The sequence below is a fragment of the Ammodytes marinus genome, assembly GCF_949987685.1.
Source record: "Ammodytes marinus genome assembly, chromosome: 16".
NCBI classification, from domain to species: Eukaryota; Metazoa; Chordata; class Actinopteri; order Uranoscopiformes; family Ammodytidae; genus Ammodytes; species Ammodytes marinus.
In genome coordinates, this window is record NC_137220.1 from 14,088,371 (window position 1) to 14,160,459 (window position 72,089).

Sequence of the window (72,089 nt, forward strand, 5' to 3'; positions counted from 1 at the left end):
CTCTTACTGCAAATAGGCTAAGGAGAGTGGAATGCTGCCAGCATTGAAATTATTTATTTATCTTGCCGATCGTTCTCGCAGTGCGTAACGTGACATTATAAAACAATGAAACGTTGAACTCGGATTTAAACACTATACCATTTAGCCTAATATATATATAGGCTACTTTGCTATATTTATAGCACTACGCCTATAGTCCCACACTTAAGAATGTAATTTAAGTCTGACACTGTCCCCAAATGAATAGCCTATGGAAAATCATTTAGTTTTGGGCCACATCATAATGAATACAATTTTGATTTAGACTATTAGCCTTTTATTTGAATCTTACAAATACCAATAGGCCTACATTAAAAAACCTGTAGTCTGGATTTTTCGGACAAATATGAATCTACTGTGAGAAGCTTAACCTGCGAGTCTGCAACGATGTCCGAACTGTGACAGCTGTCACGTCCCAACTGTAATCGCTACTGATGAAAAGAAAGAAGCCTACAGTGAAATAATGTTGCAACCTGTGATTTTATAGAACGCTTTATTAAGAGCCAGTGTGTGTAGATCGCCAGGTAAAATCATTTGAGAGGAGAGCATAGAGTGGCGCTGCATACAGTATAGGTGTGGGCTATTTTACATTCTCAATAACTGTATGCATGTGGCAAAAAGCCCCGGCGCGATGTTACAGTTCACTCTGTAAGCCTAATGTCACGGCTTCGTTTCGTTCATTAACTTACTGATCAATAAGTTTAGATGTAACAGTTTCCTCAGTGAGAATGTAGCGCTCAGACAATACAGTCAGGTCCGCGGGATTTCTAAATGTGTAGTTTCCTTGAGGGGCAGCGCTCTAAGAGCCGAATTTAAGCTCAAACTCTGAAACACAAACTGGTCTGAGCAGGTTAGCCGTGCAGCCTCTGTTACCACGGTGATCTAGCCAGGTAAAAAGAAAGCCACCTTTCGTGATACTGAAAACTCTGGCTTTAGACCGCTTTAGACTCAACAGACCTCGCTCAGCCCTTAATCTCGCTTCGTAGTATACCCCTCAGGTCCTTTAAACCTATTGATTTCCAGTTGGAAATATTTTAGTATGTTTAATATTGTTATTATTATTGTTGAGTATTAACACGGGTCACAAAGAGCATTGTTGATTGATGGATTGTACTTAGGTAATCCTTATTCAGCACTATTTTGTATTTATTAAGTGTAACAAGTAGGGCTGTCAAATTAACGCGTTCATTTCGATTAATTAATCACAGAAAATGTAACGCAATTAAAAAAATTAACGCAGATTAATCGCACTTCTATAATGCCCTTTGACCCGGTGCAAAAGTGGTGCGCAGCTGCACCGAGCTGCACCTGTAGCTTGCATACACAGCCCGCACGGGTGAAAGGGAGAAAAGTAAAGAGAGAAGCAGGGGAACGGGCGGGGCCGAGGGCTCTATGGACGGTTTATGGGATGCTTCGGGCAAATAAGCATGAAGGTAGGAAGACATCTTACTTTATTCTCCGCAGTATCTGTACATTATTGATTTAGTGGGTGCAACAATGTAGGTTCAAAAGTATCTCTCAATCTTCCGTGTGTCTCAATTTTGTTTGCTAGCTGTCTCGTCTCCCACGTAAACGGACACCCGCCCCGTGTGTGTGTGTGTGTGTCAATATTTTTGCCTATGAGTACGACGATGGTGAATTAATCGGCACAGGCATCTGTGGCAGTGCAGCGCTGTCTGTTGTGGAGACAGAAGTTACGAGAGACGGAGAGCGAGAGAGAGAGAGAGAGAGAGAAACAAACTGTAGCAGGCTATACAGCTGTTTATAAACAGGTATAAAAGTGTCATAAAAGTATGCGATTAATTTAGATTAATTAATCACACAGCCTGTAATTAATTAGATACATTTTTTTAATCGCTTGACAGCCCTAGTAACAAGTGATAAATGGTTCCCACTTTAAAATAAGGGTCGCAAATAACATTAAGAAATGATTAATTATGCTTAAGTGATGCTTAATCAGCACTAGTATGCCTTTATTAAGTGTTAATTAATGAGAAATGCTTGCCACTTTACAAGAAGAGTCACAAAGTCCATTAACAAATGGTTAATAACACTTAAGTAATGCCTAATATGGTTAATTATGCTTCAGTAATGCCTATTCAGCACTGGTGTGCATTTATTAAGTGTTACTTAATGGATAAATTGTTCCCACTTTACAATAAGGGTCACAAAGAGCATTAATAAATGATTGATTATGCTTAAATAATGTTACAAAAATGACATTTGTTAACAGTTAATTAATGCTTATTATTATATTGATCAGCCGTTGGTTCATGCTTAATTAATGTATTAACTAAGGTTAATATTAGGATATATTAGGATATTTATAAACACTAAGTAATGTAGTAATTAATAGCTTAGCTAACATGAACACCATTAGTAAATGCTTACTAGACACATTAGTTAACAGTTAACTAATGGTTAGTTAACTCTTATTAAGCATTTACTAACCATTAATTAATGTACCCTTATTGTAAAGTGTTACCCTCAACCCAGAGGGGAACCAAAAGAACCATGCCCCCTGCCGGGCCCAGAACAAAGCGGCCTGACAACAGGGCTACCTCGAAAAGCGAAGTCCAACGAAAAAGCCTGGCCTTTATACAAATCAGTCCTGTATGTGTGTGTGTGTGTGTGTGTGTGTGTGTGTGTGTGTGTGTGTATCTGTGTCTGTGTGTATGTGTGTGTGTGTGTGTGTGTGTGTATGTGTGTGTGTGTTTGTGTGATTGTGGGTCTGTGTGTGTGTGAGTGCATGTGGGTGTCTAATTTCTAATTTCAATCGTCTTGTGACTTTGTTCTGTACATAGTCTATGTGTTTACTTACAAATGTGACAAATGTTGAAATACTGTAAACTATGCAATATCAGTTCAGCACGCCAACACACAGGTAAGGAGCAGAAAGGCATTACAATTGTGACACTTTTATGTTACTTGTATTTCTTTAGACTTAGTCCTTATTTTGGCAATATGCATTTGGTGTAACCATTTGGTTCACCTTCTTATTAGAGCATATGAATGTGACATAGATTTTCTGACATTTATTACAATTATGAAATATCTTTCCTATGTCATTGTCATCCTAAAGAGCCAGCAAAGATATTGAAGATGGGATCAGGTATGAAAGCGGGGCCAATGCGTGTGCTGGTGACTGGTGGCTCTGGGTTGGTGGGCAAAGCCATTGAGCATGTGGTGCAGCAGGAAGGTGGCAAATTGGAGGGAGAAGAATGGATCTTCCTCTCTTCTAAGGATGCAAATCTTGTGTAAGTTGCTTCAATCGTTCTCTTCTACCCCAGTGTGACTACGGACAAATGTGTATATAGCATAGATAGTAAATAATATGGATGTAGCATCTGGGCTGACCTCAGTTATTCACACGGCATCCAATAATCCTGGTTTGTGCGCGTCGCCATTTTGTGAGATTTTTACTCCGCCTCACGTCGGGGGGAGGGAGATAGCTGACGTATACCTCCGAGGCAAAGTGAGGGACAACGGGCGGAGAGCTGTCAATCAAGAGATTGCGCCAATACATTTTAACCTCCAAAAGAATAAAAACTATCGTGATCTAAAACAATTCACCCCCCTCAGTGTTGTCATGGAGATATCTAAACACACAGACTAAAATGGTTTTGTTGACCAGGCTGTAAATAGGTTTAATAAGACTTTGAAAACGGCCTGTCTAACAAGTGAGTCAAAGAAAAATGGCTCAGTCTTGGTACCACGTCATCGTGGCACTTCCGGGTTACTACAGTTGTGGTCACTTCCTTATTGGATGCTGGTAAAAATCGCTGAGGTTGGGGCTTGGTCTATAGTTGATGCGTTCCACTAACAACACCAGTTAGTTAGAGAGTTTCCCAAAAAGTTGTAGCAATCCTTATTATTTTTTAAATCCAGTAATTATAATTTAGGATGTAATTCGATAAAGAGGACTTGTTACATAGTTTTTTCTGCAAGTGAACTGCTTTCATATCTGTTTTACTTCCTCTGGTTGGTCCACAACACCACTATACTGTATATGGAAATAAACAGTCTTGCTCAGGGCACTGATTCATTAAAAGGCAGACTTCCCTAACAAGAACAGGATATTCATCCTTCACCAACCTTTACGTTTTACAGAGATGTGGGGCAGACCAGGGCTGTATTTGAAAAGTACCGTCCCACTCATGTCATCCACCTAGCTGCAAAAGTCGGAGGACTCTATCAACACATGAAAGAGAACCTGAATTTTTTGGTGAGATAATCAGTGGGCTCTCTGTGTCATATGACACCCCTTGAGATAATGCTGCCATTCCAGTTCTACCACAGCAGAAAGAAAAAAAACGCTAATCATGAACTGTTTACCCTTCACAGAGAGACAACCTCAAAATCAATGATAATGTTCTACACACAGCCCACGAGATGGGTGTCACCAAGGTCGTGTCCTGCCTCTCCAGTTGTATCTTCCCAGACACAACCACATATCCCATTGATGAGACAATGGTAAGGTTTAAAAAAAACATTTTTATCACACGCCATAGGTTGGTTCTTGTCAACATGAATGCTTTTTTCAACAAAACCGTATACTTTTTGTGGTTGTGTCAAGCTTAAGTTCAGGGATTTGATTGTGGTTATTTGTGGTCAATGATGAAATTTGCCAAAAACAAAATTGGTGTTTCATTGTAATATTATTTAATGTAATATAGTGAAACAAAATGATCCGGCATTGATTGGCTCAGATTTCACCGAGGGAGTAGGAAATGTCTCTCAAATAAGGGCAGTAATGATCAGTTTACAATGTTGATACAGAGCTTTTATATGAAGTACAATAAGTATTACTCTGGCAAAGGGCATAGGTTGAATTCCATCTTTACTTCTCTACTCTCAGATACACAACGGACCACCCCATGACTCCAATTTTGGATACTCACATGCTAAAAGGATGATTGATGTTCAAAACAGGTAAGAAGGAGGCAGCACCTGATCAGACTGAAGATTATAAATGGTCTTCTAGCTTAAATTAAACCTGTGACGAAGCCTTATATCCTATACTCTCTCTGTGACTGAACACCTCCATGAATGACTGTAATTCATATAGCAGGGTTGTCAGGTGAGTAATGCATGGTTGTTTACTTTTTATTGAGTTTTCTTTTACAGAACATAAGTGGTACATACTGTATATGTCCGCAGGACATCAAAACCAACTCAAATAAATAGTAGCATTAGGGGGCTGATCCATTTCTAGCCCGAAGCACAAGTTGTACATGTATATTACACACACAATATAGTGTACATACATACACATAGATACACATGGTTACTCTTGTACATACTTACTGATGCATATACTCTATATCTACCCCACACAGTTTTGTATCTTAGATGTTACCATAGAAAACGTTTAAACTGTGGCCAGAGCTGCATATCAATTGTATATTTTTTTTCTCCTATCATACTATGCAATGGCAGAACTAGTATTTTGTACTGTTATCTAGGAGTAACAGCTAATTATGCACATGGACCATCCATACCACTTTCTCATCTTGGCTATGTATTGTGGGCTCATGTTTTTTGTAGAGGAGGGATATGTATGGCCTATATGTGTTGTGTTGTGTGTATATGTATGCTGGCTGCTGTAAAACCTAAATTTCCCTGTTGGGATGAATAAAGTATATCTTATCTCAGAATTACCCTTCTCTTTGCCTGGAACATTACAGGTCCTTCTCATATAATTAGCATATTGTGATAAAGTTCAATATTTTCTGTAATGTACTGATAAACATTAGACTTTCATATATTTTAGATTCATTACACACAACTGAAGTAGTTCAAGCCTTTTATTGTTTTAATATTGATGATTTTGGCAAAAAAGTAAAGAAAAAGCAAAAATCCCTATCTCAAAAAATTAGCATATTTCATCCGACCAATAAAAGAAAAGTGTTTTTAATACAAAAAAGTCAACCTTCAAATAATTATGTTCAGTTATGCACTCAATACTTGGTCGGGAATCCTTTCGCAGAAATGACTGCTTCAATGCGGCGTGGCATGGAGGCAATCAGCCTGTGGCACTGCTGAGGTGTTATGGAGGCCCAGGATGCTTCGATAGCGGCCTTAAGCTCATCCACAGTGTTGGGTCTGGTGTCTCTCAACTTCCTCTTCACAATATCCCACAGATTCTCTATGGGGTTCAGGTCAGGAGAGTTGGCAGGCCAATTGAGCATAGTAATACCATGGTCAGTAAACCATTTACCAGTGGTTTTGGCACTGTGAGCAGGTGCCAGGTCTTGTTGAAAAATTAAATCTTCATCTCCATAAAGCTTTTCAGCAGATTGAAGCATGAAGTGCTCCAAAATCTCCTGATAGCTGCATTGACCCTGCCTTTGATAAAACACAGTGGACCAACACCAGCAGCTGACATGGCACCCCAGACCATCACTGACTGTGGGTACTTGACACTGGCCTTCAGGCATTTTGGCATTTCCTTCTCCCCAGTCTTCCTCCAGACTCTGGCACCTTGATTTCCGAATGACATGCAAAATTTGCTTTCATCCGAAAAAAGTACTTTGGACCACTGAGCAACAGTCCAGTGCTGCTTCTCTGTAGCCCAGGTCAGGCGCTTCTGCCGCTGTTTCTGGTTCAAAAGTGGCTTGACCTGGGGAATGCGGCACCTGTAGCCCATTTCCTGCACACGCCTGTGCACGGTGGCTCTGGATATTTCTACTCCAGACTCAGTCCACTGCTTCCGCAGGTCCCCCAAGGTCTGGAATCGGCCCTTCTCCACAATCTTCCTCAGGGTCCGGTCACCTCTTCTGGTTGTGCAGCGTTTTCTGCCACACTTTTTCCTTCCCACAGACTTCCCACTGAGGTGCCTTGATACAGCACTCTGGGAACAGCCTATTCGCTCAGAAATTTCTTTGTGTGTCTTATCCTCTTGCTTGAGGGTGTCAATGATGGCCTTCTGGACAGCAGTCAGGTCGGCAGTCTTACCCATGATTGCGGTTTTGAGTAATGAACCAGGCTGGGAGTTTTTAAAAGCCTCAGGAATCTTTTGCAGGTGTTTAGAGTTAATTAGTTGATTCAGATGATTAGGTTAAGAGCTCGTTTAGAGTACCTTTTCATGATATGCTAATTTTTTATTTTTTGAGATAGGAATTTGGGGTTTTCATGAGCTGTATGCCAAAATCATCAGTATTAAAACAACAAAAGACCTGAAATATTTCAGTTGGTGTGCAATGAATATAAAATATATGAAAGTTCAATTATTATCATTACATTATGGAAAATAATCAACTTTATCACAATATGCTAATTATATGAGAAGGACCTGTATATTAAACTTAAAAACTTAAAGATACGTTGTATATTACATAATATGAAAGCATGCCGCCCACCTGTAGTGACAAAGTCCACTTTTTGCCTTTACTGGTTGCTGATTGGTAATAGTGTTTGGACGTGCGGTCAGTTGAGGTAATAATATTCGGCTTGCCAAAAGTAACATTTATCAAAGGGTTTTGTTGTCCACTTTGTGAGTCCGTATCCTCCCAAATTTATTTACCAAAAAAAAAATACCACAAAAAGAGTATACATAAACCAAGAACAGTCATTAAATTGTGTGCTTTTCCCAATCAGTCAACACCTGTCTGTTGCTGACAGCAAACTCAAATAGGCTTTCGCCACCTTATAGGCTTACAGCACTACCTAGTGGTTGGAGGAGTTCACTTAAACAAAATAAACATATGGCTCTTATGCTACGAACACACCGCACTCCGCGGCGCGGCAGTTGGCCGCGCGAATCGCAGTTTCCGCGCCGCGTGATCATATTGGGTCATATTGTGTCCGCCGCCTGCCGCCCGGGATATGCTCGTGCTAACCGGTGCCGAGGGTACCAGTCTGCCTTGCTGATGGTGCTTTAACCAAGCTAACCGGTGCTAGCTTGGTTCATATAAAGCAAAACTGATAGCTGTACACAGGCAACAGACAAATATTCACAGAACTTATGGGAGCCCGACCTGGTGATGTCATAGAGCACTGGGATCCCGCAAACTGTGACTATTATGTTTTCATCCATCTTAATTTCTTCTGTGCATTGTACCGAAGCGAGTGACGTCGGGAGGAGCTCAACGCTGATTGGCTATTGCGGCCGCAAAAAGATCAATATTTTCAACTCCTGCGGCGGCCGTGCCCTAGCCGTGCGCCGTACCGCGACGCCGTACCGCGACGCCGTACCGCGACGCCGTACCGCGACGCCGTACCGCGTGAACCGCTTAATGCCTGCCGCCGGCCGCCCATTTGCGCGGCGCCGCGCAAAATACATAGACTTTGTATGTAAACTCGCCGCGCAGCAGAGTGCGGTGTGTTCGCACCTTTACACCACCAACAAAACCCTCTGCAAGTATTTATCACACTATGCTAAGATAAGCTCTTCAAAATCACCTAGATACATTATTTTGAAAAAAAAAAATATTTTTCTAAAAAACGGTCTCGTGTACACCATGGACATTTCTCCAAAATAGAGCCACAGAGGGACAATTCCAGAAATTGTGAAAGTGATTGGCCAATACAAGCCCTATGTACAAAATATAATACTGTACATGGAAATAAAGGATACAATAAATAATAACTGTAGTGAAATAGCATACTGCACTTAATACAATAATGTTAAATATGCGATACGGTGTGGTTAACATTATAAACATTATGAACTGATTATTACCTGGAGTGAATATATACTGAGGGGGGTTGTAGAGAATTTCAAGAAACTGAGTTTTTCAGTTCATTTAGTTTATAGCCTGAGTACGATCCATATTCTTCAAGCACTGACATCAGCACAGGCAGGGAATCTTTTCCTCGAGAGATATACAAGGATATCATCTGCAAAGGTTTGGTTCCCCTGCTGGCATTTGCATTCATTTAATTTTGTTATTCTGCTTAATCCATTGTGCCAACGGTTCAATAAAAAAATAAATGTGTTAAAGTGCCTTTAAATATAAAAATAACATGAAAACTTGGGGGAGCTACTGAGAAAATGCCTGCAGAAACACATTGATCTCTGCTAGAATATACTGTTACTGATCTTTGTGTGTCTGTGTGTTGACAGGGCATACTTTCAGATGTATGGAAGGCATTACACAGCGGTCATCCCGACCAATGTGTTTGGTCCCCATGACAACTTTAGCATTGAAAATGGGCATGTGCTCTCCGCACTCATGAACAAGACATACAAGGCCAAAGGTGACAGACGTAGACAGATTATTTTCATATTGTTGCACAAACGGACTGAGAGCAGTGAGTAACTTACAAACACAGGCAATAACCAGCTCATATGTGTATCTCTTTGTGTCTGTCTCATAGAGGAAGGAACTACTTTGAATGTCTGGGGATCGGGAGCTCCAAGAAGACAGTTCATGTATTCATTGGTATGCTCCGATGAATTAAGTAGCATTCTTACATGTCAAATGAGTCATCTGACATCATTGAATCTCATTGTTTGTTTATTCTCAGGACTTGGGCCGTCTTATGATTTGGGTCCTAAGAGAATATGAGGAAATTGACCCCATCATCCTCTCTGGTGAGGACATTGTTTGAGTGCAAGTTGTTTTTGCATCTTAAACGAAAAACCTCAGAATGTATACTGTACATACATTAACTCATTCACATTCTTTCCAGTGGGTGAAGAGCATGAGGTCTCCATCAAAGAGGTTGTGGATATGATTGTAAAGGCTCTGGACTTCAAAGGCAAAATACATGTATCCTTTCAAACTTCATAATATTAAACTGTTTATACAGTGTTTATGAGAGGGATTAGTGAACCTGGGATATACATTCCAAACTTTACAACAAAACTTTTCTTATTTTCTGTTAAGAGATTCTTCACAAACCCATCTTGTGTAAGCCATTGCTGGCTTGAAAGCAAGGCATGTAATTGAATATTTGAAAAATGACGTGCAAAATGGTCTTTTAAATTTGGAATGATCTTCATTTTGAGCAACAACTTTGAGAGCGGCACATAAATGTTGTTTTGGAATTCATTCAGTCATACTAAGCTGTATGGAACCAAAACCCTCTTCAGATATTGTCCTGACCTCCTAACATCAGTTTGACACCACCCGGTCTGATGGCCAGATGAAAAAGACGGCCAGCAATGCCAAGCTGAGACGCTACCTCCCCAACTTCACCTTTAAAACCCTTGAAGAAGGTCAATGTTTATTGTTTATTGTTGTGACATACTGTACCTGTATATATTGCTCACTGCTGTTTTGGCAATTTTCTGGTACCAAAGTATTTAGTGGATGGTAGAAAACTAAGAATTCCTATAAAATACTTTTTACCGAACAACTATACATCATACATCATTTGACAGGGGCAGAAGAAAACATCCATAAGATTAATATGAAAACTTGTTTACAACCATTAATTTAATGTATGTACTGCAAGGGATGTGATGAAGGCTGTGTTTCCCCCTATACAAATGAGATCTATGCATGAATATTTGCATGCACTTTTTTCAGTCTGAGTGATGATAACTCATTTTTGTTTGTTTGTTCCTGTCTTTGTAGCCATAAAGATGACCTGTGACTGGTTTTTGGCCAACCATGACATTGCCCGGACATGAAGTGACCAAACGCTGAGCTGAAAATCAGGAATACTTTTATCAATGTGTAATACTGGTTTATTCAGTGCAACAACACACAATGATGTTCATTGTCTTTAGTATATTCAATCCCAGGTATTTCTAGAGTAAGCTAGGCTTCAGCTGAATATCTAATGAAAGTGTTACATGTTTAATCATTTGGTACGAGGATGCAGATTATTGAATTTTCGATTCTCGATATGAAGCATATTTATTAAATGTTTAGGAGTTGCAGTGATGTTGATGTTTGAATTTTTCAATTGAGTGAAAACTTTGAGTGTTGCCAGGTAAAGTGAGTGGGTGTCCGATTAAAATTGTGTTAAAGGTGAAGTAAGCGATTTATTTATGTTAATATAAGTGTTAAATCGCTCTTTATCCATACAGTGATCACTTACATAATGTGCGCGTTTCATAAAGCCGATCTCTCAGTCAGCTGCTCTGCATGTAATCGGCAAATAAAATTCTCTGGGATCCCGAAATTAATAACCAATCACAAGAGAGAACGATACAAACCGACACCCGTCTCACTGCCGGTGCACGTGCAGAGCAACAGACGGGTGAATGTGTATGCGCCTACAATGGCGGAGCAGGTAAAAACCCTTCCCAATGTCTGTTTTGGTGGTTTTTATCATGTTTTATAACACTAACTTATCTGAGATGGTGCCAGATAACTCACTGTTTGAAGACCGCAGTGCATTAATGTGGTGACGTGGGGACGAGGGAGGGGACAGCTAACAGGTGGAAAATAGCAGTTTGTTAAAACCTGGTACAATGAATCTATCCTTGCTCTAAACAAGGTTAATGTTTCTTTTGTACATTGTCCCTGTTCAAATAAAGTCACATTACAACTGCAGTCAGTGACAGGAAGTTAGCTAAACTGACCATTCCGCTTACTGAACCTTTAAACTTATATTCATACTTGTTGAAAATATATCATAATACATATTAAAAATAAAAAATATACCTGCAATAAGGGATGGATATTGTAACCCTAGAAAATATGGAACATTTACCAAAACTGCTCATTAAACTAGTTCTATTTTTTTTGTAATTGTTTTTGAGAAAAAAAATTAAAATAAACATTACTTTATATTCTTATTATCTCATGTAGGCCCACTGTGTGTGTGTCCAGAACCGCATTAGGCAAGCCTCAGTCTTCCTTTGGTAGACTGCAATGCCAGGTCTTTCAAACCAAGAACTGGAACCTCCATACCAAAGTGTCAGTTTACCATGCCGTCTGTATCAGCACTCTGCTGTACGGCTGTGGGGCTTGGGTCACTTACAGACACCACCTCAGGTCCCTGGAGAACTTTCACATGCGCTGTCAGCAGTGTATCCTTGGTATTACTTGGCATGAGCATGTGCCTCATTCTGAAATCTTTGCAAAGACCAACTGTAGAGATGTTGAGGCTTTGGTCACCTAGCACCAGCTGCGATGGCTTAGACATGTGGTGAGAATGCCCGAGGAGAGTGTTGTACGGTCAGTTAAGTCATAGCCAGCGCTCGGCTGGGTGCAGAAACGCTACAAGGACCAGATGAGGACCACATCAAACAAATGTAACATCAGCCCTGAGGACCTGGAAGCTATTGCTGTTTACCGCACCACATTGTGGCAGATGTGTAAGGAGGGGACACGTAGGCTTGAGGGGGACAGGACAACCATGAGACAGCAGAGGAGGGACAGGAGGAAAGCTCCTGTGGAGCCCATGGTGTCTACTGACACATGTCCTATAGATGTTATGTAGGTCTAGGTTTGGGTTGTATAGCCACATGAAATCTAATAGATAGATGTGGAACCATGGGGATGGGTAGTATCGGATTGTCACTACCTGGAGCTTGCTGTACGGAGCCTGGGTCTGTTGGACGTGCCGAGGCTGTTTGGGCTGTGATAGCAATATGATAGGATTGGCTGAAGGAGTAGTGCTGTCCAGTATCGTCAGCAGCTTGTGCATTATCATTCTCTCCACAACCAACTCTATGGGCTCAAAGAGAATACCAAGGATTTGCTCATGAAGTAGAGTCTACACTCTGTCCCTTCGTGCACAGCCTCCATGTTACAATTGCAATCTGTTGTTGAAGTAAATGCCCAGGTATATGTAACCCTCCACCATCTCAACCTCTTCCCCCAGGATGGGTGAGTATAGGCATAGTTTTCAGCCTATAGTGATCCATTTCATCCAAAAATCCACAACCATCTCCCTCTTCTTCCTCCCACACCATGCATGCCACAAAACTGCACATGTACTCTGTCTCCTGTCCAGTGCTGACAAACTCCACAACTGCTGAATCTTCTGAACATCTAATTTAAATAGGCCTATAAATAGATCAGTGCAGGGATTAAATGAGGGGCGTGGAATGGAAAAAAATTAAGTTTGTAAACATAGTCTTCAGTCCACTTGGCTATGATATCTCTCTCACTCTCTCTCTCTCTCGCTCTCGCTCTCCCTCACACACACAAACAGACACAAACAGACACAGACAGACACACACACACACACACACATACACACACACACACACACACACACACACGCATTTTCAGTATTGTAACACAAAAATCTCCATTCATCTGCACTTCACTGCCATGTCAAATTGTTCAAATGTAAATGGAGGAATTGACAGTGTCGCTGGGTATCCCACTTAACTGCGTCTTTCCTGTGAAAACTACTTTTCAAGAACCCCCCCAAACAAGTGAAGTGGCCCCCTATGGTGAGGACTAAATAATTCAAATGTTTGCAGGAGCGATTTCATCATTGTCCATCAGAGGGCGTTGCAGATTGCAATTTGAGGTGCTTGTCAATGCAAATGATATTTAGGCTATATTAAATCTATGTCAAGTGCTAGGGCCTCACTCGGGCCTTAACGGTGAAGTCAGCATTTCTGGAGAATGTTCTGTCAAAATCACTCTATGTAAAAATCAGTGAATATCTCCTCACAATTTGCTACATGTCCGTACTGTGTGTGTGTGTGTGTGTGTGTGTGTGCGAAATCTGGTGTTCATACAATGCAGACATTAATACACAGGACATGTCAACAAATGGGGCCCACCGTCCACGCCCACCGTAGCTAGCAACATGACCGTTTACAGAGCCTAGGCTGTGTATTAACACTGTTTTTTTTAGAGCACACACAGTATGGACCGGTAGTGGATCTTGCGGCAATATTCACTGATTCTAACAAAAAGTGATTTTGACAAGAAGCATTCTTCAGAATCGCTGCCTCAACCTTTAAGTTGGCCTGTGTGGTATAGCAGCCAATGTATGCCAGTGTAATGCATTTTCAGCAAGTTTGGTGAAAAACGTTTTAATTTTTGATTTCATTTCTATTATAGTTTTTTTTGAAAACCATTTTATTCTCCATTATGTTCTCAGTTAGCCTACTTGACGTAATTTGTTTCAGAGAATATTTTTTTTTAATTTTATTTTTATACTTCTCTTATCAAGACTAGTCTGTGTAGGCCTACAACACCAGTGTCATAGTCCACTACTTTTTTTTTTTACCAGTGTAATAATCACTATTCATCAGTAGTCCATGATCATACGTCAGCGTGATGTGACGTAATCACGTGATCTGGTCAACAACTCAGCTGTTGGGATGGCGCCTTCATGTGCCGTGGGAAATTGTATGATTAAGGTGACCAATAGGACTGGAAGGCTCGTGGTTCTTTATAAACAACTTGTTACTTCGTCCTCCGAAGTTAAGGTCTCATAGTCGACGTGTGGGGAATTAAACATGCGTATTTAATGTACACAATATATTTCAGGATTTCGGGGTGGACCTATTCAGATGTGAGAATGAGAAGCAGCAGCTTTGGATGAGCACTCGAAGGCAGCACGGGCCAAGTGAGGGTAGAGAGGAAGAAATCCACGTAGCTCGTCTCGCATCGTAATGGTCCAGCCCGTGTAGCCTAATGTTCCTAACAATGTCTGCGTTTATTTGACCTAACGCTGCTTTCCATTGAGCGGATAACGGTGTTCATAGTGGCGGGGTAACGGCAGCGCACGAGCCCCACGTTGGTCCTGTTTGCTGAAAAGGGACAGGAAGAGGACTAAAAAAATGGAGCTGGAAGACGGGGTTGTGTACCAGGACGACCCGGGCACAGCGGCAATGATGTCTGAGCGGGTATCGGGCCTGGCCAGCTCCATCTACCGCGAGTTCGAGCGGCTCATCGGCAAATACGACGAGGACGTGGTGAAGGAGCTGATGCCGCTGGTCGTGGCCGTGCTAGAGAACCTGGACTCGGTGTTCGCGGAGAACCAGGAGCACGAAGTGGAGCTGGAGCTTCTCAAGGAGGACAACGAGCAGCTCATGACCCAGTACGAGCGGGAGAAAGCGCTGAGGAAACACGCCGAGGAGGTGAGCTCAATGGTGGGGCAGGGTAGAAGGAATACAAGGCTCTTGGAGTGGGTTCTATTGTGAAGAAAAGAGGGGTGTTTTTGTCCGCTCCCATCCACCACAGCAGAGCATCCCTGTGTGTGCCGTTACTTAACTGATACAGCAGCATACACGTGGCGGCGCAGCATCCAGCCCCGTCTCGATGGTCCCCATTTGGGATGTAAACAAGTTGGTGTCATCATGGCTAACCTCAAATGGTTGAAATGACCACCTCTGTTTTGTATCAGAGGAACGGTCGTGGTGACATGGTGGCACTATCTCTAATCCGAGGATGGGAGTTGTGACTCACTGACTGCCACGACAAAAAGCTTTAGGGCACACAATACACAACTACCCCTATCATCTGGTACACTTTAAAGGTGCAGTCAGCGATTCTGGAGAACGCTTGTGGTCAAAGTCCCATTTCGTCACAATCAGTGAATATCCCATCGGGATCTGCTACCTCTCAGTACTTTCTATGTGCTAGTCACTGTAAACCGATAGGCTATGTAAACAAAGGGGGCCCACTTTAGCTAGCAACATGCCAGTTTACAGAGCCTAGGCTTTGTATTTACACAGGATTGCGAGACACAGTACTGGACGGTAGCGGATGAGGAGATACTTTATATGATTTGGATGAAAACAAACAACAACATTCATTCTCCAGAATTGCTGGCTCCACCTTTAAACCATCAGCCTTGCGTCATTACACTGTGACATCTGTGAGACCCTAACTGAGGAAACAGCAGGTGAGTGAGCCTGTGACTCAGCATTTCAGGGATTCACGTCTGTAACATTTAAGTAGGCTAAACATAAAACACAAACACACACACACACACACACACACACGCACGCAGAAGCATATTTACCTGCGACTGAGTGTAATAAATGGTAAGAAATGTCACAAAACATCCCATCACAGCTCTAAGAAAACCATATATTAGGACCATATATTACTGCATAGTATATGTTCCACCAATAGCCTACTACCAGCAACATATTCAATTCCAGCCTGCATCCCTGTGCAATTAGTAATATCCAACTGCAAACTATTTCAGATACCCAATACAGTATAACGTACAGTAACACATCTAGGCTAGAATAGAGGCTGTAAAGTGAGAATTGAGGACCTTAGCTTGACGATGTTGTCCATTCCCTGTAATGCTATTGGAGAGCATTTCTCATCAGACTTTCCATGCCTGGAAATAACCCACATAATAAGAACTTCACTTTATAACCAAAGACTGTATATTACAGCCTTGGACGTAAGTCTGTAAAGTAAACTCAAGCGGAGATCATTTGAGATGGTTTGGAAGTTTTTTCAGACTTTCCTCCAGAGCCACAGCAGAGATTATTATGCAACTGCGTTCACAGGCTGAGTATGACTAATCATGACCAGTAAACTGACTTTGACTTTGAAAGTATCAAAAGTAAAATCACCTCAGCATCGGCGGCCGCACAAAGTTAATGAGCATGTGGAACAAGGAGCAACCAAAAAACCTCTCGCTCATTACAAACTCATTGATGAGACATTGCCAACACAAGCTAAGCCCAGGTGTGTCTGTGTCTGTCTGTCTGTTTGTGTGTGTTTATGTGTCAGGGTGTTTTGAGATGTGTGAATGAATGTACCGCCTCCCGGCCCCTCAGCTTATTGTATGAAGGACAAAGTAATGTGATGTGACTCAGACCTTCTGTCCCAGCTGGCCTCTTCTACACACTGACACTGAGGTCTTGGATAGCCAGGCACACACACACACACACACACACACATACACACACACACACACACACACACACACACACACACACACACACACACACACACACACACACACACACACACACACACACACACACACACACACACACCCACACACCCACACACCAGGGTTCGACATAACGTAAATCCTCTAATCGCCCGGGGCCAGTAAAATCATATGCAGGGCAAGTTGATTGGCCAGTCACTGTCCCGCCCGGGCCAGTGACTGGCCAATCACAGTTCAGTATCTTTTTGTAGACTACATCATGGTTCATTGAAATGCGCGTTGAGAGTCGTAATGAAAGCAGTGTTTATTTAAGACTCAATATAATAAACCTAATATAAAATATATTTTTTAATGAAAGGCCAGTGGACAACCGATGCGTGGGCGTTTTGACAGGCGGAGCAACAAGCGGGTGCACTCTCGCTCCGTTGGCAGAGCTGCCTACCGTCCGCCTGCGAGTCGACAAATCAATCGACTTGCTTTGCCTCCTTTCTTTCTTCCCACAGCAGAGGTTGAGGTGCAGAAAATGATAACTGCGCTTTTCCTTTATCTGCCGACGTAATGTTACAGTATTTGCATGCAAGCCCCAATGGTAATACAAATGAGAGGCGTTATTTAAACGCTGTGAATGCGTCTCCGGTGATTGTGTCGGTTGTAGACAGAAACGAACGGAGGGACTCCGCTCACTGTACAGTTCCTAAAGTCGCGCAGTTTGGCACTGTGTTTTCAGGCTCGAGACGTTCAATCAGATCGCGGAAGTCTTTCCCATTGAAATCGCTAACGGGGAGAATATCCCCGGTTATTATTTTAGCCACAAACCACAGTTCATCTGCGCGGCGGCTCACTCGCTGGCTAGATCACACGGTGAAACGCTGCTGTGATCGGACGAAGGCATTGTGTGTTTCTAAGGTGATTTAACGTCATAGTCTTAGACGAGCGTTTAACTTATGCTGCATATTTTGCACTGCATTGTTTTTTTATCAATAGTATGAAAAAATGGTCCCACACCGGACGCTCACGACCAGACGTGAACTCACATACACGGTGAAATCTCCCATTAAAAAAACGGCATAACCCACTGATTTTCGGATTTCTATTCTATTATTAAAGTCAACTTGAGCTCAAGTGGAAAACCGGTCATTCGGTCGACACATTCACATCCCTAATGCATATAGAGAAAGTAATAAAAACAGCCTACCACACATGACTTCTGCAGGTGAACTATTCATTAAACTGCCCAAATTCAAGAATAAAAACAACCATCAAACTACTGGACTTTAAAATACTGGCCGACTCTTTCAACATACTTTCAGTTGTAGGCTTCTAATTCAATATGTTTGCCTGGTTTTATATTATGTGTATGAGCAATATCAACATTTCATATAATTAACTAAAAGAAAAATAACAAAATCTAAAGGGAATATCTATACTGTTACAGTATAGATATTCCCTTTAGATCTGGTTATCTTTCTTTATTTTTCTAATACAGGTATTATAATTATTGACACTAAATTATGAAGAAAAAAAAAGTGTGTGCAGGGCCAGTGAAAATATACAAGGGGCCAGTAAAACTCGGATCCACTGGCCCGGCGGGCCAGTAGGAAAAAAAAGTTATGTTGAACCCTGCACACACACACACACACACACACACACACACACACACACACACACACACACACACACACACACACACACACACACACACACACACACACACACACACACACACACACACACACACACACACACAATACTAATGTAGCTTTCACTGCAATAGTAGCATATCAAACATAGTTACACATTAAACGGTGTTTTACGGGATTGCCATGGGACAGACTCTTTGGAGAGGAGTGAGCAGGGGGACGGCCGGCCTGTATTACTTCCAGTTCATGTGATCCTTTGTCCGAAACTAGCAGAAAGGGAACATCCCATTAGCTTGAATTTTTCCCATGTATTTTTCAGATTTACAGTTAGTCCATTTCTCATTGGTTGTGACTTGCGAGGCTTCTTTATGGTTGCTGTTTTTGTTAGATGTCAGGGTTTCCCACACATAGGCTCTACTTGGGCGGCCGGCCCCGGTAGATTGATACCCGCCCAGGTGGATAAAACCCGTATTTAATTAATTTGAATAATTTACCATAAAAAGCACAATGGAACAGATGTATCTGTTGGGAAATCATTTCATATCTGCAGCTAACAATTATAATCATTATTTTCCTCAAACAAGTTAATTCATTAATTAGTCCATAACATGTTTGAGAATGGCGACACATGGCCAAACACAACTTCCTAGAGCTCTTGTTTATTCTGACCAACAGTAAAACATACACAATCATATTCACTTCATTATCATAAAAAAGTAAGAAAACAAGATTTTTTTTTAAAAAATATGGAAAAGATAGTCAGAATCAGATATTAAAATGGTTAAATTATATATTTGAAATTTAGGCTGTAACATGGCTTTGGACATCTAAGTACAGTAAGAGAGGATGTGTTGCATGAGTCCAGAGGAGGAAGTGAAGCTACATGAGTGCTTTGGCTAGCTTAGCTGGACAGGATGTGGATGCTGTGTCACACAGACACACGCACACACACATACACACACACACACACACACACACACACACACACACACACACACACACACACACACACACACACACACACACACACACACACACACACACACACACACACACACACACACACACACACACACAGATTCTCTCCCGCCAAGAAGGAAACTGGGAGGATCCAGATGAAACAATAAGTCTAATTCTGATTCAGACATATTTCAACAACCATCATCAATTTACATGTTTAGGAAAGTTGTGCTTTGTGTCACAGTGGCACTCATGGTCTGTGCTATTATGTATAGGGCTGCAACTAACGAGTTTCTGTATTGATTGAATCAGCTGATCCATGAGTATAAAGTAACTGAAGCCTTTGGTAAAAGTAGCAGACTTATGTAAAGATACATACTTTTTTTTTACCTTGGTGAGACATTAGTCAGCATTGTTTTTTTTACTATTATGTAAGGAAATGTGGAAATCAAATATCTGATTGTGTGTGTGTGTGTGTGTGTGTGTGCGTGTGCGTATGCGCGCCTTCCTGAGTAGAAGTTCATTGAGTTTGAGGACACTCATGAACAGGATAAGAAGGACCTGCAGAACCATGTGGACAGACTGGAGTCCCACTCCCGGCAACTGGAACTCAAGTACAAGAACTACGCAGACCAGAGTAAGTACACACACACAATTAAATAGAAAATTAAATAACGGTTGACGGATTGGTAGGATGGCCTAGAGCAGGGGTCCCCAAACTACGGCCCGCTTTTTATTGGCCCGCGGCCGATTTTAAAAAGATAATGTAATATGGCCCTTTGAACTTTTTTTTTTTTTTTTTAATTTTTAAATTTTTTTGCAATTCTTAGTTAACCCACTAGTGCAGGGGTGTCAAACACTGATTGATTGGCCCGTGGCACATTTTAAAAATATAATGTAATATGGCGCTTTTAATTTTTAAATAATTTAAATGCACTCATTATATTACAGAGAAATATGTCCCATAAAAGAAAATGAGCAACAAGCCCATCCCAGAGCACCCTGCATAATATTTTATTTTAAATTAATATTATTATGGAAAATCTATGCGTCCTTCTCCAATAGCTTCTAATTCATCTGACACAGTGTCTCCATTTTTTTTTCATACAAAATTCTTCAGATTTAGCCTCTTAATTTCCCTCTCAAAGTGCACCAGATTCATGCATTTCGCTTTAAAAACTTTAAAAAATCTCCCGGGGGGCATACGCCCGGACCCCCCTAGGAGGGTCGGGACCTCGGCTGGATACTATTTTCACCCTGCTGGATATTGGACGCAAAGGCAGAAAACACTGGGTGTATCATTGGCATATAAACAAGAGGGGAAATGTGTCTGTTTAATGTGCAAGGAAAGTGTTGCCGTGAAGAAGGATTACAATTTACGAAGACACTATGAAACTAAACATCAGAGCAGCTACATGTCCTGATAAATGTGTTATTTTTGCAAAGTGGCCTGGCCCTTCGTAGATTTTTCTGTATGTGGCCCTCAGTGAAAAAAGTTTGGGGACCCCTGGCCTAGAGGTAAGGGGGCCAACTAGTAACCGTAAGGTCGCTGGTTTCGATCCCCGGCACTGGACAGGAGGGTGTTATTTGTAGCACTAGAGCGGCTGGTATTGCATATACAGTGCCCACCATCTCTACCATTGTGTCCTTGAGCAAGACACTTAACCCCAAAACTGCAACAGGGGGGCTGCCCCGCTGCAGACCTTTGTCTTAAGTCCCTGTGCGATGATCCCCTATATGAAGAACTGCATGTGTGTGTTTAGAAATGTAGGAGGGGTGAGCTAAATGTCATTTCTATTGTCTTGTGTGTAATTTACTCACCTTGCATGTGTGTGTAATTGACAAAATAAGGACTTAACTTAACTATGACTATGATTATTCATTCATCAGCCTTTACACATATACAAAGCTATTCTGCTATCCATTCTCGTTCTGCCATGTTTCCACTTTCCTCATACAATCTTACACTCCCCCTCCCCCAACACGTTCACAATCAAACACAATGTCACTCTTTGCGGGGCTACCAGTAATGGGATTAGAGGATTTCTGTTATTCCCATCCTCATAGTAATGCGGCAGTGCATTACCACCAATCTCATTGGTGGATTAAGGGATAGAGCGTTTGCCTCTTCTTTTCGCGACTTGTTGTAAACAGTGGATTCACTCTGTGACTGGTACAGTATCTAGTGGCAGATTAACGCAATGGTTTAAGTGAGTCATTCACTCACACAAAGCTGTGAGGGGGAAGAGAGTGCCAAGATGAAAATGTCTTCCATGTTTAACTTTTAGCAGAAGTGTTAACAAGGCAGCAATAAGTAGCTCAGGAAGTACGTAAAACTTTATTCATATACCACTTTCAAAACATGCAGTTACAAAGTGCTTAACCCACACATGCGCAAATACATCAATAGATACAAATAAACAAGAATTACAATACAAAAACACAGCACAAAAGGCCTTGACAGTAAAACAGTCCAAAGTTTAGCTATTACATTATCACGCATAAATAACTGTTTTTCACCTATTTGATGGAGAGTATATACACGCAACTGGTCAGTGGGTTCGGTCAACCCAGTCAAGCCACTCCCATTGAATAGTAAATCATTCACTCATCATCATTACTGTATGTTGCAGTACCTGAGGCGACTAGGAGCAGAGTCCACAGCCTCTCATATAATCTTATAGTTCATAAGGTTAATAAGGGTTAGTAGAGCACAACAGTGTTTTTCAGATTTCAGAAAGTTGCCCCGTACAGTGCCCAAGTACAGGTGATGGGCAATAAATGACTATATATTTATGGTGCAGACTAGTAAGGCAGCGGACGTTTAAATGTTTAACCAACTGTGCATCCCTAATAAATTGACGTCAGGATCGCGTCTATGCACGTGCTTGTGCGTGTGTCGGCTTCATTAGCATCTATACTTTGGCTTGCAACATGCCTGCTAATAGAGTCTAGGCTGTGTGTTAGGACTGGATTTTTTTCAGTGCACACACATAAGGGACAGGTAGAAGATCGTTATAACGCTGTTATATCTTCTGTAGGAGATATTTACACATTTTTACAAAAAGTTTTGACAACAAGCATTCTCCAGATTCGCTGACTCTACATTTTAATGAGCAGTACTACAATGAGGTACATTAAAGGCATACTAAGTGATAGTAACCTAGAACACATTTTGTCAAAATCAGTTGATAACTACTCACCATTCTCTACCTGTCCGCCGTGTGTGCACGCTGAAAAAAAGTTGGGTGTTTACAAGTTAGCTGCTGGCAGTAGCTTCATATGTACCGTACAGAAATGACAGTATCAATCATTTCGTCTTTGGTAAAAAAGTGAATAAGCATATTTTTTTATATCAAACAATTCCTATAGCTGATATATCCTGTACGTGCTTGTATAAAAATGGTTTTATTGGGAAGGACTTGGTTGTCATGCTTGCAAGATTCTGTATTTTTCATTAAAAAAATATATTTTATTCTTAATTATTTGTATTAACTTATTAAATAGTAAGCACTTTGTCTTGTGCCTTGTAAATGGACTACCATGACCTAAACCTGGGTTGTGTTGTGTTTCAGTCGGCAGGTTAGAAGAACGTGAACTGGAGCTGAAGAAAGAATACAACTCTCTCCATCAGCGACACTCAGAGGTGAGGGGGGAGGAAGGAAGGAAGGAAATGTCTTCAGGCTGTAACCATGAATGGCCTTCATGACTAGTTTCCTCTGTGTGTTTGGTTTGACTCCTGCAGATGATCCATAACTATATGGAGCATGTAGAGAGGATCAAAATGCAGCAGATGAGTGAGACCTCAGAGTCCAGCGCGGTGGTACGAGTCAGGTAAGGGCACAACAGAGAGGTTTGTGTTGATGCTGTGGGATTCCCATTTCAAAAACCTGCGAGCATAACGTCATCAAGACAGAAGATTGCAGAGTTGGGTGGATTGAAGTACTGTGCACTAATTAGAAGAAACCTAATTTATTGTGTAGTCAGCATTTCTGGAAACAAAGTCACTTTTTTAGCGAAATCAGTGAATATCTCCTCACAATCTGCTACCTGTCCGTACTGTGTGTACGCTGAAAAAAGATCCATTGTTAATACACAGCCTAGGATCTGTAAACTGGCATGTTAACTAAATGTATGTAAACAAAGGGGGCCCACCATAGCTAGCTCGCCCGTTTACAGAGCCTGGACTATGTATTAACACTGGATTTTTCAGACAGTACGGAGAGGTTGTAGCCTGGCACCGCCCGCCTACCTACTTCCGCTCAATTTTCATTTCCCTTCAGTAGTCAGTCTGGGTCTGCGGTATATTCTTTGGTTTTCTCCGGACAGATTTTTAGCGGTCCAATCAGCGAACAGAGGGAGTAGCTCAGAAGCCGGCGCATGACATACGTCACTACCAAACGTTATGTGATTGGTTGGCAGGTCCAGAGTGGCACTGGGCACATCCAATAGACACCCGCCTTCAAGTGAGTTAACGTTTTTGAATTGAGCGATTCCAGACCTTCTGTACAAATGAAATGAAGTACAATGGTCTGGTAAGACTAGAGAGGTTGCGGATTGTGATGAGATATTCACAGATTTTGACGAAGTGATATTCGCAACAAGTATTCTCCAGAATCACGGACTCCACCTTTAAGGACTCATAAAGAGTAATTTCACAATTATTCATCAAGAAGCAAAAAGGTAATTTTATTGTGACATTTTGAAAAAGTGCTCAAACATGAAGAAGGCATAGTTTCGTATTACATGTAGTTATATTTTTTCACTTTCATCTTATTTTTCAACGCTAAAGTAAAAAAAAAAAAAACATTTAAATGAAAGCATGATCATAAAGGGGTTCCGCGTGTCTGTCCAGGAGAGAGCGGCCTCTGTCTTTGGGTGTGTTCCCTTCATCTGGAGGGGTGTCCCTGCTGACCCCTGATCCCACAACCCGGGCGGAGACACTGAGCTCAGAGGGCTGGAGGCTCACCGACCCAACGCAAGCACGCTCTAACGCTAGCCTCAAGGTAGGTGGCAACACTCGCTGCTAAATAATGACTTATTAACTACATGATATCAGACCTCAATACTGATTTTGGGGTGATTTCTTTTTTTTCTACTCTGTCCAAGTGTATCAAATACGGAGAATGAATTCCTGTCTTGAACGTTCCTAGCGATACTGCCAGTGCTAGAAGACAGACAAGTTTGCTTTGGATCTATTTAAAAATAGAGAGTCTTTTGATTAAGGCTGGGACATGTAGGCACAGTTAAGTAGGCATCTGACAAGGCCGTCTCTGTTTTAAGACATCCTCCTTTTAAGCCATTGATGAATATGCAAACCTCTCTTTTCCGCCGGTGCAGCAGTCAGAGAGGAGATCATTAAATGTGTCACATGAATATTCATTAAAGCACATTTTCTATTTGATTCAAGCTCAATGATTATACTGAGCTTCATGACGTCACGTATTTTTGGCGATTTACGATTCATGATAAACTGCTTCGAACACTAGTCGTTCTCATTTATATAGACATCACATTATCTTTCAGCACTTGTTGTCAAAATCCCTTGTTGTCAGAATCAGTGAATATCTCCTCAAGATCTCCTACCTGTACGTACAAAAAAATGTATTGTTAAAACACTGCCCGACACTATAAACGGGTGTGTTGCTTGCTACGGTGGGCCCCCTTTGTATAAAGCCTAGGCTGAAACACCTGATTTTTTTTAAGGCACACTAACAGTATAGACAGGTAGCGGAATGTGAGGAGATACAACAAGCATTCTCCAGATCACTGACTGCACCTTTAAGCTGTTTCCTATGGAAAGCAGTGACTTGTAGTTCTCCAAACAGTTTTTTTCTGTCTGTGGGTTCTGTTTGTGTGTTAGGACCTTGAGGGGGACAATGGTAATTCATCCCGCTGCTGCTTTTTTGTTAAAACTGGGACATCAGCTCTGCAGCGCAATGCATGATGGGAGTGATGCCACTGCATGGCCCGTAGCCAGCCACTGAGGGGGAGAAGAGGGCTAGCTGCAATGTGATTGGCTGTTATGTAATCAGCACTAGAGGATGGTTATTGTTGTGGATTTGACATGCAGACAGATGCATGCAATTCATGATAGAAAGCTCTATCCATAATAGGAATCATATAAGCAAGACCATCTCATCGCCTACAATTGGCCTACTTATATTTTCTAAATCATTCCTTTTTTGTTTTATTCAAGGAGACCTTTACAAGGCACTGTCACTTTAAGGGGAACTCTGTTTACAGGTCAGGCGAGTGCTACCGGGCATGATGAAAAAAGTTTGCGTGAAGCGTGTATTCCTTTAATGGAATAGCTTGAGAAAATTAAATTTAAAACACACACACACACACACACACACACACACACACACACACACACACACACACACACACACACACACACACACACACACAATAGTATTTCCTCCATTCACCTCACATACATGCACACTTTAGGGGTGTATGCATTTCTGCTGAACTGCTTCTTTGCAAATGTGAGCTCCTTCATTCATACTCTAACCCCCCCTCCTCCCGAGCAGTTGGACTATGAAGAGCCCCAGAAGGAAAGGGAGGGTAAGGGTGCGCAGGACTCTACCTGGGGGAATTCACTGGCAGACGACTGCAAGGTAGTTGGATGAGCTGGGCCGGCAGCAGTAGCAGTAGCACGCCTGCACAGTGTTTGTGTTTGCGCGTGTGTGTCTGTATGCTTAACTAGTCTCCACCACTCTGCCATTTTCATCTTCTCAAAAATGTTGTGGTCCTCTCACTTTGATGCATTTTTAGACCCCCACTTCACAGACCACTTTTTTTCTCCATCGTGCTACATGCAACCATTTCCTGTCCTGAAGGCAACTCTGGCTTTTTTTTCTCAAAATATTAAGTGCACATACAACAATGTGATGTGTCAAAAGACAGAATCGGTTCATCCTGGATCTTTTTAAATACACAATAGTGTGGTGGTTGCATCTGGCCTATAATAATTAGTTTTTCATTTTTAGTTAATGCGCAAGGGTTTTATATTTCACATGCTTCTTTGTGTTGTTGCTTCATCCTCGCAGATCTTTAACATAACACTAACATATCTGACCAGTCATCATTGCACAAATAACATAGCATCATACATTTATATAGTTATTTGTCCTTCATGCCATAGTTGTGTTACATTCAATACAATGTCCAGTAGATTTCTACTTGTAGTCTGTATTCGGTTTCTGTTCAAAACAGTTTTGAGTCAATTTTACACTTGTGGGTTGGTGTTGTGTTGTGTGCTAGAGGTGAAATGGCAGCTCCCACTGCGGCCATGTTTCATTTCAGTAGATGTTGTGTGAAGCCCCCCCTGCTGTCTGTGTAAGCTGTGTGTGGACTTCCTGGTCTGTGTTTTTGTGTTGCTAGCTCTGTGTCTCTCGTGCTTTCTCTAGACATCGGAAAGCTGTCCTCCTCAACCCATCCACAACTTTGTTTAGTGTTCTTTCTTTTTTTCAAAGTATTTCTTCAAGATCTCCTGATGTTTTCATGAGCTCTGTAGTCCGTATGTTGTGAATCCCATAGTTGTGTGAAGCACTTTCAACCTGTCCCAATCTTTGTAGTCATAAACTGTGTTTGTTTGTTTCTTGTTGCCTGAATACTGTATGTACGTGTCGCCCTTTTTCATTGTGCCACTAGTTCGTTAAATGTCTCAATGTGTCATTTTGACCCCTTGACCTAGAATCTGTAAACATTGCTTTGAATAAGCCTGTATTTGTTACAGGATGAGCTGTCCGACTTCAGCGGCTCCAAGTCGGCCACGCCCATGGAGACAGAAGAGGGCGGCAGTAAGAGCACAGAGGTGCAGGCTGCGCCAGGCACAAGATCCATATCAGTGGGTAGGGTCAAACAGCACCAACCTGCACCATAGTTACATCACTTATAGTAGTCATTTATTAGTCACAAACGGCTTTTGTGCATTTTTTCTTTTGTATACAGAATATGACTCAAGGGTTAGTCTGATGCTGAATTTGTCAATCTATTCTGGCATGCAGTATATGTTGACATGCGCGCTGTCTCATGTAGGTTTGCCTGAAAACGAGGACAGCTCAGACGTGCAGGACATCATTGAGTCCACTCCTGAACTGGACATGGATCTCATCCAAGGCCAGCCCTGCAGGTAATACTGCAAAGAACAAGCTGTCTGTCTGGTCAGTTTTAAAGCCCCTGGAAACCTCTTCTAAAAGAGTAGAAATCCTTAGGGTTGCAACTAACGATTATTTTGATAATCGATTAATTTGTCGATTATTTTCTCGATTAATCGATTAGTGTTTTGGTCCGTATGTGTCAGAAAATGGTGAAAAATTTTGATCAATTTTCCAAAGCCCATGTTGACGTCCTCAAATGTATTGTTATGTCCAAAACACACAGATATTTCAGTTTGCTGTCATAATAGGATTAAAGAAACCAGAAAATATTCACATTTGAGAAGCTGAAATCAGAGAATTTGGATTTTCTTTATTAAAACATTACTCGAAACGATTAATCGATTATCAAAATAGTTGCAGATTATTTTAATAATTGATTAATAATCGATTTGTCGATTAATCATTGCAGCTCTAGAAATCATTATATGATATCAAAGTCGGGCGTCTTAATAAAGCTTGTACAAAAATCTGATTGAAAATAAAAAAAAGTATATCAACTTGGCATGACTGTGTGGGCGTGGCCGGTTTGCCGTGGCTATGTTTGACATAGTAAACTTTGTCAAACATAAATATACATTGATAAATAGGGGAAGGTGGGGTGATTTGTGCATTTTGGAAGTTGCAAATCCCCTTGTTTCTAGAAAACCGTGGAAGAAATTGGAAATGTGACCACATATTTAAGAAGAGCCATCCATTTGACTCATCCTGTAAAGAAGGGAGACACAAGGAATAAGATATAAGCACATTTAAGCTCAAAAAACTGTGTTTTGCCTTTCAAAGTAAAATTTCCATGATCAAGGTTTTTTGATTATTGTGTCTGAACAATTATAGACACGTTTGAAAACATTTGACACATGTTTTAGTGCTTTGGTATGCTACACTTTGAGTCTATATAGTTAGCACAATGTCAACCCTAAATTGCTGCATCATGCCTATTATCCAAAATTCTGGGGATGGGGTGATTTGTGCGCAAGGGCCTGGGTGAGTTATAAGTAAGTAAGTAAGTAAAATGTATTTATAAAAGCACATTTATGACAGTTTGCACTGTCCAAAGTGCTGTACATAGTGCATTCAGTAGGTAAACAATGAAGGTAAAATAACAATAACCAAAATGAAAGACGTAAAGCCCATACATCCACATAAACACAGATAGTAGTGCAGAGGTAAGTAAGTAGTGCAGAGGTTAATGGGGAGGAAACACCAGGGTGTACATATGGGTTTTGAGCCTTGATTTAAAGGCAGAAATGTAGGGGGAATCACATTTGTCAGGTGGCAGTTGGTTCCACAAGCACGGAGCAACTAGTGCAAAGTACATTTCTGAGAGTTGTGCCAGTGGCATGGCTGTATACGCTGGTCACCAAAAGAAAGTGATAGTCTACAGTAGCTCAGGAGAGAGTGACATCTCAATTCCACTTAACGACACCACTGATGAGAGTTCAGATGGCCAGAAAGATGATGATGGTGACTTTGTCATTGTGACACAATGACGCACAAATCACCCCACTACGTGGGGTGATTTGTGCGACAAGACAACTTTTTTTCCGAAAGCTATATTTCTTAAACAGTTTATTCCAGATCCAAAGTTTTTATTGCCAGGGATGCACAACATCCTGAAATATATGTACATATTTGAGTTGGAGACATAACTGTCAAGGCCTCACTTTAAAATCACTTTGAGTAAAAAGTTGCACAAATCACCCCACCTTCCCCTATACCTAATTCTGGTCAGTTGCAAATATACTATCATGCAAATAACCCCCCAAATGACATAGTTAGAAGCATTTTGTGGATTTGGGTTTACAGGAGCTTAAAACAAAGTTTCACATCACCTCTTGTTTGTTTTGACTCCTCTTCAGCACCCCTACTAAAGGCATTGAGAACCCGGCATTTGACCGCAACACAGAATCTCTGTTTGAGGAGCTGTCTTCTGCAGGCACGGGGCTCATAGGGGATGTGGATGAAGGGGCAGACCTGCTGGGTAAGTTAAAAAAAGTGAACTTTCATTCAAACAATGCTGCACTGAATCGAATGAATGTCACAGCAATCCTTTCAGATATCCTCAGAGTCCAGTCCCATCTGCTCTGTGTTGGAATAGTCTGTATAATATGTCTCCATTCAAGTATGTATGAATGAATGGAATGAATTTTAAAGTGAAATAACCCTACAGACACATGTATGCCCCTGTTTTGCATGAATATAAATGTTATTTGTTACAATTATTACAGTACATCAGTCTTATTAATTATGCATTATTTTGTAAAAGTCAGAGGTGAACGGTGGCTGATGGTCTTCAGATGTACTAGCAGCTAAAGCTTCCCTCGGGATTTTAAACAGGCATAATTCATTACTGCTTTATCAATAAAAGTTACCTTTCTCTCAGGTAAAATGTGGTAGGTTAGTTCAAATGACTGTCTAGAACCATGCTTAGTTTACTTAAAGAATCACCAATGACAGAGCTTTAGAAAATCAGTTTTTATTTATTCCTCATGGCTCCCTACTTAAGATATTTGTATTGCAATGACAGAATATTGTTTTCAATTTCCTTAGTACTACTGCACCACGTTGAGATATCCTGATAAAGAAAATAATAGACTGTAGCAAACGTGAATCTGCTTCACATTGATCTTTTATTTGACAATTTTATCAGACAATTTCCCAATGTAAAGGACAGCAACTATCTCGTTGTATCAATGAATGCATACAAGTGAACGCCATGACCACCCTGGACATTTTATTATGTCTGTAATCACTGCTTTACCGGGGTTTTCAAAATTTCCCTAAAGCTGTTTTTACTGAAGTTCTACTTCTATGATTGGGCCAGCATCTGTCGTTCTACTGACAGCACTAGTTTTGAAGTCATTGTAACTCCCAACACTTTGCTGCAATGCTTCATACACCACTCGCTTTGGTGTTGACCATCAACTCATGTTAACCTCACCTCTCTCTCTCTCCCGTGTCTCATCCTCTCTGGCTTTTTTCCCATAATCCTCAGTGGAGTACTCTGGTGTGTATTACCTCAAACCTTTTGCCTTAGCTAAGCATTCTTCTCCTCTACTCCATGAGTCACTTTCTTCCATATCTGCTATTGTTACAGCTCACAGCTTCTTCTTCTTTATCATTGTGTTTGATAACAGTTCTGTTGATTTTAGACACAGTTTGGCGCATGAATAACGGATGCTTCCTTTGTTGGCCTAACTCCTCTTTTTAATTTACAGCTTAAATTATTATAAAAAATGTTTGCCCTTGTATTTTCCCTCTGTTCCTTCTCTGTATACTGCCGCGGTTGTCCTATCTAAATGGCTTTATAAACCCAACATCATCTGATTTTTTTGGCTTGTGGAGTCAAAAAGCTAGAAGTTTAGCTCTGGCTCCTGCATCAATTTTGGTCATTCCACTGTCTCAAACTATATCCGCATTTTTTTTTCTCTCTCTCTCTCTCTCTCTCTCTCTCTCTCTCTCTCTCTCTCTCTCTCTCTCTCTCTCTCCCTCTCTCTCTCTCTCTCTCTCTGTCTCCCTCGTTCTTTCCGCCTGACCTGGATTGCATGGTTTTCTCAGACCTTAGTTTGATTGGTAAGAGCCCACCCACTCTCTCTCCATCCCTTCTCCTGTCAGTTATGTGCTGTGGGTCTTTTTTTGTGTAATTGTAGTTTGTTGTGCTGTGTGTGAATCCTTCAGTGTCATATATCTCCTAAAGGTGGAGTCAATAATTCTGGTGAATGTTTATTTTCAAAATCGTTTTGTTAAAAATCAATTGAATATCTCTTCACTATCCGCTACCCCTATGTACTGTGTGTGAAATAAATATGGTGTTATTACACAGCATGGGCTCTGTGAACGGGTATGTAAATAAAGGGTATGTAAATAAAGTGGGCCCACCGTAGCTAGCAACATGCCCGTTTACAGACAATAGGCTGCGTATTATTAACACTGGATTCTTCTTCAATGCGCATACAGTACGGACTGGTAGCGAATTGTGAGTAGATATTCACTGATTTTGACTAAAAGTGATTTTGACAACAAGCGTTCTCCAGAATCGCTGGCTCCTCCTTTAAGAGATATTTCCCATCCTAAGTAGTGGCTTGTTGGATTTTAACCAAAGTAAGAATAATATACAGTGGTGAATCTTAATCTGTAGTTTTTGTGTAGTTAACACTGCAGCTTGTTGTCAGATATATTTTGTTTTTATGTTATAAAATTCTAATTTCAATCATCAATTCTGTTCAGGTATGGGCCGGGAAGTTGAAAATCTCATTCAGGAGAATTCACAACTGCTTGAGACAAAGTAAGTGCATAACTTTTTTGACATGACTTTGATATACGATATCTAGTATGTAGCCGTGCAAGAGATATGTGGGCAAAAAAAAAAGTTAAAAAAGAGTAAATATAAGTTTTTCTGAGATCTGGCACAGCTTTTTCTTTTTCTTTTATGTTTATTTTCATGTATCACTATTAATGTCTTTTAATTAAAGGGCCAATCTGAAAATATAAGTATCGAAACCTCGCCCACAGAGTTATGTGCTCCACTTTTTGTGGTTTGTCTTGTTTTTTTTTGTTTCATTGCGTCTCTGTACTTCAGGGTCAGTTTGTTGTCGCCATGGAAACAAGCACAACAAAGGAGAGGGCTGCGAGATAACGCAAAACATGCAAATCCTGCAACAAAAAACCAACTCACTTAATTAATTGTAACTGTCCACTTGTTTCATCATATTATTTATTGTTTATTATTGCTTATTTTTTCTTTTTCTTTACTTGTTTGAATATTTTTTTTCAATTCAATTCAATTCAATTCAATTCAATTCAATTCAATTCAATTCAATTCAACAACTCATCCCTCTTTTTCCCCCCTCCTTGTCCCTTTCGGGGCGCCTTAGTTGCCCCCTTACTCCTTTTCCAATGCAAATATTATTACAATTGTACTGACATCTCCTGGTCCCCTGTCTGTCCAGGAATGCCCTGAACGTGGTGAATAAAGACTTGATCCTGAAGGTGGATGAGTTGGCCTGTGAGAAGGAGATGCTGCAGGGAGAGCAGGAGGCTTTGCTGCAGGCTAAGACCAAGCTGGAGGACAAGATCCGAGATCTGGAGGAAGACCTCAAAAAGTAAGTCAACAATACACTGTGTAAATGTACACAAATGATGCGCCATTATGCCTGCTTTTCTTGGTCTAGTGTAAATGCACAATGCCCCGGCGTATCGGTGCATCATTCCGTCCAATATCCTCTGTGTTAAACAGGCTATAGCAGGTAGCACCTGTCCGCTTCTTTCCTACCGTGCATATTCAAAGGTTGACTCAGCAAATCTGGAGAAAGCTCGTTGCCAAAATGTATTTCTACTACCTTACCGTACTGTGTGCGCTGAAATGTGTCAATACACAGCCTAGGCTCTGTAAACTGGTAAACAAAATATTTTGGCAACAAGATTCCTCCAGAATCGCTGAATCATCCACCTTTAATTCCATTTGTCATCTGTATCGTATACCTTGCTTTTTTGGACAAATGCTTTGCTTCTTTCCAGAGTGCGACTGGAGATGGAAGAGGTGAAAGAGAAGAGTAAAGATGAAGAGGATGTGAGTGGGAGATACATTTGCAAAAAGAAAGCTCACCATTCCCCATCGTTTGTTAATGTATTTGTCTTGGTATAATCATGTGTTGAATGTTTAATATTGTGCTAACCCTAACCACAGAGTGACGTCCCCACGGCCCAGAGGAGGCGCTTCACGCGTGTGGAGATGGCCCGCGTGCTGATGGAGAGGAACCAGTACAAAGAGAGACTGATGGAGCTGCAGGAGGCTGTGAGGTGGACAGAGATGATCAGGTACACATGGCTTCATACTCATTCTCTTTATCACGTCAGTGTTATCATCGGATTCTTCTCTGACACTGGTTCGTCTCGTTCACTGATCAAAACGACTCATGCAACACTGTGAATATTTTTCACAGTAACAGCAGGGTTCATCTTTAAAATGGGACATCCTCAACCCCTGTACTTCTGTGTCTTAAAACTGTGTATGATAACATAATGTGTTCTTCTTTAGGGCCTCGAGAGAAAACCCGACACTTGCGGAAAAAAAGAAATCCAGCATCTGGCAGTTGTGAGTTCTCCTAAATTTATTCTTTCTTTCTTTCTTTCTTTCTTTCTTTCTTTCTTTCTTTCTTTCTTTCTTTCTTTCTTTCTTTCTTTCTTTCTTTCTTTCTTTCTTTCTTTCTTTCTTTCTTTCTTTCTTTCTTTCTTTCTTTCTTTCTTTCTTTCTTTCTTTCTTTCTTTCTTTCTTTCTTTCTTTCTTTCTTTTTCAAACCACCTTTCTCAGGGTTTACGTTTTGACGATGGCCTGTTCAGATAATCCAAGTTAACTCCTGTGACATCTTCTCTCAAACATTCAAATACATTTTTGTTTTCTCATCTTTTCCGGGATGCGCTATTGAATTGGCAGCATTAGGTAAAGATGGTTCTCCCAGCCAGACCCATCTCTTTCCCTCCTTTTGACACATAACTTCTCCTCCATTTCAATTGGATCCAACCTTCACCTGTTTTAAAGGCTAAAGAGAATGCTTGTTGTCAAAATCATTTTCTGTCAAAATCAGTGAATATCTCCTCTCGATCCGCTACCTGTCCGTACCGAGTGTGTGTTGAAAAAATTCCAGTTTTATTACACAGCCTATGCTCTGTAAACTGCTGTGTAAACAAAGGGGCCTAACGCAGCTAAGAAATGCCCGTTTACAGAGCCTAGGTTTTTTTTTTTTTTTTTGCAGCACAACAGATCCGTACAGGTAGCAGATTGTGATCAGATATTTACTGATTTTGACAAAGTGATTTTGACAAAGTTATTTTGACGACAAGCGCTATCCAGAATGGTTGACTCCACCTTTAATCCATAAACATCTTCTTTCCGTGCAGTGCATCAGTTGTGATTATCACCAAACTGCTCAGCCATGACTCTCTCCTTGTTCCCGTCTCCTGCCTGCTGTGTGTCTTTGGATGTTTTCCTACTCTTGTTGTCACACAGTCAGCAGCTTAAAAACACATGTTCTGTAGGCTCTTTTATTAGCAGGCTTAGATGAGAAGATATAAAGAAAATATTGAATAAAGAAATGAAGCAGTAATATACTTTATATAGTATGTGCTCTACACCCACTACACCATGGAGCGCCAGTTTATATAGGAATATAAGCAACATTTCACTGATAAAATTCCTCGCCCTGGTTACGTATTGACGAACAGTCCTAGTTAAATGAAGTGCTCCCAGCATGATTTACGTCAGTGTGCATTAAATGTTGGTGGAATGTCCTTTGGTTGTGCAGTCGGTTGGTTGATCACCCCCCTTATACCTTGCTCTTTCCCTGCCCCTCCTGTGTGCTCTGTTTCCCCCTCTTCTTTCTGTACCTTCAGCTTCAGCAGACTGTTCAGCTCCTCCTCCAATTCTCCCACCATGAAGAAGGTGGAGTCCCAGTCCAATGTGAAGTACAACGCCCCGGGCAGCCTGGTCAAGAGGAGCAGTACCTTCTCACAGTTCCCCACTGAGAAGTCCAAGACTTTCGACTTCCTCAACGAAGAGTGAGTAATGCTGGTCAAGTGTTGTGTGTGTTAAATTATATGTAAACGTGTTGAGGGGCATTTTAAAAAAGGACACAAAAAACGTGAAATGTGTTTATCCCAGTTTTACATACAACAATTTACTAAAGAGAAAGAAACAACAAATTAAACGTAACACAACAGCTGAAAAAGGCACATCTATCAAGCATGTCATATTCCTTTGAGTTATCGTGGTATTACAAAAGTAAACCTAAACACCATAGTCAGTCCTTGCATAAAAAGTGACAAAATGATTAAATCATGCTTCATTTGTAAGCAGTTTTTTTGTAAGCAGTGTGTGTTTGATGTCCGTCACTCATGAATATTCCAAACGTCATCGTAGGAATGTTATTTTTCAGCCAATAACCTGCAGTAATGCTCTTGTTGTAGCAAAGACCAGTGCAGTTCACCATCGCGTAAAGAGCAGAAGAGAGCCCAGTACAGGCAGGTGAAGGTTCACATGCAGAAGGAGGATGGACGGGTCACTGCACACGGCTGGAGCCTGCCCAGCAAATACAAGGTAGGAGATCAATGCTTCAATAGGAATCAATTGGGAGGAAATCTGGCAGTTTTTTAAAAATAATTTTCATTTTTTTTTCTCCAAATATTTTTTTTCATTCAATTTTAGTATCAAGACTATCAATTCCAATGGGTTCATCTAAATTTGCCACAGGCTGTTGTAGATTTTTTTTTTTAAATTGTCCACCAGATGGAGCTACCCTAACCTTATTTGTAGGTTTAGGAACTACAGTCTCCATGATGCTTTTGGGGGTCAAACAGGAAGTTAAATGTTGAAATTGAAACCAGTTGAACTTGAGCCGTGCATATTTGTTTACATTTCGGTAAATTAATAAATATGTTTATTTATTTTGATCAGAAAGAAAAAAGATTGCACAAACACATAGAAAACAAGAGTAACGGTGTCCGAAAAGGAGTAGGTGGAAGTGAAGCCCTCTATCCACTCATATATAATTTCAATTTTGCTTCCCAAATTGAAATTGAAATATACAAAACTTTATTTACTACCATAATTAAGTTTATAAATAACTATCCCAAAGTTTTTATGATTCTCAGACGATAGTACAGGTTTTCGGCTTTAGGAGGTGTTAATTTTGTTGCGTTTTTTTTGTCTGAATTTGGCTGAAAATCATGTTCTTTCCATGTGCTGGTTTTAACCCCCGACAGGTGTCAAACGGTGGACAGGCGGAGAACAAAATGAACCTACCTGTACCGGTGTACCTGAGGCCTCTGGATCAGAAAGATGCTTCTATGAAGGTACGTTAGTCAACACTGAGAGAGAGAGATACAGATACAAGCGGAAATGCTATTAAAGTGAGATATATTTTAAAACGTGTTCTCTCTCTGTTCCCTTAGCTGTGGTGTGCTGCAGGGGTCAACCTGTCTGGTGGCAGGACAACATTATCAGACCTCCATAAGCAGACCAAGGGTTCTCAGAGCAGCCTGGACCAGTTAGAGCAAGACAATAAGGTGAGTGTGAATGGTGTAAGAAAGAGGCTGTATTTATCCTGCAGTGTTTTTGTTTTACCACATGTTTGAATGGGTAATGAACTCTATAAGCCCATTGAGTTCATATAACTGATGTGGTCTTTCTCCTGAAGGATCATGAGAAAGGTGAGCAGGAGAAAGAGAGGGAGCTGCTCCTTCACGATGAGATCTCCAGCAGAGTGTGGGTTTGCACCAGCACCCACTCATCCACTAAGGTCATGGTGCTGGACGCCAGTCAGCCCTCAGACCTCCTGGACAGCTTCTACGCCTGCAATACCCACGTGGTCTGCATCGCCAGTGTGCCAGGTAGGCTGAGTGCTGCTTATTATTTCAAAGTTGCTTGGTTGGAATTTTGGCTACCGTTGTTCCTTGATCAAGTGATCTACCCAAGTTACTTAAATGTCCCCAAAAAGTATTTTTCAATCTTGGAATTTCGGTGCGCCCCAAACTCATGCAACGACCTGAAATGCCCTTTAAAGATTGCTGTCCTTCCTAGTTTTACAGAGTTTAAATCCCTGATTACCAGCCTCTGTTCTTCTGTTTGTAATTATTTTATTTGATTCCCATTTATTTTTTATTTTTGTTTGAACTGACTTCCTGTTTAAATTTTTTTTATTAAAATCGTTTCCTTAATTTTGCCATATGCTTTTATTATATCTTCTCTTTTGTTACATCTTGTCTTTTTTTCCATTTGTGATTCTGCATATTTAATTTGTATTTACTTTGAAACTCGTCGCTGGAAATGAGGGAAACCAGTGTCTGAGTATAAAGGTTAAATAAAGGTTGTAAATGTGTCTTTGTTCATCAGTGACTGCATCATTTATTTTTCCATTCCATCAGCTTTGCCTTTTGACTGCAAGCTTGTTTGTGCTTTCTTTTCTCCAGGTGCGTTGGAGAGTGATTTTCCAGCAGGCGAAGAGATTCCCCAGGACCCCGATGGTAACCAAGGTGACGTGGTGTCGCTGGCGGGCAGTGTGGCCAGTGTGGGCTCCGCGGGCAGCGACAGCGCCATGGCAACAGAGGGGACCACCGCCGTACCACAGACCGCCAGCCATGGTGTCACTGATCAGCCCGCCGAGCATAGCGCCATGACTGGCTCAGGTACTTCACTGCTGAAAAAAATATTTTGTTTAGGGCATTTTCCTTATGTGTTATACAGCCACACGGCTAGAATTGAAGACAATCTGGACTAGGGATGAGCCCGAATCCGAATATGTATTCGGATAAGCACGGATAATGAGTTAGATACGGATACGGATAATTTCCGAATAGTCCCGTTATTATTCGGGGATTTTTTTTATATATATTATGCGCCTAATTGACGCAGCGCGTTCCGCCTCAATGACACAACAGGTAGAATGACACTAACAGCTGTTCTGCGGTGGACACGAGAGGACTGTGCGCGTCCCGTGACCCGCGGTCTCTCTCTTTTTATCCACTGATAAACGCAGCGCGTTCGCCCTTTCCCTTGAATAGAGGGTTCTACCGGTCTCATTCGCTGCCGTTTTTTATGTGAGTTTCCTCGTAACCCGGCCGCTGCCGTGGCGGAGAAGAGACGAACCGATGGAATATGCTGCACCCCGAGTCACCGTCAGCCCTTCCCGATGTATTTACATTCACTAGGCCTACTGCTTAAACTCTTTCAAACACCACAACGTTTCCATCAAACTGATGCTTAGGACCTGTTCTTTTTCAGCTGTCAATCAATGCGTATACGGCTAGGCCTACTTCAGGACCTATACAATAAAATCGGAAACTGCAAACTTGACACATTAAAATCACATGTGGCTTTGTGGAAAGGCTAACATATTATTTAGGGTTTATGAGATTGGCACGTTGATACATAGGCTATTGTTCCTAAATCTTAGTTTAGTAAAACAAAAAAAAAAGAGGGAGGGGGAGAGATAGAGATAAAAAATATATTTTCCCCCAATTAAAGGGATACATTAATTAAGTTAAAAGTAAAACACTGGCCCTCATTTACTAACAGTGAGTAGCCTATGCACAGATTCGGGCTGTTATTTATCAATATTTTCGTTCCCTGAATTTCTTCGTATTCTGAGAACAAAGAAGAGAGAGAGAGAGATGAAAAGATAGAAATACAGTATATCTGACTTTTTGACTTATATGTCAACATTACATCAATGTGATGCTTTGAAGGGACAACAATTGCATTGACAATGAATATTAGTTTAGAAAATCAATTTAGGTGTGACTTCCTTTAATGTAGGCTAATGTAAAAGAAACTTCCGGTACACTCCACGCCCACTTCTTGTTGTGTATCCGGATACAGATACAGATACAGATAATGTTGTTTGTTGAACAGATACAGATACAGATACAGATAATGACGTCTCCGCACACCCCTAATCTGGACCACTAGCGACCTCTGTCAGATCTACCAGGGTTCCTGTATCAAACCGAGATATTTGGGAGCCAGCTGTAATTAATTTTGTTAAATACATCTTGTCCCTGGCAACAACAAAAAACAAAGCTCAAGTGCACACGCCTGAGTGTAGTGTGCAGAGGGCCACATATCTGAAACCAGCTTGATGAAAAAGTTTGAAACTGTTTCATTGTATCTCCATCTTCAAGAAATATCTGAAGGAAAGAACTGCTGTTAACCTATGATTAAATGAATGTTCGCAATGTAACAACATTATGGGATCGTCTGTGTTTGTGATATTTTATTTGTGTTGTGTCTATTCTACTGTGAGACGTGTTTCGACTTTCTTGTAATTTCTCTGAATGCCTGTTTATCCTATTCCATTTCACGTGTCCTGCATTGCCATGAAGTGTATCATGAAAGTAATATATCTCAATGATCTGATGATGACGTGTGCAAAAAAACTAAACTAAACTAAACATTTCCCCCAGTGGAGCTGTCTAGAGAGTCCAGCCCGACAGAGGACAGTGTTGCTCCAGCAGAAGAGGCCACTGAAGCCACAGAGGCCAACGCCGGTGTGGGGGAAGAGGGGGAGGAGGAGGAGCAGGGAGCGGACCACAACCAGCCAGGGATCTACACAGAGCATGTGTTCACTGACCCACTGGGAGTAGGGCCCACTGACTCACCACCCACTGACACACACAGGTGAGCAATAGTGTTATGTAAACACCGAAGATATGAAACATGAAAATTCAAAGTGCTTCTATTAAAAAAAAAATCTAAAACTCCTGTCTTGATGGGAAAACTGTACGTATCCTGCTCACCTGCCCTTCATATAAAGTATGAAGTTATTATAAAGGATAATATTACCATCAACCCTAGTAATATTGATTTATGAATGATATTTTAAATCTTCACTTGTCACAAGGGTTACAATTATTCGTTATTAATATATTTTAATATTTCTAATAAATAAAGGATTCCCTATCCAAAGACGTTTTATCGATTCTGTTCAAAGGCAGATTTCAGAATCTATTCCAGTCCACTTTGTGCTAAGAGGCGTTGTGGCAAATTATAACATGATAGCATATTAAAGTCCATATCTTATCTATCTTCATTGTATGTCTATTTAAATGTGAAGCAGTAATGCATGTGATTTATAGGGAAGTCAGCATTACCGGCGGGAGCGAAATACATACTGTATATAAATAAAAAAGATAATAATTATGAATCAATTTAAAATAAGATAAGATAGGAATCGCGATGTTTACATGAATCCATTTTCTTTCACCACCCCTAGGCAGGACGGTGTGAATTCCCTGCCCGACGAGCTGGAGCCATCGGAGGGGGAAGTGGTGAGGATGAGCAGCGCCCTCCCCACCATGTGGCTGGGAGCTCAGAATGGATGGTGAGCAGGACAGTGGCCGCTAGAGGGCGCTCTTAGTGCAGCAGCTGAACAATGTAAACAAATAGACATATACACAGAACTTGTACTCCTTGCTATCTCATCAACTGTTCTTCATCTCCTTGCCTCTAGTCTGTATGTCCACTCGTCTGTGGCTCGATGGAGGAAGTGTCTCCATGCCATCAAGCTGAAAGACTCCATCCTCAGCATAGTGTGAGTGCAGAGTCGGCTGTCATGTTATTTATGAACAAACAAGAAACACACTGTTTATGATTATTTTTGAATCAAGGTTAAACATGTGGAAATAAGTGTCCTACTGTATGTGTCATTACAGGCATGTTAAAGGGAGAGTCCTTGTGGCTTTGGCTGATGGGACATTAGCAATTTTCCACAGAAGCATTGGTAAGTCTGTGGGTTAGCGCTTTTTCTGACAGAGGAAGCTAAAAAATATCAGCTATACAAAGTATTCTTTGATTTTTTTAAACAGTAAAACCTATATTTTGTTCGTAAAACCTCTGATAACAATTGTGAATGCTAAATAAATAATGGGTAATTTGTTTCTCCCAAGCAGATGGTCAGTGGGATTTAACCAACTACCACCTGTTGGACCTGGGCCGGCCCCACCACTCTATCCGCTGTATGACAGTAGTCCATGACAAGGTGTGGTGTGGATACAGGAACAAGATCTATGTCATCCAGCCTAAGGCCATGAGGATAGAGGTACAGCTAACACTATGTTCAAAATATTAATTCTTGTATACTTGAATACATTCATTGTAAAAGAGGGTAACCCTCAATTGATCTTTCGAGAATAAATAAAGGAAAATGAAATGACTTGAATACTTGGAAATATGTCGTACTGTGACAAATAAGCACCTTTTTAGATTTTGTTATGAAGAGTAGGCTATATATACATACTTCACAAAGCTATTGTTACAGTATATCATCAATGTGAATATACAAATGTGACTTTATGATAAATGTTCTTTATTAAAAGTACCTTAGAATGCGTGAACATTTCCATTATATCCTGCCTACTTTTGCCAGTATGGCCTTGACGTTGGCATTAAATTTCATTTTAAGTGGCATTAAAAAAAGGTACTTAAAAAGTCTTACATTTTAACTTGGATATCCCTGGGGAGGTACCTCTGAATCTTGTGTTACCTTCTTGTCTTTAAATCTTGTTGTTCCTTCACTTCCGAGCAGAAGTCGTTTGACGCTCACCCTCGTAAGGAGAGCCAGGTGCGTCAGCTGGCCTGGGTGGGAGACGGGATCTGGGTTTCCATTCGACTGGATTCAACTCTCCGCCTGTTCCACGCACACACCTACCAGCACCTGCAGGATGTGGACATTGAGCCCTACGTTAGCAAGATGCTGGGTAGGCGCATGCTTTTCTCTGCATACCACCAGGTTACCTGCCTGATTAAAAACTGTTTAACATAAGACGTGAATCACTATTTGAAGTGTGTGTTTGTATATAACCTTTCAGAGGTGGAGTCTCCGATTCTGGAGAACGCTTGTCAACAAAATTACCTTTTGTCACACTCAGTAAACACTTATATATCCTCACCATCTGCTACATTACCTGTTAATACACAGCCTAGGCTCTGTAAACTGGTAACATGGTATTTTAACAAAAGGGGCCCACCGTAGTTAGCAATATGCCCTAGGCTGTGAATTAACAATGGATTTTTACCCCCAGCGCACACATAGTACGGACATGTATTGGATCGTGAAAATATGTTCACTGATTATGACAAAATCGCTGACTCCACCTTTAAATAGAAAAGGGGGAAGAGAAGACATGGTCTGAAAGAAGCGTTTTTCTGATTGTTGGTTTAAGAAGATACTGATCCTCCTTCAGGATCTTTTGCAAGTGGAAAGAGACAATTGTGTGTGTGTGTGTGTGTGTGTGTGTGTGTGTGTGTGTGTGTGTGTGTGTGTGTGTGTGTGTGTGTGTGTGTGTGTGTGTGTGTGTGTGTGTGTGTGTGTGTGTGTGTGTGTGTGTTTGCGTGCGTGCGTGCGTGGCAGGTACGGGTAAGCTGGGCTTCTCCTTTGTGAGGATCACAGCTCTGATGGTGTCCTGCGGCCGACTGTGGGTTGGGACAGGAAACGGTGTCATCATCTCCATCCCGCTGTCTGAAGGTAACACACACAACCAGCGCATTGCAGTCCACTCAGGTCTAACACAATCAAACAATCTCCATAACAACTTTAATCTGTCATGTGTACTCACTGAAAAGCTTTGTAACGTTCTTGTGGAGATGAATTCTCAACCTCTGATGTATTTGAGTATACAGTATATCAGTTCTCTTCACGTGGCTTGTAATTTCCTTTTTCCTTCCAAAGATAATTTGGCTTGCATGTTTTAAAATCAGTTAGATGAGGGAGTAGATACCACTCCTATACCTGTAGGCTAGATATCACTGTAAAGTTGCCAGACAACAAAGACGCCAGGAAGTCACTGCGCCCGGCCAAGAAATAGTCCAGCAAATTGTCCCCATTTGAGTGTGTACACATATGAAACAAACACCATAACATCTGCCTCAGAGAGCTTTAGAGGCCAAATATTCTCGTCTATGGACAGCTGACTGCTAGCTGTTTCCCACTGTTTCTAGTCTTTATGCTAAGCTAAGCTAATGGGCTGTTATTGGTTTAATTTTACCGTGCAGACATGAAAGTGATATCAATCGTCATCTCTTTGAATCCTGGCATCTAAACATCCTCTCTCCTTCTTCCTTCTATCCTTCCTCGCTTTATCCTCTTCTTAGTTTTCCCAGGATTCACATGATCCACTGAGCTAGTTGTTGAATAAAATATAACCGTGTTACCATGGATACAGATCTCACAGTCACTGTGTAGCTCCCCTGACACCTTATTGGAAGAAAGTGCTGAACATTTAATGTAGGTCATCTGTCTGTATAACTTTTACCTCGGTGGTCAACGTAACATTTGCACATTTGAAAGGTGCACTATTCAGTTTCAGGGGAGAGGGACTTGTTTGCATTTGCAGAGAATGCAGGTAGTTTACAGAAAATATTTTCTTTACGTGACATTTTTGGTATTAAATAATGCTGTTATCATAAATCCAAACGTAAGACTAGAACATGTTTGTTAACAAAACGGTGGGCCCAGCTGCTGTAAACAATGACAGCGAAACAGTCACTTTTTAAGGTGGCTTTCTAACTTCAGAGTTCCCGGGATCCACTTTTCCTGGGAGTATATGTGGTTATGAGAATATACTTTATAAAATGTTCACTTCTCTGACACACCCAAAGTTACATAGTGCATCTTTAAATGTCAAAAGCTTTTTTTATCATTGCTGTCTTTCTTACTCTTTAGCCAATAAGACGGCGGGTTCAGTGCCAAATCGCCCCGGCAGTGCAGTGCGGGTTTACAGTGATGAGGGTTCAGACTGTGCCGCGCCGGGCAGCTCTGTGCCATACTGCTCCATGGCCCACGCACAGCTGTGTTTCCATGGACACCGGGATGCTGTCAAGTTTTTCGTGTCCGTGCCAGGTGAGCTTTCCAGGGAAACTGTGGTATGGGTTTAGGGTTAGTGCCAGAAATCGTGACCAATGTTGCAAAAAAATGTATAGCCATCTACGAATGCCGGCCTATTTTTCATTGTACTTACATGTATGTTTGTAAATAACATCATTTCGTATCAAACCAATAGGAATCAACTTCTTCTGTACTTGCAACAATACATTTATTTAAAATATTTAAATAATCTGCAACCATTTTAACAACTGAATATTTGTTTCAGTCATTTTTTTACACCACAAATACCAAAATATGTGTTGGCTGTAGCTTGTGATGATTTTTCAGTTTTATATCATTGTAAACATATTATTCAGTATGTTTGGGCTTTGATCATTTGTAGACCTTTGCCTGTTGCATATGTGTTTATCTTTTATTCTTTGTTTATTGACTATAACGATTTATGAAGAAAAATAATCTGCAGATGAATTGATCATGGAAATAATCGTTAGTTGTAGCCCCTCATTTATAAATTATTATTTTCAAATTATTACGGTCCATTTTCTGAACGTCTATTATTGTTTTTCAATCATATTTGACTGAAAATATATGCTGCAAATACAATTCCTGTTTACGGCTTTACAAGTTTTTTTTTTTTTCATTTTCCGCTTTGTGTTCCAGGTCAGGCCATGCCTCCTCCGGGCAGTGCAGACTCAGGCTCTGATGACCCTCCATCTGAGTCCTCTGACACAGCCTGCTCTGAGCCCAACACATACCTGGTGATGAGCGGAGGAGAAGGATACATTGACTTCAGAATGGGTGAGTACAACAGAGTATATACAAAGGAAATGCAAATATTTAATTTTATTTATTTATTTAACTTTTATTTATCCTCGAGAGACCAATTGAGGGGTGACCCTCATTTACAATGACGTTGAGATCAAACAAATTCAAAGGAAAAACAGCAATACATAAACAATATTCAATGCAAATACATCAAATACACAACAACAGGTGAAGAGAAAAACAATTGAAACATTTACATAGTGGTCAAGAGTGGCAGCAATTAAAATGAAATGGGTGAAAGTACAATATAGCCTAATTAAAACAGTTACAGGTAGAGTTTGGCAGATTTAAGATAGTTTGTTTAAATTGGTTAAACGATATGAAGTTATTTAGTTTAATTTGTTGCTGTAAGTTGTTCCAGGAGTCAGGGGCACTGAAGCTAAAAGCTGTCTTTCCCAGCTCAGACCGGGCTTGTGGGACATAAAGCATAAGCATGTCAGTGGAGCGGGTCTGATAAAGCCCATCTGAAATTTGCAGCATTTCTGTTAAATAACGAGGAAGCTTCCCGGTCAAGGCTTTGTAAATAAAAATGTGCCAATGTGCGTCACGTCTCTCTTTAAGGGAGGACCACCCAACCTTTTCATATAAAAGACAATGGTGTGTGTCATAAGCATCTCCTGTGATGAACCTTAAAGCAGAGTGAAAAACAGAGTCCAGGAGTTTAAGACATGAATGTGATGCATGCCGGTAAACCACATCACCGTAATCAAGGACAGACATGAAAACTGCCTCAATAATCCTTTTCCTACTAAATAAAGGGAAGGTGGTTTTGTTCCTATAAAAATAGCCAATTTTTTGTCGTAGTCGACAAACAAGATTTTTTATATGAACATTAAAAGTGAGTTTATGATCTAACCATATATTTATAGCGTATATATTTTTTTATCTATCTATCTATCTATCTATCTATCTATCTATCTATCTATCTATCTATCTATCTATCTATCTATCTATCTATCTATCTATCTATCTATCTATCTATCTATCTATCTATCTATCTATCTATCTATCTATCTATCTATCTATCTATCTATCTATCTATCTATCTATCTATCTATCTATCTATCAAAGTCGGGTGACTCAATAAGCTTTTACAAAAATCAGATTGAAAATAAACGTATTATAAAACTTGTTAAAAAACAACAACAACTAGCTATCCAACGATTTACATGGTAACAGTCATTGTTTTGATAGAAAGTTTGGGCAGAGAACTGCCGTGATTGGTTCAAAATACATATTGTGTCATAAGAACCAGAGCATAGCCCGCCTCATCTAAACCGAATTTCTGCGAGTTTTATCAAACTTGAATGACAATATCTTTCATTTGGATTGATAAATATGCCTTACTCTTTTCAGATGCTAACGATCATGCAACTAACTCTCCAAATAACATAGTTAAAAGGATTTTGTGGATTCGGGTTTACAGGGGCTTTAAAGGGTGCATTTAAAAAAATACAGTTTGTTTGACTCCTGGTCTTCTTCCTTCAGGGGACGAAGGCGGCGAGTTGGACGGTTTATCAGAGCCCTCAGCCAATCAGCAGTCAACGCCCACCAAGGCTGAACAGAGCCACCTCATCGTCTGGCAGGTCTCAACCTCTCACCATTGAAAGATGAAAATATATCACAGACTGTAGTGTCAACGCCAGGGCCGTCCACCAACCCTACGCATGCCCTCCAACAAGTTTTTTAATTTGATATTACTGATCGTTCTTAATGCCTGAGTAGTTGACTACTTTGTTAAAAAAAAAACAACAAACAAAAACACTATTATTTTTAGTCCATGTTTTGTACTGTGTATTCTTCATGAATTTGAAATGGGTGAGGAGAGATCTTATACGTCCATGGTCCAAGCGCACACAGGGAAAAAAAGGGCCAGGGTGGCTTAAGGTGTTAGTTTGAGCCGTTTATGAACAAATGTTATTTGTGGTAAAAAGAGAAGGTTTGGATTTGTGAAGGATAAAAAGGGAAGAAGTGATTGAGGTATTGAAAAAAGGGAAGCAGGAATGTTTTAGTTGAACTGAAGTATATTTTACTGTATATTATACACACTCAAGACTTTTAAATTTGTAAACCACATGTCTGTAAGTGCGTAAGGCATTGACCGCAGTCTTTTTTTATTGGGTTGAGCGCTTAAAAAAGAATTAAAAATCACCATAAGGGGGCAGGTTTCAACCTATAAAATCAACTATTAGTTTTTTTACACGGTTTAATTCTTTTAATGTGTTTGAGGCCAATTACTTTAACTGAATCATTTGATTAGTAGAAAAGCAGCCTGTGCACATCAATGGCAAATTTAAATCACTGCTTTAGAAGCTAGTATTATTACTGAATGAGACCAAGCCCCTTTTTCAACATGTTTTCGCATTGGAGGTGGTGCTTCCCGTCTGCTTCAGCTCATTGGCACTTTAAAAATATTACATGTTAATTGTTAGAGGTTTTTGGAAGGGGACACCCATTGTAACCTACACTACACTACTATATGCTCTTATTCCATTGTTGTAAGGGAACAAAATGTACAAATATTTCTAGGGAGGCGTCACCCCAGTAACCAAAGGAAAAAAAGAATAAGCATAGTGGAACTGACTATTTTGTTATTTTCCTTTTCCAATTCATTCGGAGGCCTGAAAGGAAATTATTGTCAATGAACTCTTTGTTGTTGTTTTAGGCATCATGTGTGTTTTGTACTCATGTGTGAGACACTTTTATTAAGTTGTGAGTAATTCAATGATGACTGCAAGATGGTAGCAGGATACCAACATTAAGCAGGTGTTTCAAATTTGTTTTTTTTATATGATAAGTTGACTCATGATTGGCCTCCAGTCCATTTTCAAAATAGTAACTTTATATTGTGTTTTTGCCATTCCAGTATTTATTTCCTTTGTCATGGAGCCTATCCTGGTTCAGAATGTAACTTTCTACATTAGCAAAATATAGTACAAGGCTATTGTAAACAAAAAATAGTCCAATGAGTTTACTTGATTGTTAATAATGGTTAAATAAAAACAATTAATTTTAATCATGTTGGAAATATTTGAAACGACCATAAGATCAAAGTGCGTAAACAATAACTTGGTTATAGAACAACACATCCATGTACTAAGCTATGCATGTTTTTTTTTAAAGAGAACACTGCTATGTTTAAAGCTAAATATCTTGTTTATTGCCACCGTTTTGGGTGGGCTGGATGTCTATATGTGTGTTTGTGTGTACCTGTAGGAGTTTGAAAGCAAGACGCATTTGTCAGCGTGTGTTAGCGAGTGTATGTGTGTGTGTGCTCACTGTATGTCCATCAGTAATAATCCAGAGATTGGTCACGTTTACCTGTTGTACCGGGCTTCTCTGGGCACCATTACAGTGGTTCCTCCTGGTCAATGTTTGCTAAAAACAGCATCATAGCCTTATTTTTAACAATCTATTAAACTCAGTTTCATGAAGAAGTTTCTGTTATGTCTTATTTTTGTGAACTGAAAGGTTTGAATGAGTATGTTAAAGGCCCTGAAAACATATTTTCTCAATCACCTTTTTGTTACAAAAACATACACACTTCACGCACGCACGCACACACGCAGGCAGGCACACACACACACACACTCTAAGGTTGATCTGACACATCTGCCATGATTATTATAGAGTTAAAATTTAACTCTATAATTTAACTTAAATGCTTAACAAATCTCAATTAAAGATGCATTTTTGCTTTAGGCTTATTTGGTCATACATTATATATTTTATAGAAAAATACTGGAAATTTGAAGCCACATTTCTGGACCTGTTAGTGCCAAAATTGACAAACCTCCATTTGAAAAAAAAACATCAAAATACCTTAACAGACATGTTCAAGGAACAAATCTTCAACCATTCCCCTGAGCTTTGTTCAATATTTCTTCTGCAACTATAACTGTGTGCAAATGTCCCTTCGCTATACAGTATGTTCCATGTCAAGTGCTTGTCTGCAGACATATTTTTATCATTTAGGAACTAAACAATCCACCCCACTACTACTTACAGTCCCTCATCAAGGTCAAGGTTTACAATGTATGTGTATTAGACCATGGGGGACATTTTAATGGCTACAACACATAAATCATCTCCAATACCACTCCTTGGATATAAATGACCCATATCACCACCAGATGGGGCTATATGTTCATTTATCCAAAATAGTGCCAACAGCTATGTGAATGTGACTTTCATCTCTGGTAACAAAAGACATGACATTTTTTGTATAATGTCTGAGGCTTTCATTGAAGACCAAGATTTTATCAAATGTGTTTTATTCTATCATCCTGCCTGAAGCTTGTGTAAATGCTGCATGGGATTTTTTAGTTTGCAACACAACTGGAGAACTTGTAGGATGAAAAAAACATGATATCCTCGGGCTCTAGGATGGCATACATCAGTGTGGATGTCTGCATGCAAAGAACAAAGGCTCAAGATGAGAAAACACTGCTGTTTAATGTGAAGTGACAACACAAACACAGGCTGCGTTCCAAATCGCATATTCTTTTTTAAAAATATAGTACATACTACAGCTGGTAATTAAAAGTATCTAGTTAGCATGCAGTACAGCCATTTTGTATTCAAAAAAAAGTTATGTTCCGTAAAATAAACATTTGTTGGGAGATTGAGACTGAATTAATTCAATTATAATTAATAATCAATCAATTGGCTATGATTTCCCTTCGATGGTTGGTGCCCTGCTGTTTAATATAATGCATGTTAAATTATTTTAAGCATGCTGCATCTGACCACAAGAACCTACAATTTTTTTTATCATACTGAATAGTAGGGAAGTATGGGTATTGGAAAGAATGGATATTCTCTTACTTCCCCTGATTGGTTTTGTGTTCATGTGGTGTTTTCCCTGGCCAGTAGGAGGCTGTGCTATTAAACGCCTCTGTAGGATGCAGCAGCATCCCCGCACATTACAGATTCTAGGAAATGACATCACAGCGTAAAGCCCACCCCCACTTCTCTGTCTATGTCCCTCCGTCACATCACCTTCTCCTCCTCCTACTTTTCAGCCATGTGTGGGAAGACAGCAGGACGAACACACACACACACACACACACTGACGTCACAGTGTGTTGTGGCTCAGACAGGATTCTTGAGACTCTAACAAGCCAGGATGGGCTGCAACTGATCCCAGCTCTATGTGTCAGAGCTGTCCCCAATAGATTGGAATATGGATGGGGTGCAAAAAGTTATTTCAAAGGCAGTTACAAATTCTGCATGAAGAAACGTTTAGCCGTGCTGACGACCACCACAGCTACACACACGATTTGATAACACAAAGGGGGCTTAAATCTGCAGATTTGAAAATGCTCTCATTGTAGAGCACTACAAGTGTGTCCATTAGTGTTAACTATGAGGTTTTTGGTAAAATTGACATGTGAAACAACAACAGCTTAATAAATAAAAAGGTTTTATTAGTATCAACATAATGAAAGATTTAAAGGTGGAGTCAGTGTTTCTGGAGAATCACTATTTGTCCGATTCTGTGAGGATCACCTCAAGTAGGGGAGAATGGGGGAATCTGAGGCATCGAGTAATGTGAGCCACCCCCTGTATCTAGGCAACGGAAAACATTTTTGGTCATGTGAGATATATGTTTTCAAGCCCCTCTCATTTCCCCATGGCCCTGAAAGAGAGGACCTCATGGTGCTGTGGTAAGCATGTTTTTTTCACCAAAATAGGTATTTTGCATGTAAAAGTAAATGTTCTTGCTGTCAACTTAATCAACTGTTGTGCCAAAGCAAATGTATTCACGTAGAAAAACTTCTATCATACGTGTTGAGGAACTACCAACATATAAAAACCATGTGATGATATTAGCCAAAGATTAGCCTGAAATGAAAGAGAGGTAGTTTTTTCTCAAATTGTGGTGGTGGGGGAAAGTGAGGCACTGTCTCACTTTCCCCCACCATGAGGCACAAGTTAAGTTTAGTCTTAAACATATTTTAATGTAATATTACATAACATATGTTTTATTTTAATGTCATACACATTGTAGAAAAGCCATCATGCCAAGGAAATATACCAGGAAGATGACCTGGGGCAACCACACGGAAAGAGCACCTTCTCATCTTTCCCTGTAACCTTCAGGGCTGGAATGTAGAGTAGGCCTAGTTGTAGAGTATGACAGGCTGATGTTATAGTCCAATTAGGTCTTCTCCTGTATTCTAAGTCCCAGGCTGTTCTCGCTGGTTCTGATTTTCCTATGCTTTGACCCCCAGGCACAAGCTGGCTCTAAGGGTCCTGTGTTCTGACCCCCAGACTGTGTTCTAATCTAACTGGTTCTATCTTTCATTTGAATCTTATTAAAACCTTTTGAATTATAATATGTTGTATTTGATTTTGTTCAGAGTTACTTTCAAGTGTTTAGAAAATTTGCTTTGCTTAATTGACCAAACCCCATCATTCTTTTACTAGTCTGACATTAGTTCTGGAATGTGTGGCTAGCTTTCAGGATTCTAACTGTTACAATATGTGTTGTTATGATCAATGTGATAATATGATTTCAGAGTGGAAAAAGTAAGTGGATCAGTTTACCCCCAGCTGGTTCACTTTACCCCCTTGATTTTTCTGGTCTGTCTCAGTTTACCCCACAGCTGGGGTAAAGTGAGCCACATGACAACTTTTTTTTAAACAATCATATTTTCACTGCCCTTTGTCTTGAAAAAATTCTGCTAATGCCCATTTCTAGGAAACATCCTGAATTAATGGGAAATGTGTACATTTGAGTGATACATCATTTTAGCTCGCTTGGAGGGGAGCAAATGTAAAAAGTGGCTCAGATTACCCCGTTCTCCCCTACTTGTCAGTACTGCGTTGAATAAAATTATTAATATAATCTAAAAAACAGTTTACAGAGCCTAGGATGTGTATAAACATTTTACAAGCGCACATAGAGATCGCACAAGTAAGCGGATGGTGAGGAGATATTCACTGATTTTGACAAAAAGTGATTTTGTCAACAAGTGTTCACCAGAATCACTGAATCTACCTTTAATTCCTGTAAGTTATCTGTGATCACTGGAAATGCAAGCTATGAGGTCCTTATTTGTCCTCTTCAGTTTGTGGTGAGCGTGGTGGAGTTGTTCCTTGTCTCAGCCTGGTAAACAACAGTGATGTACAAACAGAGGCTGTCAGATCAATAGTGTGATCCCGCTGCCATATTTCTTTTATACATATTTTTCTTTTCTGTATACCGTACATACAGCTTTATACAGTGCTGCATCCTTATGAAAGCTCTCACAAGGTGCAGTTTGTAGTGATCGTTGTGCGGTGGGTAAATGTGTTGATTTATTCTGGTAGACATTTTCAAGTTGGAGTCACTCTAGGCTAGTGGTAAAGATGGGACATCCAAGAAGTCTTTTAAAACAGATGAGAGTGAAAATGTGGCAGTGGGGATAAAAGGAGGACAGCTCAAAGCCTTGCTAAACAAATAAGTTTATACTGTATACTGTATGTGTGGGAGTGTTTTTCTAAAATATATTTTGCCCTTCATTCTGTTACTCCAAAGCACGATTATATGCATGCCAGTGGATAGACAGAACAGGTTGTTAAATATCCTTTCATTATTTAGCAGTCAGTGCTTTGGGGTTCCTACCAGACTCCACCAAACACTATGGTCAGTGCTGTGAAATGCCTGGGTTTTTGCGTTTGCAGTACTTGTTGGTTACCCCGGCACCCCCCGCCTACTTACTTCCGCCCAGTTTTCATTTCACTTCAGTAGTCAAATGAAATGAAGTACGATGGTCTGGTTGGACCAGGCTACTTGTTGGTGGCACACTGCTCTTGTTTGTTTGTCTGTTAAGCCATCAAGACTCATTTGACATATTAAATACAGGCTCCTCTTCTGCTCGCTGCCAGAAAAAAATATTAAATCAATCACTTTCTCTCTACCAGAGAATGTAAGGCCCCTAGTAACTGAACCTGACGAGTAAAATACTTCAATTGGGAAAATCACCTGGCTACTACTAAATCCTTGTCAGTGGTGGACAGTAACAAAAGCAAATGTACTTGAATACTGAACTTAAGTATATATTTTGAGTATTTGTACAGTACTTTATTTGATGATCTGCCTTTTTTTGAAAACTAATGACTTTACACGCCACTACAGACACAACTCCCAGACAAAAATTGTACTTTAGACTCCACTTCATATCTGGTAAGCTTGTTGCTACTCGTTATTTTCAGGCTAAGCATAGCTTTGAAGTCAACTATTGATTTTTCTATTTTTCTAGAATACAATTGGCCACACGCACCTTTCAAATGTTGTCATAATTGTTATTTTATGTGATGAACGAATGTCATTTTATAACATTATAATTTGAGCATGTGTCACTTCACTTGCCTTGTTGGAACATAAGTCCTAAATTAATCCTTTGCCATGTAGCAAACATGTACACTTTGTACTTTTGAATACTAAGCAAATACTCTTTAGCAGGTTCTGCACCACATGAGGAAATCAAGCAATAATACAATCTTTATGTAGTGCAGAAGAAAAATAGGAAAAAAATTCAGTCTTGAAGAAATCCAATGTATGTCTTACAATTGCTGCAAACTTTAAAACTGAAACACAATGTCCTCATGAACTATTAATATAACTAGAACTGCAAGCAGTTGTGAACGGGGGCCAAGCCTCCCACGCGACTCGGGATCGAGCGTCGTCGTCCGCGGCGCCGGCCCCTCGCTTCACGGAATCCGGGGATGTAAAGTTTTTGAATGTGGGATGTTTGGTTTGGGAGTTATAGACCAAAAGGCAAAAAAATCGCAGAGAAAGATGCTCAAGTGTGTTTTTGGCGCCCCCTTTTGGAGCAATTTAAGGAAAAAGTAGAACCAACCTGAGAAACAAAGGACAAACACATGTGTGAAGTTTGGTGTTAATAGGATGAATCGTTTTGGATTTAGGAGCAGTTTGGTACAAGGTAGCTAATGTGCAAATCTTTAAAGCGCTACCGTTTGGTCTTCTGATGGTCGTAGAAAAATTCTTTATTCAACTTTTGCTCGTGGGAGGCGGTAGAGTATAATGCTTTTGGTTTCGTCCAAATCGGGCAAAAACTGTAGGAGGAGTGTGTTTTGGTGACTGACACAGTTTTTGCGATGTACCGAAAAAAAATCCCATACGCAAATGGGCGTGGCCTATCTCAAAAGATGCAGCTGACTTGTGGGCATCTGTGGATATGAAGTTTTTCACTGTCGGACGTTCGGTATGGGAGTTATAGCCCCAAACGCGTTTTCTTTGCTGTTGTTACAAGATATCAATTTTTTGTGGTTTTGGCGCCCCCTATTGATAAATTTCGCAAAACTGTCTAAGGTAGAAAGCTGCAGCTCAACGTACCAAACAAGTTGATGTCAAGTTTTTGAATGTGCGATGTTTGGTTGGGGAGTTATGAGCAAAAGCAGATTGTCAGCCTCTCCATAGTAAAGACACTATTTTGAATTTCCCGCTTAAAGACTTTGAAAATGGCGAAAACAGGCAAAAAAAATTAAAAACTATTTTTTTAATAAGTCCCGCCCACATAGGAATTTCTTGCCCATATTTTTTTATAGACTCAGGTATGTCCCATGATAGTCTCCCTTGAGTTTCAAGAAAATCCCTTTTTTTTTTTTTTTTTTTTGGGATTTGCACGAATCTTTGAAGCGCTACCGTTTGGTCTTCCGATGGTCGTAGAAAAATTATTTTACCAACTTTTGCTCGTGGGAGTCAGTAGAGCATAATGCTTTTGGTTTCGTCCAAATCGGGCAAAAACTGTAGGAGGAGTAGGTTTTGGTGACTGAAACAGTTTTTGCGACGTAGCAAAAAATCTATATATACGCAAATGGGCGTGGCCTATCTCAAAAGATGCAGCTGACTTGTGGGCATCTGTGTATATAAATAAATATAAATAAATAAATATATATTTTTGTCTGTCGGACGTTCGGTTTGGGAGTTAAAGCCCAAAACTCATTTTTCTTTGTTGTAGCGCCACCTTGTGGCCGGCATGTCTGAATTTTTTTGTCTGTTCAGTTCAGTTCAGTTCAGTTTTATTTTGTCATTGTTACAAGTAACAACGAAACGTTGTCAGAGCAAACAAACAGGCATAACATTTTAGTTGTCCACCAATTATATTTACATAATTATTAATCAATCAATTATTAATTGGTCTGCGTACCAGGCACGGACCTGGATAAGCCATGCAAGTGGTATGTCCCAACCCTTTACGGTTTGGGCTGCAGCATCACTTTTGCGTAAGGAATAGGAATAATCCCAGCAAAAACAATAGGGTTCCCTGCCCAGCAGGGCTATGGAACCGCGTTGTTCTGCAAAACGCGGTCCCAGGCCCTTCTCGGGCTTGGCCCCCTAATAATATAAGTGAGAACAGAAGAGTGTATGTTGTTTTTTATAACAAAACATAATTTTATAACACAGAGTTGTACCTTACTCTGTCTATCCCTGTGTGTGTGTCTGTATGTGTTTGTACACCTATGATTGCGTGTGAATTGAAAGCCTCCCTTGGTTCTGGTGAGAGTGCTTTTGGCCTCCTGTGGAGGTGCGCAGTGTTTCACTGTGATGGGCTAGGCTAAGCATTTTGTGAGTCAATACAGCAAAGCTACACTTAGAGTGCACCGTGCACGACACAAACATAACAGAAACACACAAGCTGAAACCCCTTGACTTTAAAAAGGAAAGAAAAAGCACACACAAAAACGGGGTGTTGGCTGGGGTGTGTGTATTTGTGCGCCATTTCTAGCAAATGGCTAAAGTGCTGAGGGGGCAGAACTGGGGTCAAAAGTGGGGACACAGTTTAGTCTGACACCATGTGCTGGCTAAAGCAGTGAGGCAGATGTTATATATGGGTGCAAACCAGTAACATCCTCGTTCCTCTCTTGCTTTCTCCTTTCCCTATATTAAGGGAGAGCTTTTCATGTAAACTAGAGTGTGGTTTTAACCAGGGAGCCTAAATCCTACACCCACCCTGCTGCCCTCACTTCTCTCTTCTGTTTGTGCTTAAGTCAAACACTAGACTAAAATGGTTGTTGTTCACAACAGTCTACATGCAGAAACGCAGTTGTTATGAATTATTGACTGGAAAAGTTATCGATGCAGAATCATGTGTCAATGTGTGTGTGTGTGTGTGTGTGTGTGTGTGTGTGGTGTGTTTAATAGCATCTGCAGTGTGTGTGTGTACAGCTCCTGACACTCAGGCGAGCATCTCTGCCGCCTGAGTGACATCACTGCCCAGCACAGCATGACAGGCGGCAAGGCCACACGCAGCAGGGAGTTGTGGGTAATATTAGCCACACTCCTCGCTCCTTTATTTATCCCCTCTGCCCCCAGGGGTCTATTGGTTACGCTTTCGCTGGTGACGTAGACAAGCTGCAGTGATCGCTCCCCACTCTCCATCTATCTCCTTGTAATTTTTTTCTTCACTATTGTGTTTTTCATACAGGCAGCAATTATGATTTTGGTCTTATGAGTCACTCTTAATGTTCAGCCTGGAATAGCATGATTCATAGAGCTAGCAGTAGTTTGCTCTCTGAAAGAGGACCTTGAAGTTGCCAGGCTCTCTCAAATCTTTCTAACAGTCGTCTGCAATTATGCTTCATATCTTTATGCAAAAGTGTAAACAAGAGAGCTGAGACAGCTCTGCTAGTGAGATCTACTACCTGTCAGTACTGTGTTTGTGCTGAAAAAAATCCAATGTTATTACACAGCCAAGGCTCTGTAAACGGGTATCTAAACAAAAGGGGGCCCACTGTAGCTAGCGACATGCCTGTTTAAAGAGCCTAGGCTGTTTATTAAGAATGGATTTTATTTCAGCACACACACAGAACAGCAGGTAGTGGATTGTGAATAGATATTCACTGATTTTGACAAAAAGTGATTTGACTACGGGCATTCTCCAGAATCGCTGACTCCACCTTCAATAGAGTCTGTATGACTCACAAATTGCAAAATTCTATTGATTTAAATTGTCTAAACAGGCATTGTTGATGTTTGCTAACCAATCACTTTATATATAAAAAAGTTACATCATCTTACTTTTTGTTTCAAGTAAATGTGAGTTTAAGTGTGTCCAACCTAGCATTGTTTGCATAAGCGAAATGGAAACGCGCGGCTTGCATTATCTGTACGTTACTTTGGTCCTATTAAGGATGTATTAATGTTTTGATTTATTTGGTTAAAAGGGCAAACGTTTTGCTCTTCTTTTGGGTTCATCTGTTCTACTAGACTTTGTTTTGCAATATATGTTTAGCCATTCAAGTGATCCCTTATTTTTCCAATCTAGCGCCATTGTCAGGTCAAAATATATATCTGTCAAATATTCAATATTCACATCCATATATATCCAGCTTAACTTTGCATTTAGTGATATTCAGCAAGTGTTGGCATGGAGCACTATACTTGCAGAACATCAGCATGTCAGCATTTTGAGTGAGCATGTTAGCGTACTGATATTAGCATTGAGTTCAAAACTGCATTTTACTGTAGAGTCTTCAAGAGCAACCACTTTATGGCTGTAAACTATATTGACAAAGGATTTTCTTTTTGAAACCTTTCTTTTAAGCTGAACCAAAATATGATATTGGGCTCAAATCTGATGTAAAGAGGTTGTGTAGTACATTAGGCCAGCAGAACAACAAAGGTGCTGACCTGCAGGCAGGGCCGCCCATAAGGAAGAGAAAGTCGGAAAGCTTTCTAGGGCCCAGCCACTATTCATGCATGGTCTTTGGAGGCAAAGAACCTTAAAAAAAGCTTAACTTTATATTCAACTAAACAATTCACTATATATTTTCTTTATAAAAACAACATTTTATTCATTGTTCATTGAGTAAAAAATAAACTATTTCAATCCCCTACATGTGTTTATGTAGGAGTGAGTAAAGGGGGCCCACTATCTGGACCTTTTCAGGGGGGGGGGGGCATCCATTTGTGTTGGCAGCTGGCCTGCTTACAGGTGACTCACAGTGATCCTACCAGTGCAATGCTGCTTTTTGGAGCTCTTCTACCACTTCCTCCCTTCCTCCCCCTCATCCTCCATCCATCTCCTCCACCTCTCCAGAATCAGTGGGCGACAGATCAGCTTTTGATCCCTCAGTGTAGTATCTGATGTGGCCCCACTGGGGGGCTCTGAGCTGGGCTGACCTTTCCCAGGGGCCCTCCCATGTCACGCTCATCTGAAGACCCCTGGAGTGAGGGCCCAGGGCAATATTGACATGTTCTATCATCAAAAGCAGCTGACAGCTCTCTGTGTGCAGTGTGCAGTACTCTGTGTGTGTTTGGTGTTTGTGACTGACTGACGTGTATTCATGCTTTCTTTGTTATCTTGTAGTGTTGTAAATGTGTCAAAAAAAAAGCTTGAAAATGCCCAAAAATAATCTAAAAAAAAAACACTCATCCATATATGTATGAAATCCTTTGTTACGCTCCGGAGAGAGAGGACAGGGATAGAGAAAGAGACACCAATATTTTCCTAACAAGCACACGTGCTGTATGTCAAAATGTCAATTTGCCATTTGTTTGGATGGAGGGTATTATAATGTACTTTTTCTGGGACCCAGCAACTTCCTAGAATCTCTGCTGGTTGCTTGGTAACTGGTGCTGTTTGTATAATGGACCTAAAGTGTTCATGTTCAGTGGAATATGTTATTCTTATTAATGTTTGATTAGGAATTGGAACGCCTTTGAGCTGCCCTCATAAGGTAAAGGCAATAGAACAGTTGCTAATACACAATGTGGTGGTGTTCTTTCAGAAGCCGCCACGTCATGTCATTTAGCAGCTTTTTACAGCCTCTTTAACATACAGTGATTCCCACTGCCTCATAACATATTTATATTTCTCCCACCACCATCCTGTGTACAGTATTGTGTTTTTCTTAACCTGACAGGTGCACTGCAGCTGTGTCTGCTAGTCTGCATCAACTCTCTGATGGATGAGAGAGCACTTGATTGTACAGTTTGTATTTCGGATGCATCAGGACCAAATGAAAAGAAAGCCAGAGAAAACACATAGTGAAATAAACAACCACACTTCACTGTATCTTCTTAATGTTCAGTTGAGACGTGTTACTGGCTTTTAATAACACTTCCTGAATCGCAGAACAATGCTGACTGATTTTTTTTAAGGGGAAAGAAACTAAGACAGGATCATATTTCATCTAAAAGAGCAATTCAGCATACTGTATGCACTGTAGAAAGATAATAACGAGAGCCTGGAAAAATAACTTGCCAAACGGCAGCTCCAGTATCCTCCTGGTTTCCATATATCAAATCACATGGAAATGGAAATCAAAGAGTGCTTATACTCTTGTATGTTTGCATGGATGTGGATGGAATTGCCTATTTACATTGCGCAGACACACACATGCACCAAGCTTAATACCGCACACACGTTTAACCCTTCCATGCTCCTTTAAAATAATCACACTTTTACACCTTCGACACACTTGTGTGTCCATGAGAAATGAGCCTATAAAAATGATATAAAGTAATATTTTTGTTAAAAAAAAATTACATTTTATTTTAAACCAGCATCTGAACTAAACATACATATAAAATATTAATGTATTTTTTTGTTAATTAACCCTTTAATTGACATGATTTGACAATCAAAACCCCCTTTTTATCGGTTGAAATATGCAAAATATGATTTATTTTCAAAAAACGTTATGCAAACTAGACTATTTCTGGTTTGGTTATTGCAGGCTAGTGTGTGTGAAAGATTAGCAGCAACATTTATCAATTTGTATTTTCTATTTTTTTGCAGTGCCATATTTCATAAAATACTCACACTTTTACACCTTCGACACACTTGTGTGTCCATGAGAAATGAGCCTATAAAAATGATATAAAGTAATATTTTTGTTAAAAAAAAATTACATTTTATTTTAAACCAGCATCAGAACTAAACATACATATAAAATATGAATGTATTTTTTTGTTAATTAACCCTTTAATTGACATGATTTGACAATCAAAACCCCCTTTTTATCGGTTGAAATGTGCAAAATATGTTTTATTTTCAAAAAACGTTCTGCAAACTAGACTATTTCTGGTTTGGTTATTGCAGGCTAGTGTGTGTGAAAGATTAGCAGCAACATTTATCAATTTGTATTTTCAATTTTTTTGCAGTGCCATTTTTCATAAAATACTCACACTTTTACACCTTCGACACACTTGTGTGTCCATGAGAAATGAGCCTATAAAAATGATATAGAGTAATGTTTTTATTTAAAATTTTTTTTATTTTATTTTAAACCAGCATCAGAACTAAACATACATATACAATATTAATGTATTTTTTTGATAATTAACCCTTTAATTGACATGATTTGACAATCAAAACCCCCTTTTTATCGGTTGAAATATGCAAAATATGATTTATTTTCAAAAAACGTTATGCAAACTAGACTATTTCTGGTTTGGTTATTGCAGGCTAGTGTGTGTGAAAGATTAGCAGCAACATTTATCAATTTGCATTTTCTATTTTTTTGCAGTGCCATTTTTCATAAAATACTCACACTTTTACACCTTCGACACACTTGTGTGTCCATGAGAAATGAGCCTATAAAAATTATATAAAGTAATATTTTTGTTAAAAAAAAATTACATTTTATTTTAAACCAGCATCAGAACTAAACATGCATATAAAATATTAATGTATTTTTTGTTAATTAACCCTTTATTTGACATGATTTGACAATCAAACCCCCCTTTTTATCGGTTGAAATATGCAAAATATGATTTATTTTCAAAAAACGTTATGTAAACTAGACTATTTCTGGTTTGGTTATTGCATGCTAGTGTGTGTGAAAGATTAGCAGCAACATTTATCAATTTGCATTTTCTATTTTTTTGCAGTGCCATTTTTCATAAAATACTCACACTTTTACACCTTCGACACACTTGTGTGTCCATGAGAAATGAGCCTATAAAAATGAAATCATTAGATTTTTTTATTAAATTATTTTACATTTTATTGAACCAGCATCAGAACTTATCACACATATAAAAATATAATTGAGTCAGTCATGCCTTTCAGGCCCTCCAGCACGACCCTCCTTCCCTGGTTCCGCTCTGCGGGCTCACCAGCTGTTCGGCCGGTGTAGACAGACACCCTCCATGCGTATGCAGTTTTCACATCGCATGATGTGACCCACATTTTCAGCCCATATCTGGCCGGCTTCTTTGGCATATACTGCCGGAACTGGCAGCGCCCCCTGTACGGTACCAACTGCTCGTCGACGCAGACATCTTTATCTGGGTTGAACATCAGGGGGAGCCTGGCCGTCCAGAGATCCCACATTTCCCTTACTGCAGCCAGCTTGCCGTTTCCCCTGCGCCGCGGTCTAGAAAGTCTGTCATCGAAACGGATGATTGTTGCCAGCCTCTCAAATGTCTTCACGGACATTGTCGCCCTGAAAATTTGCCTGCCAGTCTCATGCTCCCAAAGGCTGCGGGTCGCTTCTCCCCGAGAGCGGTAAACACCGGCCAGCAGGAGGAGACCGATGTAGCTCCGCACGGTGATGTCATCAACATCCTTCCTGTCCCGGACCGTCCTGTTCCCGTGCAGGTTTGTATAAGCAGTGATCAGCGCCGTCATCTCGGGTGTAAAAAACAAATAAAGGTGTCTACGAGCTCATTGACGCGGGCCACAGCATAGCGGGTTGGTCCTGGAGTGAGTCCGGTTTCTGCAGGGAAGTACCGGAGCGTCTGGGCGTTTGACGGTGCCCAGTGGATGAGGCCGTTCTTGGACCCCCATAGCTGGTCCGGAAGAGCCTCCTCTTCCCCTGAATCGGATGCTTCACTGGAGCTGGCGGAGGATGTGTCAGGGTCCGGATGGTAGTCCAAGTCTGCATCCTCATCCGCCGTATCCGTATCGGAGTCCGATGTGCAATCTGCCTCCTCGGGCTCTTCGTCCGTCTCCATGACCATAAGCCGCGCTTCCTCGGTACAGTATAGTCTCTCCATGATGCCAGGTAAGAAATCAGAAGCTTTTCTCCTCTCTACTAATGTAGAGAGGAGCATTGTGCACCTGTCTAAACAAAGTCTGCGTATATTCTGATTTTCACGGCGGCATTAACTTTCATGATCTGGGAAAGGACCTGAGTTTCATTTATATCAAAGTTGTGCAAGGGCCAGGGGTAGATGTCTGTTTTAAGTAGTTTGTAACAAAAAAAAATGTGGTGCTTTGAACTTTTGCATGAAAAATGCACATGAATGGAATGGTATGGATAAAGGCCATTTGAAAGCACCTGCGCTTCAACCCATTCGCTCATACAGTAATAAAGTGTGCACGCTGAAGACCCGCGCGCGTGCACATACACAAACTTTGATGTGCATTCATTCCCACACACACCTACTCGCACACTAACACAAGAATAATGCCCTAAAACTTGTGTAACGAGAGTAGGAGAAGGATAGAGTGCGAGCGCCCTATTTCGCAAAAAAACGTTTTTTTCTCCATTTGCCACATATAGTAAAAATGACGTCATCTCCAAAGAAATGCCTCGGAGCACACACTTGAAGCCCCAGGCCTCGATTGAAGTGGAAAAATTAGACATTGCATGTTTTATACTTGTTATTCAAGCAGGATCAAAAATAGAGATTTCAACGGATTTGAATGGGTTTCAATGGGACACACTTTTGTGCTTAGGTGTAAAGGTGTGAGTATTTGCAGTAGGGGTGTTTACAAAAGGCAGAACATAAAGTATTCATGAAAAAAATTGAGAAAACCCTAAAATGCACAAGCTGGCCAAATTATACACAATATAAGCAACAAATGAAAAAGATATGCTAGAAATTAAAATCCCAAAACACACAAGTGTGTCTAGGTGTGATTGAAGGTTAAAACATAAAAATAAAGTGTTTTGCTGTCATGCGCCATGATGTGATTACTGAGCATCTTTGGTTGCAGTGGCAGGCTGGCGGTAAGGCCGAGTCATAAATCTGTGACAGAGAGACGGACAGAGATATACACAAGCTGACAGATGGGAGACTGAGGGACTGCTATTCATTTACTGTAAGAGCACAGCATGTCTCTGCTGCTGGGACAATTAGTCATTCTCACTTAGCTGTACAACCTACAGTAGATCACAGTAGCCGTCAATTTCAAACAACCAAGATCCAAAAAGTTTAACAAACTAATAATACTATACAAATCGACTCACAAGGGGTTCTTAGATTTAGCATTAGCATTTGGAGTTCTACATCAAACATAAGGAATAGTTTGACATTTTAGAGAAGCAGCCTATACGCTTTCTCACCGAACCTGGACAAGCGCTATATCGTATCCAGTTGGGGGGGGGACAAGGCTGGCCTGTAGCCTATATTTTGACCTGCAATCACAATTGTCTTGGGCAGCGCTAAACCTAGGAAGCCGCAACATGTCCTTTCAAAACAATTTGCAATTTGGTGCCAACCATGAACCTATTGTTCTAAAGGTGCCGACCAACACTGTTAATGACGTGTGCGTGCAGCATCATAATGAGCTGAATACTATCAAACCATATCAAACACACAACAGTTTCACAACATTATCGGTCGCGAGCGCGATACTAGTTGTTTATATCCGGTTGGCCAGACTAAAGATGAACAAAATCCTCCAAACAGAACTTCTAAAGCTCACCTATTAACATTATATCTTAATTAACTTAACTCGTGCAAAAACTGAGGTTTAAAATTGACAAATAGTTATAAGCTATGCAAGACTATTTCTTTGTTACCAGTAACTTCTTCAATGGAGGGCCCTTTTGGTTGCCAGGCAACTAGTCCCAACTAAGAAATAGATTTAGGCTACCTTTTTACCTTTGAATGAGGACTGATACCGGTTTCCACAAGTTTCCAGTCTTTGTGCTAAGTTAGGTAAGCCAACTGCTGACTCCAACAACACATTTACTATACAGACCATAGAGAGAGAGAGAGAGGGAGAAAGAGAGAGAGAGAGAGACTTAACGTGGGTTCAAGCAATCCTGAATGAAGTATAGAGAAAACTTGGGTAAGTATGGGCTATATAGTGTGGGTGAAAGGTGGCTGTTGATACGTTCAGTGGTCAGTTAGCAAACGGAAATTCATTTGTACACGTACGTATTATAAGTAGGCCTATAAACGGGCCCTCATATCTAACTTTTTACATTTGTATGTATACTATTATTCCCAACAGCCAAAGAGGAGAACTTTATTTTTCTTTCTGACAATAATGGCAAATAAATGACATACAGAATGACATTCATGGAAACATTCTATCACACATAAACCCTTGCATACACACATCCCCATCATGTGGAATAACCTGAGAGCCGAGCAAGTTGTAGCAGGCTGAGATCCCGGCGGACGCATTGTGCTGGATTTATGTGTGTTGTTATTTGTATCACGTCCAGCTCATAGATAGTAAATAATATGGATGTAGCATCCGGGCTGACCTCAGTTATTCACATGGCATCCAATAATCCTGGTTTGTGCGCGTCACCATTTTGTGAGGGGGACGGAGATAGCTGACGTATACCTCCGAGGCAAAGTGAGAGCTGTCACTCAAGAGATCGCGCCAATACATTTTAACCTCCAAAAGAATAAAAACTAGCGTGGTCCAAAAAAATTCACCCCCCTCAGTGTTGTCATGGAGATATGACCTAAACATACAGACTAAAATGGTTTTGTGGACCAGGCTGTAAATAGGTTTATAAGACTTTGAAAACGGCCTGTCTAACAAGTGAGTCAAAGAAACAATTCCTCAGTCTTGGTACCACCCCCCCAGTGGCACTTCCTGTTACTACAGTTGTGGTCACTTCCTTATTAGATGCTGGTAAAAATCGCTGAGGTTGGGGCTTGGTCCAGCTCAGCGGTGAAGGACTTTTACTTGCACTGTTGCTATGCCACAAGACTTTTTTTCAAAATTATAATACATGATTGTACAAACGAATTGAGTGATTAAATTAAATTATTTTTTTGTTTAGCTCTCATATCAAACATTCTTTGAGATTATTTTCTTGGGTTTAAAAAAAATGGCTGTGGCTTTTTTCTTCTGAAATAAATCATCGTGTGAGATGTTTCTCGCACCTGTCAGCCCATAGCACTCACAGAATAGTCCTGCACCCTCTGCCTATCTTCCAATCATTTTCTGTCATCTTCTCCTTCACTATAGGTGTTGTTTTCCGTCTCAATCTCTGCCTATAGATTTTACCTCTGGGCCAACTTCCTCCCCTTACTCCCTCTTCATATCTCGGTTACATGGAAAAGCGGAAAATCTCTTCCTTAACATACTGTATATGCATGGTGCTGACATTGTTTGACGTTCAGTTCCGTTGAAGGTGCACAATGCAGTTTCTGGGGGAAGGGGATTTGTTTACATTTGCAGAGCATATTATTTTTAAAGAGCTTTTAGTCCTGGTATTGAATAATTCTATCATCATTAATTAAAACTAAATTATTTTGAGGCATCTAGAACCAAACCTTTAGACTAGATAATGTCTGTAAACAAAACTGTGAGCCCTGCTGTTGTAAACAAAAACAATGAAATAGTAACAGGAATTTTACAACTTCTAACAGTGCTCCAGGGATCCAGTTTTCCTGTGATGAAAGGTTGTTTATTCGGTTATGATGATATAGCTTACAACATGTTCACTTCTCTGACACACCCAAAGTTACATAGTGCATCTTTTGAACACCTCAAAACGCTGTGACAACATGCAAGACCATGCAGGCAAAACTTCAAAGTTACAATTTTTGAGAGATACAATCTCACTGAAACTCCCATTTTGTAAATGTTCCCCTTCGAGGGACGTGAACCGGTATTTCATACATGTCAAAACCAAATGAACCTCTTCTCTCTCTTCATTGGCCCGTGTCTATACCTTTGTCTTTAGTCGACGACATATGTGAAATACGGCAGGTGAAACACAACAGGCTTTTTGGCTTTTATTGGCCTCCGCACGCAGCCACACTACTGACAGACATAGAGGGGATCGGGGGGGGGGAGGGGCAAATCCACTAATGCAACTGCCAAGGCTGTAACATGGCTGTACCTGACCTCTGAGACGCTCTCGCACGAACATCACTCTCTTTCATTGATAGCTTGAGGTGAAGAACTGTTCCATCTGAGCCAAAGGGGAGAAAAAAAGCATTTATTTTTACTGTGCACACGCATCTATTTCTTTATGTGACATACTACCTTGGTCGTTTTTATGAGGGGTTGAGAGTGCACATAATAATAGGATTGGGTGGAATTGATCGATGATGGATTGGGAATCAATATACTTTAGAAGGGTGTCAAGATATGACGTTACTGTGTTTGGATGTAAGAAGAGTCGGACTAAGTTTCAGGCAATGTCATTTTGAAAAAAAAAAGAAAAAAAAACATTATGCAAAATAGATTCCGTCCAGGACTCTATTTGGTTGTCAAATAAAATGTTCACAAGCATACTAAGGGTGTGAGGGTGTATGATGTTGCGAGACCCGAAACACCCAATGACCCCAGGTTCCATCACTGATGATGTGTCTAAGTGCATCAATAGATGTATATTAAACTTCACAAGCATACTAAAAATGCAATATCCTCCTCTGAATATGAAGGGCTTCAAAGGCTCCTTTAAAATGTCTGTTTTTTCCAGTGGAGTGTTTTGTAGCCTTCTGTTTCTCTACATGACTTTGAGGGTTTGCCCATTCCTCCTGTGTCCTGCTGCTGGCATGTTTAATGTCCTTTGAATGAAGGGGAGCTGGTTGGGGTGTAAGTGAAAATGCCAGTGTTTATGAAACTTCTTAACAGGTTTCAAGCTATACTGGGGTATGAAAAAGTCAAGGTTTCAAAACCCTTATTATTTTCCGTCATACTGATCTATCAGAATATTCATGCATCACTTAAAGGACTGCTTTTATTTCAATTTTGTCTCGAAAATTTTATGTTTTATTGTATTATGTTATTATACAATTGATCAATGTTAGAATATTATATATTTAGTTTAAAAATAAATAAGATTGTGTTCACCCGGAAAAAAAATTGTAGTTTGTTACCCAGACATTTCAAAATAAGACATTTGAGATCTGTAATCGCAATACCTTGATACAGAGAAACCGTGGTATTTTTGCTTAAGGTTATTCAGTCAGAAAAGTATATCAACTCATGCCTACTTTAGGGAAGACTTCCTATACATCAAAGCTAATATCACATTATCAATCAATTGATGACTGTATGACCTTTATATAAGCCAGCGCTGTGTTCAGACCTGTGTGCACGTTTGTGTGTGTGTGCTTGGATCTGTTTCTAAGGCAATGGCCGCAGGCTCCTCATGTCATCATGCTTGTGTCCTCCCACACCTTAAAGCCTTATCACTATCCAGTTGTGTTAACTTGTTTTGATGTCGGGGAAAGCTTTTCCACGGACCAATAAAAAAAACAGACTGTGTCACTCACCGCACAGCATTTTAGACCTCAATCAAAATGGTTGAAACCTCTTTCCCAAGCCCCACATTTCCCAACTGTGGTGAGAGAAGTCCTCAGATACATTACTTAACTCCAGTACTCCAACCCTTAAAATATAACAATGTATAAATACAATTTACCGTAAATTAGATTAGATTACTCAATAATAATGGAGTAAGGAAGAAGGAAAAAACTGGTTTGTTAATTTTTTCAATATATATTTTTACTTTTCTTTAATTTCCTTTTAGTTATAGAAGTCATAGACATCTAAAACATGACAAGGATCCCCAAGTAGACACTGAAGCCTATGTGAAAATAGGTCAAAGGCATAAAAAGGTGAACAACCAAGGTTATGTTGTCTTTGCAAAAAACAGGCTTTGTTCAACACCTGAGGAAATGACATTTGTTTATTTTCTCCCCCCTACGTCTACATCCCTCTCTGTTTTTTTTCTATCTTTCTCAAAGACTTTTCGTCTGCGTTTGTGTGTGTGTGTGTGTGTGTGTGTGTGTGTACACCTTGCAGTCGTCATCAATGCGTCTTTGCCAACCTTTATCATTCTGTAGTGGGTTTTTTAAAAGGACTCTAGACTGTCTTAATTAATTCCCATGGCAAAAGGTTGTTTTCAACAGACTCAGACTCAGACGGGGCTGCTGTAAAGTACCGTGGAGGGTAGAGAGAGGTTCAGCTATCTGAATTTTAACTGCCAGAGACGTGGGTGGCAGAGGCTGGAGTGGTTGTTGAAGAGATGTGGAAGAACACCACACTCAATATGAAGGTGCATTTATTTACTCTTTATTACACTAATTAAGGCTGAGTCCTAATTGGTCAATCGCAGCATTCTACGGCTAATTATATCTTGACAATGCCTGCTGTCGAAGATAATTCACCGTTGCTAGGGACCTACGGACATTCTTCTGTTCTGACAGATCACTTCCTGTCATTTCAATCCGCTGACAGACGCCTACAAACAGTTATGCCTAGTACTCCTTCAAAAATGTCATTCTTTTCCAACGTTACTTTGAATGTATGTGGAGAGAAGGGAACTGAATAGACTCGAGTCAAGACACCGTGAGTAAGTTTGGCCACCGATTTACATAGTTAGCTATGAGGAAGTTTCAACCGTAGCAAAGTATTTTTTGTACCATAAGCAAAAAAAAATTAATAAAAGCAAACGTAAATCAATATTTTGTTTCAATGAGTTAATTCATTTAGTTAGTAGCTGTGTCGTAAGTGGAATAATGTATAGTGAAATGAGTCACTGGAGAAATAAAGACCGACAAGGTGACACCTCCTTGAGTGACCTGTTCGCTATACATTATCCCTTACTTTTGTGCATGTTGGCTGGCGTTTTTATTCTAGTTAGGCTTCACTTGCATACAGAACTCTGCCAATCAGCCACTTGCTGTCCAGGCAGTGTATTTGACCAGTCACATTCTTGCTGGTCGCAGGAGACAGAGGGCTTGAGAGAGTGGCTTTAGTTTGTATGAATAGCAAGGCTAATCGCCCACCCAGGCCATGGGAACTACACAACTAGCAGCAACAGGACTAAGAATATACCGGATTGGTGCTTTGTGTGACTGGCCAGAACGGTGACCCGAAGTGGGAAGGGGATTGAGGTCAGCTCCATGATTTCTGCGACCAAAGCTTTATACCTTTAAACTTATACAAGGTGAATAAGGAGCACAGGGAGTTATTTTAGTGTTTGTCAGGAATTGGCCAATAAGCTGATCTTGAGCTTAGAGACAGTGAAACAGAGAACTTTAAATAATACACAGTAGACTAGGGACAAAATAGGCTGGATTAGTATTGACAACGTTGCCCTGCAGTAATTGTCGTATGCCTCTGCATACATAACCACTCAGCAGGGCTGTGTATTAATAATGCAGTGTAACGATATGCTGCCTTGTCCTCACTCACTGAGGTCATATTGTCTTTCACAGCTTGTTTATTGGAATGCAGGCATTTCTTAAAAGGGAGCAAAAAATGTTTTATTTTTCGCCAAAGCTTAGAAGGATCTAATGAATTTTGTTCACCAAACACACATAGTTCCTGTGATAATATTAGTCCTGTGCGAATTAAGATGTCTGTGATATGGTGGGGTCATATACGTTTAAAAAAAAAAAAAAATATATATATATATATATATATATATATATATACATATATTTCCCTCTGCACCTTTTTATGCCTCTTTGGAGAAGAATGGAAGATTCCTCAGAGTGTTTTGACAGTCATTTGGGTTCAGGGCCATCTTGCCACACCCACCTTACCACAAAGAGCAAGAAAGAGCAAGCTGAAAACCCTAAAAAAGAAGAAATGATGATGGGTAATTTCCAAATCGTATGAGGTTCGCAGGTTATCCTAAACCTGTGTAATTATTTGTTAAGGCTGCCCTTCAGTCAAAAAGTCTGTAGAAAATATGATCCTTCAAGCCCCACAACCTGGATAGTCCCTCTCTTGATGAACTAGTGCTGAACATCAATACCCGCAGTAGGAAAATCATTATGCAGCGGTGCTCAGTTACTACAGGATCGAAGAAATCCTAACAGCATCTGACCTTCAATGATCAGCCCCCGACTTGAGAAACATGTTGGTTCTAATTGAATCCTGTCCTTCTGCACCTGACACCATGGGCACTGCATCTCAGTCCTTCTACCAAGGCACTGTCCATGAATCTTTCAAGCTGTATTGACTCCTCCTGTCAATATTTCTGATACGTAAAGGGGGCAGTTAAAATTAATGAAGGGTACAGGGTTTGTAGGTCATAAGGGAACCAAAATGAGCGCTATACCCTTAAAGGGATAGTTCAGTAATGTTGAAGTGGGGTTGTATGAGGTCCTTATGCAGTGCAGCGTATCAATCAGCAATGAAAAAAATCCAAGGTACAAGTCTGTTTTCTGAGATGTCTCTTCCAAAACTCCTGAAACTCCAAACTGATCTATAATGTATCACACTTACTATGCTTGTATATACCTCATACAACCATACGTCCAAAATACTGAACTATCCCTTTAAACCCTACAGAAATTCTTTGAAATCATGAGGTGAACATGATTTATTTTTTCTCTTCTTTTTTTTCTCTGCAGCAGAACAACCCAACTCCATAACACTTTAGGCAATCATCTACCTGCTCCGTTTTTGTATGCGGCTGAGCACAGATATAAGAAATTAGCTGAATTGAAATGACAGGGAATGGTAGACAAGGAGGGGGAGGGAATAAGAAAAAACAAAAACGAGGAAAAAAAGAAACCCAATTTACATTGGAGGCAGGTAGCTCTCCTGCTCTGTCTCTTACTTATTCAATTTCATATGATTCATATTCCACCAATGCATCCAGTGACAGAAATAAAAAGATAGAAAAGAAAAATTGGTGCCCTCTCTGCTGCAGAAGATTGCATGTCAGGCATGTTTGCAGAAAACTGAAATGTTGTCAGCTCTTATAGTAAGAACTTCCGGGTTAATTTGTAAACACACTGGAAGTCCGTCAGCACGTGCTGTTAATGAGTTACCAAGCTTTGTACGTCCTCAGTTTAGCAGTGTGCCAACATCCTTGAGCAATTTAATCAACAGCAGTGAGAGCAGTGGCTGTCTCTCTCACAGCTGCATCATATTTACTCCAGCTTGCTTGCGCCCTTGCCCAAATATTTGTTATTTGTTCTATCTATCTATCTATCTATCTATCTATCTATCTATCTATCTATCTATCTATCTATCTATCTATCTATCTATCTATCTATCTATCTATCTATCTATCTATCTATCTATCTATCTATCTATCTATCTATCTATCTATCTATCTATCTATCTATCTATCTATCTATCTATCTATCTATCTATCTATCTATCTATCTATCTATCTATCTATCTATCTATCTATCTATCTATCTATCTATCTATCTATCTATCTATCTATCTATCTATCTATCTATCTATCTATCTATCTATCTATCTATCTATCTATCTATCTATCTATCTATCTGTCTATCTATATATCTATCTATCCATATATCCATCTATCTATCTCTTTATTTTGCATCTCCTCCCCTCACTTATTGTTTCCTATTATCTCTGTCTCCCCTAATTCTCTTTACGTTTGGAGTCGGTGATTCTGGAGAGTACTTGTTGAAAAGAACATCTTTTGTCAAAATCTGTGACTATCTCCTCACCGTACCCTATCTGAAAAAAAATTGACAACAAAAATTACTGACTCCACCTTTAACATCAAATATTTAAAAAAAGGAGTGAAGAAAATAAGGAAATATTCACGCCACAGAAGTGAACTTGAGGAGTCTAGAGGAGAATGGGAAACACTTTGACTGAGTAACAACTCCCTCTCTCCCTCTCTATCAGTTATGCTCACTGCAGGCCCTTTGCATCCAACAGTCACGAACGCTGGCAGAAAATCCTTGGGATTATTTTATCTGCAATGAAAATATTTTGTTTAACACCATGCCTTTTAGACAAATACTGCAACATCAAAGCTAAATCTGAAAAAGTACTCTAGACATTTGCGGGTCACAATCTCCTATTATCTGGAGCAGCTAATTATTCCTGCTAGTTGTTGCTAAAGGAACCGAGCACTGATATAAAAAAAGTCTAATACAATGATGCTAATGCAAAGTATATGCTTTATTTAAAGGGCAGGTTGTACCACTTTGCTGACGGCTGTCCCTTCCAATCTTACACGGATCGCTTCATGTCATCCGACTGACGCAGAATGCAGTGCAAACATTAGCAAAGTTGATTAAAATTTGACTTTACTGGGTAAACATTGGTTAGATATCTCCGCAGAGAAAGTACGTCCTACAAAAGCTTTCGCAAACAATGTTCCACTTACCTGCGTGCAACAGAATCGATCCAAAGGGAATGTCTCATTTGAGCACCTGAAATGGAGTGTATCCTATAATGCAATAATGCACATAAAGATGTGCTTATATATTA

General features: G+C 40.2%; 2 protein-coding genes across 5 annotated transcripts; both read left to right on the plus strand.

The window, feature by feature from the left end:
- Positions 1-3,141: 3,141 nt before the first annotated feature.
- Positions 3,142-10,621, plus strand: LOC307262783 (GDP-L-fucose synthase-like; the record flags this gene model as incomplete). The annotated part of the gene is made up of 10 exons (XM_080043760.1): positions 3,142-3,296; positions 4,150-4,264; positions 4,384-4,512; positions 4,898-4,971; positions 9,107-9,240; positions 9,361-9,425; positions 9,511-9,577; positions 9,676-9,755; positions 10,105-10,204; positions 10,566-10,621. 10 exons carry the CDS (start codon positions 3,142-3,144, stop codon positions 10,619-10,621), a joined length of 975 nt encoding a protein of 324 aa, XP_079899886.1.
- Positions 10,622-14,502: 3,881 nt separating this feature from the next.
- On the plus strand, positions 14,503-48,170 carry spag9a (sperm associated antigen 9a). 4 transcript variants are annotated; one of them, XM_080043463.1, is made up of 30 exons: positions 14,503-14,995; positions 19,896-20,016; positions 22,955-23,025; positions 23,125-23,213; positions 24,235-24,385; positions 27,127-27,241; positions 27,429-27,522; positions 29,407-29,528; positions 30,543-30,554; positions 31,775-31,832; positions 32,497-32,649; positions 33,065-33,116; positions 33,234-33,364; positions 33,585-33,641; positions 34,937-35,101; positions 35,510-35,639; positions 36,305-36,394; positions 36,494-36,607; positions 36,739-36,931; positions 37,511-37,726; positions 39,503-39,716; positions 40,312-40,419; positions 40,549-40,629; positions 40,751-40,818; positions 40,985-41,136; positions 41,623-41,794; positions 42,448-42,561; positions 43,759-43,935; positions 44,581-44,718; positions 46,234-48,170. In XM_080043463.1, exons 1-30 carry the CDS (start codon positions 14,696-14,698, stop codon positions 46,350-46,352), a joined length of 3,777 nt encoding a protein of 1,258 aa, XP_079899589.1. In that variant the 5' UTR covers positions 14,503-14,695; the 3' UTR covers positions 46,353-48,170. The 4 variants fall into 4 exon arrangements, with proteins under 4 accessions (XP_079899589.1, XP_079899590.1, XP_079899591.1 ...); XM_080043464.1 differs by having other exon boundaries at positions 40,988-41,136; XM_080043465.1 differs by lacking the exon at positions 30,543-30,554.
- The last annotated feature ends 23,919 nt before the right edge of the window (positions 48,171-72,089 follow it).

What these genes read in the sequence shown, in the direction of transcription:
- spag9a (XM_080043463.1), top strand. Translation starts at nt 14,696, where the DNA reads ATGGAGCTGGAAGACGGGGTTGTGTACCAGGACGACCCGGGCACAGCG. An exon ending in CTGGAGGAAGACCTCAAAAA is followed by an intron (nt 32,650 to 33,064) that starts GTAAGTCAACAA and finishes GCTTCTTTCCAG; the next exon opens with AGTGCGACTGGAGATGGAAG. An exon ending in AGAAAGATGCTTCTATGAAG is followed by an intron (nt 36,395 to 36,493) that starts GTACGTTAGTCA and finishes CTGTTCCCTTAG; the next exon opens with CTGTGGTGTGCTGCAGGGGT.